General features: G+C 46.0%; 1 long non-coding RNA gene across 2 annotated transcripts; it reads left to right on the top strand.

Moving 5' to 3' along the window:
• The first annotated feature begins 35317 nt into the window (after positions 1-35317).
• Positions 35318-56240, top strand: LOC123377045. 2 transcript variants are annotated; one of them, XR_006582050.1, is made up of 4 exons: positions 35318-35703; positions 37375-37472; positions 43888-43951; positions 55110-56240. It is a non-coding gene; the product is annotated as an uncharacterized LOC123377045 (long non-coding RNA). The 2 variants fall into 2 exon arrangements; XR_006582049.1 differs by lacking the exon at positions 37375-37472.
• Positions 56241-72089: the final 15849 nt, after the last annotated feature.

Below are 72089 nucleotides of genomic sequence, written 5' to 3'. Positions count from 1 at the left end.
CCCAAGGATTGGTCCTGGGGATGGTTTTGTTCAATATCTTCATTAATGATCTGGAGGATGACGTGGACTGCACCCTCAGCAAATTTGCAGATGACACTAAACTGGGAGGAGTGGTAGATATGCTGGAGGGTAGGAATAGGATACAGAGGGACCTAGACAAATTAGAGGATTGGGCCAAAAGAAATCTGATGAGGTTCAACAAGGGCAAATGCAGAGTCCTTCACTTAGGATGGAAGAATCCCATGCACTGCTACAGACTAGGGACTGATTGGCTAGGCAGCAGTTCTGCAGAAAAGAATCTAGGGGTTACAGTGGACCAGAAGCTGAATATGAGTCAGCAGTGTGTCCTTGTTGCCAAGAAGGCTAAGGGTATTTTGGGCTGTCTAAGTAGGAGCATTGCCAGCAGATCAAGGGACATGATCATTCCCCTCTATTCAGCAATGATGAGGCCTCATCTTGAGTAATGTGTCCAGTTTTGGGCCCTACACTACAAGAAGGAGGTGGAAAAATTGGAAAGAGTCCAGCTGAGGGCAACAAAAATGATTAGGGGACTGGAGCACATGACTTATGAGAAGAGGCAGGGCCGGTGCAAGGATGTTTCGCACCCTAGGCGAAACTTCCACCTTGCGCCCCCTCCCATGCCCCTGCCCTGCCCTCTCCCTGTCCGCCATGAGGTGCCCCCTTGTGGCAGCTCCCTACCCCCCACCCTCCACCCTGAAGCACCCCCCCGCCCCAGCTCACCCCTGCTCTGCGCAAGAGCACCCCGAGAATGCTGTCGCTGCTTCACTTCTCCCGCCTCCCAGGCTTGCGGCGCCAATCAGCTTAGTATCTCGATATGTTTGATTCTAAGTAGTCTCAGTGAAGCATTTGGTCAGCTTCTTGAGAAAGGACTATTCTCAATAAGTGCCCAATCAAGAAACACTTAACTGACAATGGACTTTGGGAGACGCCAATCCACATCTGAGCTTTCCTGATAAAGTTCAAATTAACATGTAAACAATGGCATCAGCCTGCAAAAAGTGGAATCATTCATGGACATGTGACTTGCTCAGGTGGTTACAAACTCCATCTTGTGGCTGTGACTTTGCACAGAAGAACAAACAGGTTTCCATCCACAAGAGAGAAAATATGAAAGACCCTGGAAGCCTCTCTATTTTGTCTTCAGCTGGCTCAAGAGATGGCCTCTCCACCCCCAAGAGATGCCTGAAAGAAACTGGAACAAAGGACAGTAACTATTAGGGTGTGAGTGATTGCTGGACCCAGACTAGGAAGGAGTCCAGTCTGTGAAAGAAGCTTATTGGAACATCTCTGGAGGTGAGATTTCATCTGTAATCAGTTTCTTAATGTATTAGGCTTAGACTTGCGTGTTTTGTTTTATTTTGCTTGGTAACTTACTTTGTTCTGTCTGTTATTACTTGGAACCACTTAAATCCTACTTTTTATACTTAATAAAATCACTTTTGCTTATTAATTGACCCAGAGTAAGTAAGTAATGCACGGGGGAGCAAACAGCTGTGCATATCTCTCTATCAGTGTTATAGAGGGCAGACAATTTACGCGTTTGCCCTGTATAAGCTGTATACAGAGTAAAAAGGAATAATTTGTGGTTTGGATCCCATTGAGAGTTGGGTGTCTGGATGCTGGAGACAGGATTACCTGCTAAGTGGTTTTCAGTTAAAACCTGCAGCTTTGGGGGACGTGGTTCAGACCTGGCTCTGTGTTTGCTGCAGGATAGCATGTCTGGCTCAACAAGGCAGGGTTCTGAAGTCCCAAGCTGGCAGGGAAAATGGGCTCAGAGGTAGTCTCAGCACATCAGGTGGCAGTCCCAAGGGGGTCTCTGTGACCAAACCCGTCACACCCACCTCTTCAATAAATCTACAAACTGTTGTTTTCTTCTCTCTACTTTGTCCAGTGCTGTTTTAACCTGGGCTGCAAATATCAAGGCATGGTCAAGGGGCAAGGGAGCAGAGTCAGAAGGGGAAAACTGGTGGAATCATGGTGAGACAAGCATCCTTAAAAGTATTCAAAAATCCACCAAAACTAGGGTCTGATCTAGTGCCCATTCACATTAACACTGAGAGAGAAAGAGTGGTCCAGTGATTACGATACAGGCCAGAAAGTCTCAATTAAAGTCTCTGCACCTCCCCAGATTCCCTGGGTGATCTTGGTTGAGTCACTTAACATCTCTGTGTCTCAGGTCCCATTTGTACACTGGGGTTAATAGTACATCCCTCCCTCATCCGGGTGTTGTGAGAATAAACATATTAAAAATTATGAGGTGCTCAGAGGGATGCTCCAAGTTAGATGGATACAGGTTGCTCTAATTTTTACCAGGGGCTAATTTGGCCCTGGTAGGCCCCAGGATCAATGGAGCAGAAGGATGGCATGAAACTATCTATACCCTCCTTTTCCCTGGTACCCCACATTGTTCTCTGTTGGAAATGTTCCTCATCATTACTCAAAAAATATTTTGCCCTAGAAACTTCAAACTTGATTTAGTATCATGCCCTTAGCAAGGAGTGGTGCCTTTGATTAGTTTTGGAGGTACAAGGTAATTATTTCATTATTGATGTTTTCTGCACACTAACTGAAGTCGACCTGGCAGATACCCGCTTTTAGCAGAGCTTTGCCTATTTTATAAAATGTGCATTGGCACCCTGCATGCTTTACAAAGTGTTCATGGTCTTGCAGGATCCGTGGTGTGTGTGCTAAACTGGTAATGAGAAACCCATGAGAGCTGATGCAGAGGGTCGCTGAAGGCACTATCTACTACTACTACTGCTATCTACTACTAGGCATATCTACACAGAAACTTCAAAGTTGTCATTTCTAGCTCAAACCAATCTGATCAAACTAGCATGCCAAAAGTAGCAGTGTAGCCATGGCAGCAGTGAGATGACCTAGTTGCCCCGAATACAATCCCACCCGCTACCCTAGATATGTACTTGAGTAGGAACCCCTTCCTACCACTTGTGCTATTTTTAGCACGTCAGCTCTCTCAGCATGCTAGCATGGGTATGTCTCCTGGAGCTGGTAATTGCACTTTCCAGCTCTGGCCTAGATATACCTTCATAGCTGATGGAAAGGCAGAATTTCCATCCCGTTGGAAATGACAATATTTCTCAATTTGTATTCACCTTAAATAGGGCTGAAAAGTTTAAATATTGAAAAAAAATTTGCTAAGGGGAAACTTAAGAAACTCTTTGCTCTGAAAATGGCAAAAACTTTTGTTTGGGTTTGATATAAACCATGTGTCAGCCTGAGCTGCTGCAGTATCTCACAGGAGTTGTGGGTCTCCCGGGCCCTACTTCTCCCATATGGGCCTGGCTCCCAGGCAGATGATATCTCCCATGATGTGCCACAGCAGCTCAGTTACAGGGAGAGAGAGACAGAAGGCACTGTCCCTTAGGATTCCTGGCTCCAGACAGAGAAGGATGTACCAGATATGGAAGAGCCGTATAGCAAGTTCTGGGATAATGTATTTTCCAGGAGATTACATGCACAAGTGAGTCACCAAATGTCGCAGTTCAAATAACAACCCCATACACTCACCTTAGCATGGGCAGATTAACCCATCACTGAGCCCTAGGCAAACATATGCTTCTGGGCCCCTAACTTCCAATATGAATAATAACAACCAGTGGATAAATGGCAGAAAGGGAAAAAATACATGTCAGTTGATGTTTCCTCTCATTCATGCCACCAGGGCCAGATTTAAGTCTATTCACCCGATTCCCCGGAATCAGGCCCCGCACTGAAGGGGGCCTCACGCCTGCGCCTAAGGGGGCCTTGCTCCAGGGGTCTTCAGTGGCATTTCAGCAGTGGGGGGTCCGCTCCGGGGGTCTTTGGCGGCATTTCAGCAGCGGGGGGGTCCTTCGTGCCGCGGAAAACCCAGAGCGGACACCCCACCACTGAGTATTCTAATTGGGCCCCGCGGGTCATAAAGCCACCCCTGCATGCCACTGCAGTAAATTCCCATCCCTGGCTGTTCACTGACTGCTCTTGGAGTCTCCTCTCTCCTCGGCCCTGTCGGCAATGGCAAAGTGATACTCAGCGGTCAGCAAGAACTGTCTCTGCGCACTCGTTCGCCGGGGCGGACGTCCACGCAAACTGAAAGAACTCCACTGGCTTGAGTGAGGGGCGTTGCATCCTGATGCACAGAGTTGCAATGCCATTCCAATTTGGCCCAGCTTCCCTCTACTATGGCTGGGCAAAATCTGAGTGGTGTGCAGCCTTGGGAGCCATGTTGCAATGCCTCTAGCTCAAGCAAGGGCAGTTCTTTCAGATCACTTGCAAATCTGCATTGGGAAAAAATAAACCCCAACAACCATCTTGGGGCCTGCTCCCTCCACAGATTTGAGCCCCAGGCACATGCCTAGTTTGCCTATGTGTTAATCTGACCCTGCTCCTTAGTTTTGTTCTCATTTATTTCCTCTCCAGTTATTCTTTCATCTGTTTCCACCAGGGCCGCCCAGAGGATTCAGGGGTTCTGGGGTCTTCGGCAGCAGGGGTCCTTCCACTCCAGGTCTTCGGGGCACTTTGGCGGCAGGTCCTGGAGTGAGTGAATGACCCGGCGTCGAACTGCCGCCGAAGACCCAGAGCAGAAGGAGCCCTCACCGCCGAATTGTCGCCAAAGACCCAGAGCGGAAGAAGCTCCAGGTCTTCAGCAGCGGGTCCTTCACTCGCTCCAAGTGTGGTCGGTGGCACTGAAGGACCCACCGAAAACTCTCGTGGGGGCCCCTGAAAACTCTCATGGAGGCCCCTGTGGGGCCTGGGGCAAATTGCCCCACTTCCCCCCGCCCCCTCCCCCACTCTGGGCGGCCCTGGTTTCCACTGCCACCTCCATTTGCTTTCTCTTCCCCTCATCCCCTCTCTTATCTTTCGTTCATCTTCAGGGGGTGGGATCATACCATCAGAGCTAGCTCCACTCCCCCCCCCCTTCACCACACTCCCCATCTGTTCTGCCATCCTTCCTTCTCAGTGGAATTGTGACATCAGAGGGAGGCCAGCCAATCACCACCCTCCCTTTGTTTTTATTTCTTGGCTCCACTACCTATCCCTCCTCCTATTCCCATTCCTTTGTCTCTTCCTACTCCGTGGTCATGTTCATTAAAATTCATTAACATTCTTAAATCTTTCTTTGTATTAAATCAAATTTTGAGCAGCGTGTATGCACTTGGAACAATATGATTTAAATGACACGTTGCCCAACCACATCAGAGTAGGACTATAGAAGTAATTTACGGCATATAGAAGCAGACAACAGATCATTAAAGCATAGGATTATTATTATTATAATTATGAAGGAAAAAGCTTTTTTTATTCTTAGTGTGTGATACAAATAAGCAATCAACCAAAGATCCTTCTGGGTCAGTATTGATTTCAGAAAGGAGAAAAAATACACAATAGAACAAGAATACATGAAAAATCTAAAACCTCGTGGAGGCAACAATTTAAAGGATTTCAAAGGCTGTTTTCATAAGCCTTTTGGGACTGAAATGTAGCATATTGATTAAACTTCCGGAGCAGCTAAAGGCAGCTTCAGCGTAGCTAATTAAAACTGAGATGCCCTGATGCCCCTTCTACTTGTTTTACCAAGCTTCAGTCTGTCAAATCAATTAATATTTCCAGACCTGACTAAAGCTGCAAGTCTGTTTATCATCTGATAAATCAATCGATATATTGATTAATTTTAAATAATTAACTGGTTTGTCCTCTGGAACTGAATCTTGTGTCCCCAAAAATCTCCTATGAGAGAATGTGTCAAAATGTAGAACCTTAATGCAGAATGGGAGAAATCACACATAATATGTGTTGACTGAACAATAAAAATAATTGAGTTCCCAATAACAGTCTGTGTTTAATGTTCAGCCTTTTAAATAATGCTCCATTGACTGTTTGGATAAAGGAAGTTCTTTCTTGATTTGGATTCCTTGTCTTAAATTCTCAGCATTTTTGTATGGACTGTTCTGATTTTTCAGGCTGTGCTTTTCCAGTATGTTGAACTGGCTACATCTAGGACACAGTCTTCTGGGATCTTATCCGGGACCATGAGAAATCATCAATAGACCCATGCAAATAATTGATTTTTCAAGTCGCTATCTGAACCAATTTTATTTAAAATTCATTTTGGGTCAATCTGAAATGACAATTTTGTGTGGGGGGTTTGACAAAATGAAAAAACAAAATACATTGGTTTCAGGTTGACCTAAACATTTAACTCAACCTGAAATTAGGTGTTTCCTTTCATTTGGGGGATTTTTTTTTTAAATTGCATTTAGGCAAACTTTGAAATGAAACAGCATTTTGGACCAAAAAATCAAATGTTTCTTTTCAAAAATCTCAAAATGCAACATTTTGACTATTGCTAAATAGTTTTTTTGGTTTATTTTCAGCCAAAACTATTTGCTGAATTCAACACATATTCGTGACTAGTTTGGGTCTACCCAAAACTGCATTTTCTGCAAGCAAAATATTCATCTGAAAAATTTCGCCCAGCTCTGAACACCAGTACACAGGAACAGTTGCCATTCTCTAAAGAAATGCCCTTTTCTCATTGCATTAAGGGGATCGTTCATAACTTTGCAAAAGTGAAAACATTGGTATAAAACGCAATTTACTTTCTTGATCATTTCACATTCTCTTTGTTATTCTCATATATACTACATTTAAATTGGTGAGGAAAGGTGTTCTTGAGGCGAAGGCACTGGTGGGACTCAGATCTGGGTTCAGTTTGTCTGTCACAGACTCCCTGCATGACCTTGGTCACATCACTTAATTCTCTCTGTACGTCAGTCCATCATCTGTAAAATGGGGATAATAATAGCACTTCCTCTCTCCCATATCCCTACCCCTCATGCTACCCCTTCCCCCCCCAAGGCTCCATCCTCATACCAACCTTTCTCCCGGGTCCCTGGCCTTGCACTGCCCCTTCCCCAGAGGCCTCACCCCCTGCTCGCTCCTCTCCACCCCCTCCCCACATCACTTGCCCTTTTAAAAGTGATATGGCCAGACTCCCCGCCCCCCATTCCAGTGCCCCTGCTGAGAGAAGGAGAATTATTAGCCAGAATGAGCCCTGCACTGGTGAGATGAGTGTAAATGGTCTTGTGCATATTATTTGATTGTCTGATTAACCCAGGATGAAACCAGACTCAGCAGAACAGTGCTGGCAAGGGCTGATGCACTGAGGACATAGAAACTATGACAAGCTTCAGAGAATCTTCCCACCACAATCGGAGCCATCTTTTGTGAGTTTCATACACACGCACACACTGGCTCTACTTTTGCTGTTTCTGAACACGGCATTTCTCTCTGGGGCCCCCGGAAGTAGATGTGCCCCATCTGCTATGCCATTTTGGTTTGATAGTACTGTAAGCAGAGTCAGGATGAGCTCTATCCTGACATCTGGTGGTGAATTATGGCGAGTGTGGAAAAGAATTTCAGAGGCTGATTGTGTTTGCATAGGCACACCCACTCCACCTAGCATAGCCCACGGCAGCCTAAAATGGTTACTTTCACAGCTGTGGGATCCCCAATTTCTTTGTTATTGGGGCAGGAGGAATAAAGTGTTGTCACCCTGATTAAGTAAATGAGGAACTATGAAACTGTTTTATGATAAAGGGTTTCACTATCAACTAAATAGCACTTGCTAGACAAGGGACATGGGTTCCAAAACCCAGTGAATTGAGAGAGGCTGGGGATAGGTATCTGTACTTAGTGGTGCAGGTGCTTTGTGTGAGCCAGAAGCACCAGTTCCACCCACTCCTCTCTCCACTATGCAATATCAGTTGATTTTTGATTCCCTTAAGAATCTAGATACAGGTTACTGAGCTGAACTCACTTTGGGCTAATGGTGCACTAGCACTGGGGCTCCCCTACTGTGAGCTGAAATCACTAAAGAGCTGGAATTGCTGAGCTGAGAGCACTGAGTACTGTGCTAACTAGTGGGGGAGCCTGAAGCTATACTGTGGAGCAGAGCAGCTGGCAGAGCGGAGTGGAGCAGTTTGTGGAGCCAAGCAGTTTGTGGGGATGGATGGAGTGGATCACAGGATGAGCGGAGCTGAGCAGTTTGCGGGGACGGCTGGAGCGGATCACGGGACGGCTGGTGGAGCAGAGCAGCTGGCGAAGCGGAGCGGAGCAGTTTGTGAGGACGGCTGGAGGAGCAGAGTGGAGTGGCTGGTAGAGCGGAGCAGTTCGTGGAGAAGGCGGAAGCAGAACCCCGTGGAGAGGCAGGGCAGTTGGCCCCGGCCCACGTAAGGTGCCCCTTTCTACCCAGACTGGGGCGGGAACCTCTGCAGATAGACTCTTGAACTCTGGGGCTGCACTGACCCGGGACAGAGACTTTTGGATTGTGGGACTTTTGGGACTGTAGGTGATCTTTGGGTTGCTGGACTCTAGGGACATTTGGGGTATTGGACTTGGGAGTCTTGGGGTGATTTGGGGGTTGCTGGACTCAAGAGCCCAGGGAAAAGGACACGGCCCAATTTCCTGTGGTGGGTCTCTGCTCATGGTTTGGTCTATGAACTCTAGTTGAGGTGTTTTCCCAATTTAATGCTTGTTGTTTATCTCATGTAATTAAACCTTTTCTGCTACACCGAGACTCTGTGCTTGCGAGAGGGGAAGTATTGCCTCTTCGAGGCGCCCAGGGGTGTGTGTAAGATTTTCTCAGGTCACTGGGTGGGGGCTCGAGGTGGTTTTGCATTACGTTGTAGGGAAGGGACCCCTATGTATTGAACCCGGCCCTTGCTGCTATCAATTCGGCCTGGCAGAAGGGTTACAGTACAAACCAAATTGCAATTGTTTGTTTCTGTGCACAAGGAAGGGGATGTGTCATGTGACATTCCTCACCATGGTAAAGTTCTCAGGCAGCTGACTGATTGGCTCTTATTGTACTCCCTATGGTCCATGGAAAGAACCAAGTACCTAGTATGTCCAGTGCTGTGTGGGGAATCTGACGAGCATTGAGAGGAGCAGACATTGCTTCTGTCACTCACCGTCTCCAGGTCCCCCTACAGCTCATCACATTGATAAATGATGGTTTCAGGGGTGAGCCTGTATTTCTGGATTACCTGTTTCTCTGTGAAGCTGAGGAAGGTCGTTCACGGCCATACACCCTGACTGGAAGCTATGAGGAGAGCTGGTCAGAAATTTGTTGACTAAAAGTATTTCCTCCCTGGAAAATGCAGATTCATCAAAACTGGAACCCTTCATGGGAAGGGATTGGTTTTGATCAACTTTTTTACTCAAAAATGTGGAAAAAAAGTTTTAAAAATTGTCAAAATGTTGTGTTTAAACATTTTCAAAACAAAAATTGAGTTTTCTGGTTGCCAAAGAACATTTCATTTTAAAATTGTAGCTAATTATTGAAACAAAACATTCTGATTCACCCAAACATTTGTTTTGTTCAGTGTGTGAAAATGTTCAAGATTTTGTCTTTTCATCCTGATTCTCCACATCTCAAAAATGTTCCTGGGAGGGGAACAGCAATTCCCACCCAGCTCTAGATATAAGCATCGCCTCCATCTCTGAACCCAGGCCAGTTTCATGCTCCTCTGCCAAGGCCTCATACCTGGGGGTCACATGGAGCCAGCCACCTCGGGGATTTCCCTATAAAAGGCAAGCTGTGGTGGCTTTCTGACCCCTTTGCACCACTATGGCAGGGGCAGTTGCCTGTTGGGAGCTGATCACCTGAACTTTGGCTTTCTGGATTGGAGGGTGACACACCACCCAAGGAAGCTGTCCAGCGAACCCCCCCAGAAACATGTGGAATGTGTGGACTGACATGGACACCCACGCCTGGCAATGCTCTTCAGTGCAGATACCTGATGGCCAGGCCCAGAGCTAGCAGGCCAGAGTGAGAGGAGGCGTGCACTGGCATCCCTCTGCCATTGCCCTGCCTGGAGCTGTATGCCGGCACAGCCTGCGCAGATCCTGAATCAGGGCAAAACCAACTCGGGACTGAACCAGGAAGGCTGCAATCTACAAATTAAAACAACGGGAGCCATGCGTTGCAGAATTACAGCAATGTAGTGATGTGACCAGAAAGGAAAACGATGTAATGGGTTTGCCTCATTCCAATGATGATTTAGAAAACGATCGTGATAAACAGGTTGATAAAATTCCAATAAAAATATCCATCGGAATATTGCAGAAAATTTTGTGAAAAATGGAAAATGTCAACACTGTTGATGATTTCTTTTGCAAACTGTTTTGTTTTAGAAAAGGGCTAATTTTAAACAAAGGGGGGAAAAAAACCTTTTGTGCAAAATATTCCAACCAGCTCTCATGTCAGAGCATCCGCGAGTTCGACAAAAATCCTGCAGGACTCCACTGTCTTTGCACTGCAGGCCTCCCATACTTTTTACCTGACCTCATTAGTAAGTAGACTAGCTTGTCCACACAGTGCAGTGCCTGAGCCATCAGCAAATCAGACTTTCATTCTCCATCTGAGAGGGTCCAATCTGTCTTGGAATTCCTGAGACAGAAGATCTCCCCCACTTCTCTATATCCCAACCCCCTCTCTCATTTCCAAATGCCAAAGAGCTTCAAGCTTGCTTGAACCATGAGTCTGGAAGTTAATGAAGAAAACACTTGACCTTTGTGGCTGCTATGATTAAAGATTAAAAGAAAAGGGGAGTAGGAAAGAGAAAGTAAAGCTCTTTTGCCTTTCTCTTCTGGCTTGTTACAAGTATCACAACAATTATTAGGCGGATCACAGGGGCTGTGCTGGAAGGCAGTGGTCTCAGCAAATTACCAGGCTGTAGCAGGAGCAGTAATTAACGATGCTTTGTGTTTCCCTGCATTTGGGGCTGTCACTCCTGTTTACACACTGTTCTGAGTCCCCTTCCCTTTGTGTTCCTGGGCTTTGATAGCCTCCTGTCTGGAGCGGGAGTGTTCGCTGTTTATGTTGTGCTTTTAATAATTGCCATGTCTTGGGGGATAATTGCAGTGATTGTGAGTGAGGGACAAAAACACAGGGATAATTATTATGATTTGTGTCCTAGTCCCAGGGCAGAAATGAGGGGAAAACAGAGTGTGCCACCCCTTTTAGATAGACAAGAAAGGAGTGTTTTCTACTAACCCTCTGAAAAGTCATCAGAAGTGGCTGAGGGTCACTAATTACCTCCCCTCCCCCCAGCCCCGACTCTGTGCCTGATTCTATATGGGCCTGTCTTAAGAACAGGCAAGCCAGTTCAGGAAAAATAACAGGGCCAGATCCTCTGCTGTTGTGAAGTGACTTCAATGGAGCTAGGTCAGTTTACACCAGCTGAGGATCTGGCCCAAATGGGACCCCCATCATACGTTGGTCTGTCCCTAGGCTGGAGTCATACAGTCAGAGAAGTCAGAGGTAGGAAAACCCTGCTGCTCTCAAGCTGGCATCAGGGCTTCATGGGTTCTGGGTAGCTCCGGTCCAGGTGCGTGGGGATCCCAGGATGAGAATCGCTGCTGTCTTAGCTCATCCTGCCCATCCCACTGCCAGTGCAGGATTGTTCCCTACAGCACATTTTTTAATAATTAATCCAATCTGGTTTTATATGTACCAGGGGATGGCACTTCCACCACTACCCTTTGGGATGCTATTTCGCAGGATAATATATCCCACTGCCAGGAAGTGTTTCCTGATATTCAGCCTGTGTTTTCCCTTTCTTAAATTCATCCATTACTGCTAGTTATACTCCTGTGCACACCAATAAATAAATCCCTCTTCCTCCATGGTGTTTGCCTCCTTTTAATATTTGTAAGCTGCTATGTAGTTTCTGGCCACGCTTGACACATTTAGCTCTTTTCATCTCTCCTCATAAATCATTCACTACAGCTCCTAATCATTTCTGCAACTCTTCTCTGAAATCCTTCCAATTTGTCACTTTCTGTCTGGTAATGAGATGGCCAGAACTGAATGCAATATTCCAGATGCATCTGATCTGTCTCGGGTACAGTGATTGCATCAGACCTGTGTAGGGAGAGAGAATGTTACTTCCTGATCCTGCAAGGGAATGCTTCTGCCTCGCAGCCTAATGACTGCATCGTTCTTTTCCCCCTGCCCTATCACAATGAATTATCCAAGGCTATAAAAGGAGCCAGTGTCACAATAAGGATTATGACTCAGGCATTCATTATTCCCAGGTGTAGGGACCCATATTTCCCCCCATGCATCTCTCTCTGCACCCCACTAAAACACTGGGATTATCACTTGATGCTAGCGCTACCTCCTCGTTTCTCGCTGAGGGACAAGAACAGATGGGTGGGACTGGTGAAACCAAGTAGATGGTGGGCTTAACTTTCTTTGAAAGGAAAAACCATTTATTGACATTACAGACTACTGTAAAAATATAGAAACTCTTTCCCAACCGTACATTGCTACACGTGCAATAGCTACAATGACCATGGGATGTAATGTGACTGGGAGGAGAGGTGGTCCATACACTTGTGAAGCAGAGGATGGGTTCGCCATGGGATAATCTCTCTATTAAGATGTGTTCCACACTGAAATTATTTAAAAATCTAAGCTTTAGAGAAGTATCAAAACACCTCTGTATAGTGAATATGTCAGCAGTCACATGACCCTCCGCTCTTAGTTTCTCATCTCTGGACTTCTTTACGTTATTAATGGGCTTTCAGTGACATATTTCTAAAAGGAGGTAGGACCATTTTGAGTCAAGTCATCTTTCCCGTTCCTTCTCCTGTTGTTTGTGTGATGGACTGAATTAAAATCTATGCTTAGTACAATTTATTGTGGTCCCCAGGGTTTGCATTTAACCAAGATTAGGGTCTCATCCAAAGCCCATTTAGGTCCCCCCCCCACAATACACCCACAGACAGACACTCTTCATGGTATATGCATAGGTGATGGTACTGTTGGTTGGCTTTGGGAGGAGGGGAAGGGAGCTCACCCATGGAACCAGCTCTCTCTCTCCTCCTACCTTGCAATTATTCCCTGGGCTTCAGCACAACACCCACGCTTGCTGGGGTGATTTATTATGAGGCCTTGGCAGAGGAGCATGAAACTGGCCTGGGTTCAGAGATGGAGGAGATGCTCATATCTAGAGCTGGGTGGGAATTGGTGCACCCTCCTCAGGTGGTGTCTTGCCAATCGTCACTCCTGTCTCTGCATCCAGGACCCACGTTGCTCCCTGGACTGCATCGTCCTCTTCTGGAAACAGCCTTCCAGCTGTGCCCCATTCGGTTCTTTCCCCCCTTCTGGGGGACCAACAGTCCTCAGTCCAACCACTTGCCTCAGTGGCAATCTGCAGTCCAGGTTCTAGCCACTCATCTCAGTGGTAGACTTCAGTCCATGCACTGGCCACATCCCTCAGTGGCCAGTGGGTGCAAGGGGGAGGGAGCCCAGGCCCGCCTGCTACTCCGGGCCCCAACCAAGGGATCATATAGCCAGCAGCCACATACTGCCCCTCCTCCAACTCCACCGTCTCCTTCCCTGGGCCAGTTCACCGCAGCCCAGCACCTCCTCTGCCCTGGTACCAGGGCCTCAGTTTGGCAGCCGCCAGCCTGGAGCTTTCTCATACTCTGCTGACCCTGCCCAGCACTGCTCTGTCCATGGTGCTCCAGCCCTCTAAGCTGCCAGTCCTTCTCCCTTAAACTCCAGGGAGTGACTGCCCCTGCTTTGTTCCAAAGCCCCTTCTTATATGGGCCATCCTGGCCCTGATTGGCTCTTCCAATAAATATTCCCATAATTGGCTGGCACTACAAGCCTTTTCCTTATTGGCTGCATCCCGTGCAGCCTACCCCTGAATGCTTTAACCCCTTACATACCAATGAGGGGCAGCTGCCCCATCACTAGCCCTTCGTTGAAGCAAGGCCTTGTAATGTAGGCTGAGGGTATTTCTGTGAAAGGGCAGAGTATAAAGCCTATGAGAAACACCATTCCATTCCTTTTCTCTGGCCTATATAGATCCCCACCAACTGGCATTGCACCAATCATGTTTTCCAAGGTCTGCAGAATATTCACACTTATGCAACCCTTGGGGGGCATAATATGAGACCATTGGCATGACAACAGCTGATCATCTGCAATCTCATTCAAAGAAGGAGTTGTGCTTCAGAGTAGAGGTAAGAATGAGTATGTGTCCAAGAGACATCAGAAGCATGATGACTCCAGCTACAGTTTGGAAGAGAGGCAAGTACTCAAGTATCCATCCTCTGTCAGGGAAGGAACAGTCTTCTGAACCTTTTTTTGCCCATCTTCCGTAAACAATGGAGTCTGGGGTGAACATGAAAGAGCTGTAATGAACATAGGAGAAAGATCAGTTAGTGACTCTTCCAATCATGGTGTAGTGCCCAACATAGGAAACAAGTGGCCTCCTAAGTTTGAAGCCGTTGCCCATTTCCACTCATTGATGAATCTTTAGTGACAAGGGATCACTAGGATCTATGTTTGGCTATCTCTGCTGGTAGCATAAAGTTATTTAGATTCTTTATTTAATATATCAGTGTGACAGTAGACTTGTAGCTCATAAGGCCAGAAGAGGCTATTTGCATTATCCAGTCTGAGCTCCCCAAAATTTGAAGGACTGTTCAATGTCTCATTTCCAGTAACTCCTTGTGTGACCCATCCTTGGAAACCTGAAGGGATGGCACCTCAATCTTGAAAGACTATTCCCTGTCAAATTGCTGTTACAGTTAAGAGCAACTTCTAATATTTATGCTAATCTTTTCTTTCCTCGGCTTTTAGCTGTTACCCCTCACTGTACTACATTCTGAGAGGGGAATATTCTTCATTTTTGCTTTGATGGTACAGTGCAGTATTGATAGACAATAATCCTGCCTCCCCTGACTGTTCTATTTCCTAGACTATATTGGCTAATTTTTCAAAAAAAGAATGCAAAGGACACAGATCAATGTGCAAATAAATGGTCTTATTTTCATAAGTGCACTTCAAACACACTGACCCACATCTTCAGGTGATGTAAATCATGGTAGCTTGATTTGACTTCAGTGAGAATTGTTCAGAAATGCTGGCTTACACCACCTGATGATCTGGCCCTCTGGGCAGTGGGAAGTAAGTGATTTTAAATGTCTGTGTGTCCAAATGAGCAGTCTGTCAGGTGCCCACCTGTACATGTCAGCTATGAATTTGGACACCCATTTCCAATTAAAATGAATGGAAACTGATGATCCGCAAATAGCCCTAGCAGCGTGGAAAAGCTCATCTGTAAAGCTTTACCAGATTTTCAGATAAATCAGGGACACATTTTGGTGCTTGAAATTGCTCATTACTCAGCCATCTTGCTTATTAACATAAATGTCCATTCTCATTTGCGCCTTCTTTTGAACTATGTGAATACCCACTCTAACGGCTTCTCCTATCCACAATTCAAACAAACCACAGCCTTTGAAAAAATTATTTGAGGAAGAGACCTAAAATGATATTTTTTTTAACAATTACTTTGAAATATTAACAATTTTCTTTAAATCCCCATTTAAATTCCTCAGATCTGAATTATAGTTTGTTAAATCTAGGCCTTTGAAATATGTGTTCCTCTAAAAGAGTTCAGAAAACCCAGCTCAATCATCTGCCCCGTCTCCTATTAGCTGGGCAAAATACTTTCTCTCTTGTTTTAGTCAACCCATATCATGAAGGTTATGTCTTACTACCAGATGGGATGTGAGTCCCTTGTTTATGTACCCACACTCAGACTAGCTCTCATTGAGCTAGAGTGCGTATAAACAGTGACGTAGCCGTGGTAGCACAAGCAGTGGTAGTGGAGGCACAGCTGAGTAGGGCTGAATACAAAACACTGCCTGAAACCCATGGGGTCCCAGAGCTTGGGTTCCAGACCAAGCCCGAATGTCTACACAGCAATTTTACAGCCCAGCAGCCTGAGCCTTGCCTGAACCAGGCAGGGGTGTTTAATTGACATGCCCTAAACGTTTCCATGTTAATGTATTAGGCCCAGATCCTACGAAAGGACAGTCAGTACCATACGTGGGGAGGTAACAAATATAATGCATTCCCTCAGGATCACTCTGGCTTGGTAATGAATGGGAGAAACTTGGGAGACTGTAATGGTTGCAATGGGGCCTTCCAATAAAAGCCATCACAGAAGTTTTAGTTAAGTTAAATTATCCTTGATTGCTGCTACTATTAATGAAAACCTTCAGGAGACACATCACGTTCCTCTACACTCCTGCCCTGGCAGCAGCTCAGTGGCCACTTATTAGCACAGCCTCCCCTCAGAAGGACTCTCATTTCCATAAATAAGGTGAAAATATCTCCACAATATAGGTCACATAATTAAATACTAGTACCTAGAATTATTTATGAGGCTTTATGGCTGTGCAAAGTGAGGCACTTGAAGCACTTTCATAAGTATTTATGAGTAACCATGAGGCCTGGAGATCATTATGAGTAGTCAGTGGAAAAAGCGGATTGGGTTTGATTTAAAATTCACCATCTGAAATGTATGCAAGGGTTTCCTCAAAGTTAATATTCTAACCTTTCACCTTTTGGCAGCTTGAATTGTTTTTTTCCACCTGTAGCTTAGAGGTCACACTTCACCAATTTTCTGCAGAGCTCGGACCGAGGAACTATATAAAAACCATTGGCAATTCTGTTCTTCCAGATCAAAGGTGCAGTCAAAGTAAACAGCAGAAACACAGCTCGAGTCAGTCCCAAATGAATACTAATGGCTGATACAGGTTCTTCCCTTTCCCTTAGGTTGCCCCCCAGAACCCAGAGGAGAGCTGCAATCTACCACTCTGGCCCCCATTATCATAGTATCTGAGCACCTCCCAGTCACTGATGATTGGGAGGGGAATATACAACATTTTACAGATGGGACACTGAGGACTCAGTAATTAGCTTGAGATCATGTGGCAAATGAGGTTACCACCCTCTCCCCCTTCTAATCCCTCATCAAATCTCACTCCATCTACAGTTCTCAGAAGAAAACCTAAGACTAGCCAACAAAATATCCCGCCTCTGAGTTCTCCAGTGTAAGCCATCTCCTGAACTAGTCTCTTAGACTGGAAAATCTTTGGGACAAGTACTACTTTGACGTTTCTACATTGGTCAGTATCCACTGAATTGTCAGCTCTTAGCACCTGATAAAGAAGATGAAGAACAGAAATGTATGTAAAATTGCTGATCAGACCTAAAATCGTGGGCCAAAGCAATCCCTGGTGGAAATTTGCCACCTTTCAAATTGCCAAGGCAGGCTGAGAAGGGAGAAAGAGAGAAACTTAATTTTTTTGTCATCTTCCATGAATTTCAGGCCAGAATCAAAGTCTACCAAAGTCAATGGAAAAACTCCTATTAGCTTTGCATCTATCCCTTTGTGTGATGCTCAGATACTATAGTCATGAAGGCTATATAAAAAAATCTCGATAGATGTAGCTCCATAGAAGGCAGTTGGGTTACACCGGGGATGAAGTTGCTCTCGATATGTTCTATTTTTAGAGATACGATGTGTAGTGTTGGAATGACACTGTGCCTTCTACCTCCCACTAGTTTTTCTGAATGAGCCACAATATCATTATTATTTCTATTACAGTAGCACTTAAGAGTCCCCAACTGAGATCAGAGCCTGATTGTGCCAGTTGTTGTACACACCCGTAGCAAGAGGCAGTTCCTTCTCAAAAGAGCTTACAGTTTAAATACAGAAGTCAAGTACACCCCTCCACCCAATCCCAGAAGCTGACATATTTTGATCATTGCCAGAAATCAGTTTCATTGCAGCATCAGCCCTAGGCCTGGTGCCATTCCCAGGCGCAGCTTCTTGGAGTGACTTCCTAGCAGAGAGAGAGATTTTTCTCCTTTTGCTTCACATTTATTTCCCGTTTCATTTCCTTTGCCCCAGCCTTTTTTTTCTTTTTTTTTCTTTTCTCCTCTTTTGCTTGAGTCTCTAGGTGTCTCCAAACTTTCACAGGGAAAGTAATCACTTTCAAGTAGGAATAAAACAAACAAGGTCATTGGAAAAGATAAAAAATAATGAGTTTCTTTCTGTAGGACTCCTTGCTCTTCTCCCCACCCCCTTTCATCTCACTCTGGAAAAAGAAAACGAAATCTTTACTAATCCCTTTGGAGCCCTGGCTGTGCAATGGGGCTGAAAATGAAAGCAGACCAGCAGACCGTGGGAGGGGTAGAGCCACTGACTGCCCCCTCCAACTCCATCCCCCAAAACTTTCCTCTTCACCCCTCGCTTGGTGTCCCTTTTTACCTTGCATGGGGATCACAGTCATCTAACTGGGTCAGGCTTAGAATGACCCCGGACTCTAAAGAGATTTCTTTTTTTCTTTTTTAAGTGTAAGGGATTTGGAAATTGATGAAAGCCTCAGAGCAGGGTTTTAAATAGTTGATTAAAAAGCATGTCTGTAAAACTCCTGGTGACTTCAATGAGTTAGGAGGGAACTCCTGGGGAATATAGATTTTTTTTCTCTACTCCACTCTCTGCACACTCCCTACTCAAACTTAAATCTTCCCCTAAACGATCAGTGGCACCCTTATATTCAGGGGAAAACCCAGCACAGTATCAGAGGCCCTGATCCAGCAAAACACTTAAGCACATGCATAACTTTAAGCATGGATAGTCCCAGTAACATCAATTGGACAATCTGTGGGCTTGAAGTTACTCATGTGTTCTGTGGGCTCGAGACCTTGTTATCCAATATGAGGTATCTAAAGTGCTGACCATGGTAAGCGCTATTGGTGCTGGGGTGGGACTGAGGGAGTGGATCACTCTCCCTTTTAAAGTTGCTTTAGAGGCAACTTGTTTTTCATCAGTTCTCATAAAAATCAATTGTTTGTGTTTTAATTATGAATCTGAAATCCTGTTTTGCCCTGAAGCCATTTCTCAGTAGACGCAACAGAATTTGGAATAGAAGTTTTCAGAAACAAGCATCCTCAACCAATCACAAGACTGCAATTCTAACTAAATTCTTAGATTTGCTGAGACATCAGTACCTTCAAGTGAAATTTGCAGAAGCACCCAGCACTGGACTATCTCTGCTCCCATTGAAATCACAACTATTCTCTACTTGAATCACAAGTTAATGGACTGGATCCAGGAATCACTGGGTGAAATTTTATAGCCTGTGCTATGCATGAGGTCAGAGAAAATGTTCACAAATGCTCCCCTGTGACGGTAAAATCCATGAACATAGGCCAAGGCTAAGTACTTTTGAAAATCCAACCCTAGGAGTTCTAGGTATAATGATTCCTGGACAAATATGATAGCTCATTAGAGCTGGGTGAAATTTTTTAGGCAACCCACCCACCCCCCTTTTTTTTTGCCAAAAAATGCAGATTCTGATCAACCAAAACAATACACAAATTCAGGTCGATTTTGGTGAATTGTTGCAGTAAAAAAAAAAAATTCTTCCTGGAAATATTAAAGTGGTTCATTTTGGCATTTGTAACATAAGAACATAAGAATGGCCATACTGGGTCAAACCAAAGATCCATCTAGCCCAATATCCTGTCTTCTGACAGTGGCCAATGCCAGGTGCTCCAGATGGAACAAACAGAACAGGTAATCATCAAGTGATCCATCCTGTGTCGCTCATTCCCAGCTTCTGGCAAACAGAGACTAGGGACACCATCCCTGCTTATCCTGGCTGATAGCCATTGATGGACCTATCCTCCATGAATTTATATAGTTCTTTTTTGAACCCTGTTATACTCTTGGCCTTCACAACATCCTCTGGCAAGGAGTTTCACAGGTTCACTGTGCGTTGTGTGGAAAAAATACTTCCTTTTGTTTGTTTTAAACCTGCTGCCTATTAATTTCATTTGGTGGTCCCTAGTTCTTGTGTTATGAGGAGTAAATAACACTTCCTTATTTACTTTCTCCACACCAGTCATGATTTTATAGAACTCTATCATATCCCCCCTTAGTCATCTCTTTTCCAAGCTGAATAGTCCCAGTCTTATTAATCTCTCCTCATAAATCAGCCATTCCATACCTCTAATAATTTTTGTTGCCCTTCTCTGAACCTTTTCCAAGTCCAATATATCTTTTTTGAGATGGGTTGACCACATCTGCACACAGTATTCAAGATGTGGACATACCATGGATTTATATAGAGGCAATATGATATTTTCTGTCTTCTGAAATGAATTCTTTCACCTTTTCATTTTAGAATTTCCCATAATTTCATTTTACCAGCCATTTAAAAATGCTTAAGAAGTCTTGAAATTTAAACAATTTTTTTGACACTTCAGTTCACCAAAAATTTCAAAGCATTCCAGGGCTCCCCATGCTTCCTGGCTCTCAGCTCCCCATCAGGCCCTCAGGTGGGTGTGATGTTTTGGGGATCACCCAGACCAAAAAGGGATTTTGTCATTGACTGCCCTGTAAAGTTGGATATCTTGATGCTGGGAAGCTTTGGTTCAGATCCCTGGTACCAATAGCCAACCCACAAGCACACACTGGTTTGTCACCCCCGAAGGTGTGAAACCAGCTTGGGATAAAAATATACAAAAAAGTTTATTTAATAGAAAAACCACAGATTCAAAGACAAAATAGTAAGTGAAAGCAAAGACATACACATTACACAGAAAATAAACATAAAGATGTAGCCTTCAGCTTTAAACTTCTCTCTGAGCTAAAGTCCCTTTTCTAAAACAAGTTACCTCTTGCCTTCGAATAGTTTCCTAGCATACCCCCTTCCATGAAGGGGACATGCTTCATGGACATCACTCGCCAAGTGTCTGTCCCTCAGTTTTTGGCTGACCTTCAGTTCAATCCCTTTCCTTTTTAAAGGGGTTTCTCCTTGTCTCTCAGACTGCAGTGACTCATGGTTATTCAGATTGGGGAAATTCTAGCCGGGATGTCTCAATGTCTTCCCATTAACTCTAAAGGCCCATCATTTGTGTTTTCCTGGCTTGTGCAATGCTGGATGCTTGGAGTTAGTTTCCTCTGGTTGGGGAGGCAGCCCCTCCCTGCCTGGCTGACCACAGCCCTGGTGTGAGATGAAGCTGAATATTGTGGTATGAATTATGAGCACAGTTTTGTGTGTACATAAGTTCATGACCACGCTCTGTGTGTGTATCTCATAATGACCATCAAGTTCAGAATGTTACAGGCTTTCACAAAAGACCTTACTCGGTCTACTTTTCTAGTACAATAATATTGTATATAATCAGTTCGTTCAGCTGCTCATTCTTTGGGCTCCCCCCTCCCTACCCTCCCGCCCATTCTCCCCTTGGGGTGTCAGGACCCTGATTGTCAAAGCCGGTTGCTGAGGAGCAAGGCATCCTGGTAGAAAAACCTATCAAGCATCGTAAAGAACTTTCTTGAAATAAAATTATCTCCAAGAATCATAATGAATTTGCATTCTCTAGCAGAAAAAACATTATGTCGGAGAATTTTCAGGCAGCTGTACTGTTCATCTTGTGAAATCTCAGGTTATTTGTTAATCAGCTCACAATAAATCAGTGTTTCTCCATTAGGATCTCTCGGACAGATCCCCAGCTGGTGTAAATCAGCATAGGGTCCATTGGACTCAATGGGCCTGATCCCCAGCTGATGTGAGCCAGATTAACTCCAGTGGAGTCAATGGAGCCAAACTAATGGATATCAGCTGAGGATCTGTCCTACGTCCTTTTTCACCGGCAGCTGGGTAGCTTCGCAAGGAAGTTGCAGCTCGCTGAGGCAGGCGGGTAGCAGCACTCTGAGCACAGCGGCCAGTGGTGAATGTGATCTCTCTCCGAGATTAAAGCATGTGCTGCAGCAAGCGGCGCTTTGTTCCAAGACACACTCTCTGTAGTGCTGGACTGGGGAGGAGGGGGGATGCTGGCTGGTTTGAGTAATACAGTGTGCTTTCCAAAACCGTCAGCATGACCCAGGGCCCTTTCTGTCTGACCTCTGCTACAACCGGCCCTGAGATGAAAACAACTGACAGTGTCTGGAAATGAGGAATAAAAGCTTTAAATGGAAATTGCTCTGAAGAGAAACACTCTGGAAGGGTGGGGGCAGAGCAGGGAGCTCCACAGCTGTTGTTTCATGTTCTTTAAAGCTCCTGTTATGTTGTTTTTTAATTAACATGTTTTTAGAAGCCTGATGTGATTTTACTGCTCTTTGTCCTTGACTGAGGGATACAGAGACATTCTGCTCGTTGCCCAGGGTAATCCAGGAGCTTGCTGGGGATAAAGTAAGCTGGCCAGAGACACGGATAGGGCCAGGTGTGTTCTCTGAAGTTTAGCTCCTGATAAAGCTGAAGAGTGGAGAGGGAGCTCTCTTTGCAATGGGTCAGACCCTGTTCCCATTGAAGTTAAAGGGAACCGGATCTGGATGGCTGTATCTAGGGATCTTAACTTCCTTTTCCATCTTAGGATGCCCTGGGGTGGGTGAATTCTGCTGTTAAGTCTCATTCTGTGCAGGCTGCTGCCACAGCAAGGAAGATCAAATGTAAGATGAAGGGGCAAGAAGGACTCATTAAAGAGAGCGTCAGTTAAACTCTCCAGATAGGACCTAGGTTTTGTGCTGGCTCCAGGTGTGAATTTCACTCTGCATGAGTAATAACAATGCCTAGTTTTTATCAGCCATAGAGCTCAAAGCACATTAATTTGTCCTGTCTCATTGCAGGGGACTGGACTAGGTGACCTATCGAGATCCCTTCCAGTCCTGCTTTTATATGATTACAAAGGAAGTCCGTATCATTACCCCCATGTTTCAGATGGGGAAACTGAGGCACAGAGAGGGAAAGTGATTTACACAAAGTTGCCTAGCAGAGGCAGGAATAGAATCCAGGTCTTCCAAGGAGTGCTCTGGCTACTCAGCTGCTGGAAAGGTATGCAAGAGTGCTTTTTATTCATTACCCGCTGTTCCCTGCATACAAAATTTCAATCCTCCAATTAGGAAACAGAAGCCACATCACATGACTTAAGCGTGCATAATGGATAGCACATAGTCCAAGTAAACAAATGCACAGGCTACAATGTGGCTGTATAAACTCTTTATTGAACAATTACAAATAATGAGTATGGTTATAAAAACCAGAGTCTGCTCACAGCTCATTCACCAAGAGAAGAAAGGGCTAAATTCAACAGCCGCAATTCTTCTCTGCAAATAGTGCAACCCATTCCGGGATTTCAGCTGCCAAAAAGCCATTCCAAATAGACGGAGTAGCCTTATCACAGCACTGCACCCATCCACCCACCCACCCCCTGGCTGTAGTATTTTATTTAGGAGGGAATCTGATTGTGATGTTTATTAAGTGATAGCAGAGAGATAAAAAGAGCTCCAGCATATGCCATGTTCTTTTGCACAGTATAATGGTTCATTATAAGGGAACACAAATACCCTAGCAGAATCCTAACCTAATCAAAGTCTTATTTTCCAGAGTAACAGTTCATTACTGGACTTGTTGTGCTGTCTAAACCCCTAAGGTGAAAAAAACCAGGACTGCTGAGTCAGGAGAGAAAGAGAGCAGTTTCAGTCCCTTACACTGCTGCTGCGTCTTTTCTTTGGGTTTGCTCAGGTAAAATAAAAGCTTTTGAGGGCAATGAGATGGTCTTGAGTGGGGAAAGGGGGTTGAAGACTTTTCCTTCTATAGGGTTGGTGGAACTCAAGCGCAATACAGCGTTAAACCTTTATTTCAGGGTGAGGAGGAAAAGGATCGATGCCCTGGGAAGTGTGGCCTAGTGGATGGCATAGTGGACTGAGACTCAGGAGACTTGACTCCACCAATGGCCTGTTGGTGGCCTTGGGCAAATCACATCCCTGCTTCGTGCCTCAGCTTTCCCAGCTGTAAATTGGGGATAATGGTACTTACCTCCTTTGTAAAGGATGTTGAGATTGCCTGATGAAAAGAGCTAGACATTATTATTATAGCCAGCGTGATGTCAAAATTGGTCTTTGACAAGTCTATGCAATCTCCCCGTCCCAGTACACAGTCCATCACCGTATGGAAAAGGCTGTATGCTCTGTCACAGGGTGTTTGAATAGCCTCTTGGGAGCTTGAACTGAAAGCTATGATCTTACCTATTTAATTCATGCTACCAAAAGTGCAATGCTGGGAGAGTGGGGGAGAGGCAATAGAAGGTGCTGAGCGCCCTCAGAACCTCACAGAATCAGATCCCAGGTTTGTTGCTTGTAGGGCTGCTCAGCTGGGCTGGGCTGCTGATGCTGGTTCCACTGAAGCCAGTGGGAGGTTGGGCAGCAATGGGAGCAGACGTGCGGGAAGGAGGATTGAAAAACAACACTGAAGCTTTTAGTTTCTGGGCTTTCCAGAGAGAGAGGAGAGAGATGTGGTGGGGTCAGGCTGCTAGGCTTGGCAGGCGCTCCGTTGTCAGAGACAGCCTGGACACAGTCTTCAACATGGTGGCTGGTGACAAAGCTCTGGCTGTCCTTGTGTCCAGCTGCTATATTAAAAGGAACTAAAATATTTGCCAATTATTATTTTTCCATGCAAGCAAATGCACTAGTTGCCACAGGGATGTACTGTGATCACAAGCAGGAGAGGAGACAGACCATGGGGTAGTGAATGGGAAGGGCAGTGTCTAGGGGATCTCTCTTGCCTGAGATACTCTTTGTCCTTGACTGAGGGATACAAAAGACATTCTGCTAATAGCCCAGGTAATCCAGGAGCTTGCTGGAGATAGAGTGAGCTGGCAGAGGGTCAGGTGAGCTCTCTGAAGTTTAGCTCCTATTAAAACTGTAGAGGGGAGGGAGAGTTTCTTGTATGATGGCAAAGTCTGAGACCCCCTGATCTGGACGTAAGGCAAGAATAACTTACTGAGGAACTGTCAACTCTGAGAACCTGTAGTATAATGATGCAGCAGCCACCATGTGGTCAGGGCTACGCTAGACCAGGAAGATGTGGCTTATATAACATACAAGAGTAAAATGTTTCCTGTGTAGCCGTGCGTGAACATTATAGAAACAGTTTTTGAAGAAAACGTTATGTTTGCTCTTCCTTGTCTTTCACCCAAATCATCAGAAAAAAATAATGGCTGTAGAACTCTCAGAATTACCAGCTCCATAGAATCACAGTTTATTTTTATGAGTCAATACTTTTTGTCTTCAGGGTGTAAAAGCATTAAAAATAACCCTTAAAGAATCTTTGAAAAATAAAAAACCAGTCTTTGCATTTCAGCCACTGCCTTCCATCCCTTTGAGTCTGCAGCCCTGAATATGAGAAACCTGAAGAGTGCAAAATGCAAACCAAGAATGGCTCTGGTATGGCAACCTCAGGTCGGGCCCCCTCAATCCAACTCCAGGGCACTCTAGTCTAACATGGCTGTAGGCAGCCCCAAGAGCAGAAGTAAAACATTTTTATTATCATCACCTCCCCAGTAGTACCGGTGATCAGTTGTAAAGCAGTGACTGCTGTCAAGGTGCCAATGTCCATAGACAATGTGGCATCTGTTGTTTTCAGCTCCGCCACAGAGGCTAGTTATTGTTGGAAGATGTGCTACTCATTTTGTTCTTTCTCTGTGAAATGGTAGGCGGGTAAAGCAGCTCTGAGTCTTAAGAGCTTAAGTCCCATTTTCAGAAGCAGCTTGGATTTTCAAAGATATTTTGGTATCTGAAGATAGGCACCTGGTGAGATTTTTAAAAACACCTAAGGTACCTGACCTGCTTAAAGTGTTTTGTAAATCCCACCAGACACCTATCGGTATCTTTATGTGCCTAAATACCTTTGAAAATTTGGAACTGCAGTTAAGTCTCATTGAAATTCAATGTTGGTGTTCTTCTTCCTTGAGGTACAAAGCCCCAATTCCTGCTTGCCACATCACAAAAACCCCCAACCCCTTGCAACTGCAAAACCTTCTTGCAGGATGAAATTCTCCCTGGGGAAGAGATGGGTGACACACAGCCCAGATGTCACTTAAGCCCTACGTTGAGACTTAAGTGACTTTGTGCTGGCTCCCTGGACAGGGGTGAATTTCACCCTCTGTGACCCAAGCAACAGCTGTCTTTCTAGCTTCCAAACCTTCTTCCAGCAACTAGAGGCCAGATTCTGCCCAGCAGCCTAACCCGACCACCATCCCCTTACCACCCAGCTGCTAAAAAGCCCCTTCCAAGTCCCCTAAACCTAACCCTCTGGCTCTCCCTCCACCCACCATAAAGCTGTTAGGTATGTATTGGTCTGTGTTAGCAGAAACCGCAATTTCAGTGGTAGCATAAAACAAATGGGAAAACATTGTAAAACATGGGATTTTATTGAATTAAATATTAACATAAATGACACAATAAATACAGCATTGGATACATTATTAATTTTAATATTTACTCCAACAAAAAAACCCCATTTGTTTTAACGAATTCATTTCTTTCTACTGGCAAAATTCAGTTCACCTCAAAATGCAGCAGAGAGGAGGGGAGGTGATCAGAAAATGTTGGTCTATCTTGCTGCAGAATATATGGAGCTATGGTTATGAGATACCAGAAGAAATAATAATAATGATTAATAATAATTTAATCGGTAGGAGATTGCATTTATATTCATTTGCAGAGAGGTTGGATTAATAAGGGATATAATGGATACGATTCTTAGTAGTCTAGGCAAGTGGATGTGGGGAAGTAGTTTTCAAGTCAAACCGGATCCATCAGATAAACTAAAGAGACAGAAGATGGAGACATATTTAGAGCCAAATCCTCAGGTCATGTACATTTGTCTTGTCCTATTGACTTCAGTAGAGCCATGCCACTTTTCACCAGCTGAGGGTCTATAGGTTGAGATATTTCTTTTGGTTATTGATGTCGATACAGAGCACTCCCCTTCTGTCAGATCAAAGCGGTGATGCATTTTCTGAATGTTGAGTTTAACAGTGATGCTCGCACTAAGATTTAGCCGGGCTCATAGTCACTGTGCTGCTGCATGGATACAATTGTATATAAAACCACGTTCAACCAAACGTCTGGGACCAAAGGGGATTGTGGAGCCCAGCAAAGCAAACTGCTAGGCTTTATTCACAAGGGCCCAGAGCCTCGAAGGTATTTAGGCACCTACCTTCCACTGAAATCAGTGGGATGTGGGCCAAGGCAATTCACGTACCATTGTTTTCCCTGAATTCGCCCAGTTCTAGCAGTGAGTGATTGGCAGCTGCCTAGCCAGCTCGCTTCCCCTTTCTTTGATTGGAAGACAGAAGGCATGGAGGGCTGTGTGCCTGGGTTTTATTCAGCACATCGAGCAGATGGAAGACAGTCAGCCCCAGAAAGATGGAAAATCAACCCTACAGGAAAGTACTTTGGCAAATGTAGGCCAGAGCCTGAGCTGGTGTCGATCAGTGTAGCTCCAGTGGCTCCATTTTACACAAGCTGAGGATCTGCCCCATCAGATAATACAAATAAATGTCGATCCTTCACTAGGTAACTCCAGGATTTTGCTGAAATAAGTGGAGCTCTGTCAGTGCAGAGCTGCAGTGCAGTGGAGAATCAGGCCCTTTGCACTAGAGTCATCTTAGCATTCTGCTTTCACATGCAATCACATCTGGCTCCTAATAACACTAGATGCCCAGACACTTGCACTTCCTCAGGGGATGCGCTGGTGGCCAAGAAAAGCCACCGTTGCCAGGAAATGCTCTGCCTCTTATGCTTTTTGCTGCTCTGTGCTCACTTGCTTAACTCTTTTTGAGGGGGGAAAGGGAGAAGGAGGTAGGATGTGAGGGAATTTATTGAGTTGGAAAGTTGCTGTGTGTGATATGCGAAGGCAAGGGAGAATAACCCAGAGAGGAAGAGAACTACTAAGACTGACAGAGAGTGACAAGAAGCAGTCAAGAGTGAGAAAGACCAAGACAGAGGCGTACTGCAAGGATTCATTGGGATTCCGAGGCGTCCAAGCGGAGTAGCAGACAGTAGCAGACTGCAGACTCTGAATAGTAACTAGGATTTATAGAGCACAGGGCAGTTACCTACAATTATTTTCAGGCCACTCTGTCCTTCTGGAACAGGGTTTTAAATCACGTTGCCTTGGGTGAATTTGATTTTGGAGATTGCACTCCGAGCATGGGCAGGGGGGAATACAGTTCAGTTTTCTCTTCCCCCACTCCTCTAGGAGATCATAGAAATGCATGACTGGGGGGACCTCAACAGGTTATGTCATTCATCCCCCCGTGTGGAGGCAGATCCTGAAGCCTGGCTGCTATTTGCCATGAGTCACTGTTGGCTTCTGAAATAATGGCCCGATAAAGATGCCACGAGTCATCAATGCCACCTCTCCTTAAAACAATTTTGACGCCTTCCTCCTTCTCCGGATGCCACAGGACATCACACGAGGAAACAAACTATATTCTCATCATATCTGAGGGCTGCAACCATACAAGCTAATTGGGCCAGATCCTCAGCCGATGTACAGTGGTGTTGCTCCGTCAATTTCCAGAGAAGCAGATCCGATTCACAAGCTGCAGACATGGCTCAGTGTATCAGTTCCCCAGCAAACCTAGGGAGAGCCTGCAGACAGGCTCACTGGCTATGTTTAGGATTATTATTTTCTAATGATGATATACAGATTTGCCCCAGGTTAAGACTGAGCAGAATTGGCCCAGGAGAACCCTCCCCTGCTGCGCATTGGCCTAGGGGTGTGCAATACATCCCTGCCAAACTAGCACATCTTGCGTTTCCTTGGTTAAGCTTTTAAGCTTCTATTTGAATTTTAGCTGTAAAACATTGAACCAATTACAAAAAACCCTCCTTAATTCAGAGAGGAGAGCCTGGTGAATATTTCAGCTGGCCCTGCCATTCCCGCTTTGCTCTCTATAAAACCTGCTGCACTATCCCACTTTCTCCCACAATATGCAGTAAGTCAAGGCCCGATTCTGCCTGATGTCACGAGATGTCTGCATGGTGCTGAGCTCCTTTGAATCAATGGGCATTGAGGGTATCCAGAACCTTCGAGGAGACGCTCAGCCTCTCACAGGATCAAAAGCTAAATCTGCCTCCCATTTTTGGCCACTCAAGCTTAACTGGGCTGTTGTGTTGTTGTGCCAGCCAGTTCTTTGAGAGATGCCTTTTTCAGGCCTGAGGTAAGAGGCTGAGTCGAGAGAGAGGGAAAGGAAAATGCTGCAGGAGGGATTAATGGGCGAGAGAGCCCAAAACTGGACAAAGGAAAGAGGTGTGGTGGGACAGAACCTAGGAGGAGGGAGCTGAGGCAGGGACACGGCACCCGTAGCCCCAGGCAGGGATGTGCCAGACATGCCAGTTTGACTGCCTCTAGCGCTGGTCAGACCCAGAAAGGGGCTGTCTTTGTGTCCCCAGTTGGGCTACTGCATTAATAACAATAATACACTTGGCCCCATTAAGGTTGAGCACATTTTATCTGGCATGGGGGTGTCTTTTTAGTATTTCTTGCCCTCCTCTTGCTGCTCTTTTCCCATCCAATCCCAGTGCCACCTTCTCTCACGGTGGTGAGCATTCTATCACGTGAGTAGCCCCATTACAGTCAAAGGGGTGGGTTGTGTGAGTCCCCACTGACATGAATATGGTGTGGAGCTATCCAGCCCTGATGCTGGCTCTGTCCTCCACTAGTGCAGGCAGGGGGTGAAACGTGTGGAAATGCTGCACAGTAAACAGCCTGCACATGGCCAGTGGGCAGATGCCCTGAAGATAGGGTGACCAGATGTCCTGTTTTTAAAGGGCCAGTCCTGTTTTTTGGGACTTTTTCTTATATAGGCGCCTATTACCCCCCACCCCTTGTCCTGTTTTTTCAGAGTTGCTATCTGGTCACCCTAACTGAAGACATCCGGTGCACCAGAGACAGGCAGAGGCAGCAGAGTCCTCCGCTGCTAGTCTAGGCACAAGGCAAGGTTTCAAAAGCAATTCAAACCCGGGAGGCAGTCACCAGGCAGGATCCATGTTGGGGGAGCCACTCTTCAGGCACTGTTTGAAACAGGTAAGCTCCGCAGTGCAGTCACTCCTAGTTCACAAGAGAACATGGGAGGCCTCTTCCACAGGATGCCAAGGACCAGCCCAATCAGCAGCATGGATGGGTGGGAGACACATGCCCACAACAACAACTATACTGGCAGATCAATACCACACATCCAGGCAAAGTGAGCCCAAGGCACCTCCCAGCCAGATTCCTCCACCCCCAGAGGCAGCAATGAGCAGCAGGATCCTATTCAGGAGACACAGCAAACCAAAGAGTCTGTGGCCAAAGGCTACAAAGGAAAGGGCAGATGTGGGCAGATACTGATGCTATGACAGTCTCAGCAGCCATGGGGAGACTGGTAGAATGCTACATGGTGATACAGGAGAGCTGATCCCCCACTTCCCACTGAGGAGAGCTGGGCAGGGGTGGATTATTCATTTCCCTGTGAAAAAATTAAATGAAAATTAATATTTTTTTTGTTTTCAGCTACATTTTTCTTCTTTTTTTCAGGTTTTCATCAAAAAACCCAAAATCTGAGATAGAAATTGATTTTTTCCCCACAAAAACTTCCATTTCACAAGAAAGCCATTTTCCACCAAAACCAAAAGGACAATAATGAAAATCCAAACAAGCAAAACAAAGTTTTGGCAAGAAATTCTCACCCAGCTCTACCTCTGACAGCATGTGATTGATACAATGGTCTTCTGGTGGGGCTGTATTATCATAGCTAGACTTGCCAGTGATGGGATTTGTACCCCACACAGGTCCAGAAAGGATTAATGTGGGCCTGAGAGGCCAATTAACAAACCTGGCACCACCTGTGAGAGATAGTGAAAGCCAGGCTTAACTGATAACAAAGCTCAGCTGAGGAGGGGCTGGATAGTGATTATAAAAGCAGGAAGTTTGTAGCAGGAAGGAGCTGCAGGGAGAGTGTTATATCCTTGGGGGCAGCCGGATTAGGAAGAAATCATTTGAGGCCAGAGAGCAGATAGCTAACAAAACTACCATTTTATTTAAAGACACAGAGAGCTCACTCAGCCGGCCGAAGCTGGCTGAGCTATCCCCTAATAATCTAACTCAGTTGCCATAGGAACAAAAACCATGACAACCAAATACACAACATATTCCTCCCCCCCTAATAAGAACATCCCCTAAATAAAACACACACTAGACTAGAGAAGGAGGGTAGACTGCCTCCATTCCCGGCTAAACCCTGGGGATTATTTTGCCCCATAACCGTGGGTTCGCCCTAGCTAAAGATCCAGCCAATGAGGAGGCATTCTGTCTCTAGGTGGATTACAGCGAACTTCTGGTGTTGTTGCACCCGAAAGTACCATGGGCTCAGGGTCCGCAGCACGAACGGGTGAGGAGGTGGTATCAGCTCGTGCTGGGCAAAGGGGCATCTCAGCCGCCGGCAGTAATGGAGGAGAACAGTCAGGAACAGGTGATTCATGATTTGGTGTCTCACCAGAAGAGGTGAAGTCAGACCCGTCAACTGCAGATGTGTCCTGAGGACTGGCATGACCTGGCAACAGCTGATCTACATGTCGCCGCCAGGTAAGATTCTCTGCAGTCCGGACTGTGTAGGAAACAGGTCCTGTTTGAGTGATGACTGTGGCCGGGACCCATTTAGCTCTGGAAGTATAATTCCGAGCCAAAACTGGCTGTCCCGGGCTAAAGGTTCGCTCTTTTGCTCTGGGTGCCCGTCTGATGACTTGATATTGCTCCTGATGTTGCACAGTTTGTCGGGATTCAGAAGGTTTCAGCAGATCAAAGCAAGTGCGCAGCTGTCGTCCCATCATTAGAAAGGCCGGGGATGCCTGGGTCGTAGCATGAGGTGTGTTTCTGTAAGAAAGTAAGAAGGTATCCAGACACTTTTGAATGGAGTGTTGTCCCCTTGCTGATTTCAAAGCGTTTTTCATTGTCTGCACAAATCTTTCAGCTAATCCGTTGGTGGATGGATGATATGGTGCTGACGTGATGTGGTGTATCCCATTTGCCTTCATAAAATTTTGAAACTCCTGAGAGACGAACTGCGGTCCGTTGTCGCTCACAAGTTGTTCTGGCAGACCAAAATGACTAAAGAGTCCTCGTAGTTTTTGGATAGTACTCTCTGCAGTAGTGGACTGCATTATAGAGACTTCTGGCCATTTAGAATGGGCATCTATTGCCACCAAGAACATGCTTCCTTCAAGGGGGCCAGCAAAGTCAACGTGAATACGTTGCCACGGGTTTTCAGGCCAGTCCCATGGGTGTAGGGGTGCCCACTGGGGTGCATTCCTCACACCCTGACATGACATACAAGCTTTTGCCTTCTCTTCAATAGCACTGTCCAATCCAGGCCACCAAAAATAGCTTCGTGCAATTTCCTTCATGCGCACTATTCCACAGTGACCAGAATGTAGCTGTTCTAACATCTGTGATCTCAGTGGTGGTGGAATATGACACGTCTCCCCCACAACAAACAACCAGAGTGGACCGATAACTCCATCCTCCTGGACATGTAGGGAACAAGGTCGGATGAGACTGGAGAGGTTTGTCGAGATTTTCCATGCATCACCAGGTCCATAACTTGGGTAAATACTGGGTCAACGCGGGTTGCCTTCTTTATCTGAGCAGCAGTGATGGGTGTATTCTCTACCTGTTCAAAGTAGAAGATTTCTTTTTGGGCACTATCTTGATGTTTGACCGGCAAAGGCAACCTTGAGAGGCCATCTGCATTGCCGTGCAGAGTGGATTTCCGATATTTGATTTCATATGTGTGTGCTGAAAGTAACAATGCCCAACGTTGCATACGACTAGCAGCTAATGGGGGAATGCCTGTGTAGGGTCCAAAAATTGACGTCAGAGGTCGATGGTCTGTGAGAAGAGTAAACTTTCGCCCAAACAGGTACTGATGAAACTTCCAAATTCCAAAAACAATTCCTAATGCCTCACGTTCGATTTGGGCATAGTTAGTTTCTGCTTTGCTTAGAGTGCGTGAAGCAAAAGCAATAGGTCTCTCTTCTCCCGAGGGCATAATGTGTGACACGACTGCTCCCACTCCATAAGGGGAGGCATCGCAGGCCAATTGTAGGGGAAAGGATGGATCAAAGTGCGTTAGAACTTCAGAATTTAGCAATGCATCCTTAGCTTTGTTAAATGCAACATCACAGGCTTCAGTCCACTTCCAGGCCTTGTTCTGCCCAAGGAGCTCATGAAGTGGTTTTAGCAGTGTGGCTAACTGTGAGATGAACTTTCCATAATAGTTCAGTAGTCCTAGAAACAAGCGCAGCTGGCTTACATTTTGAGGTGGGGGAGCCTCCACAATAGCTTTAACTTTTGCAGGGGCCTTATGAAGACCTGCAGAATCAATGATGTGTCCCAAATATTCAACAGAGGGCTTGAAGAATTCACACTTGTCTTTGCGAACTCGTAGGCCATACTCTTCCAGTCTTTGTAGGGTAGCCTCTAAATTCCTTAAGTGATCCTCTTCATTTCTTCCAGTGACCAGGATATCATCCAGATAGCACTGAACTCCTGACAAGCCACACAAGATCTGGTCCATAGCCCTCTGGAACAGGGCGGGAGCAGATGTTATTCCGAAGGGTAGGCGACAGTATCGATAAAGCCCCTTATGAGTCACAATAGTCAACAGCTCTTGGGACTTTTCATCGACGTGCATCTGTAAATATGCTTGACTCAGATCAATCTTACTGAACTTTTGTCCCCCAGCCAGGCCTGCGAAGAGGTCATCGATGCGGGGAAGCGGGTATTGCTCTGCACACAACACTGGGTTGACAGTGACTTTAAAATCACCGCAAATCCGGAGAGAGCCATCTTTCTTCACTATTGGAACGATAGGAGTGGCCCATGAGCTATGGGTAACTGGTATTAGGACTCCATTGGTGACCAGGCGCTCCAGGTCTGCTTCAACTTTTGGCCTGATGGCATATGGCACAGTTCGGGCTTTCAGATATTTTGGTGGACTGTCAGGTTTAATGTTCAATGTCACAGTGATTCCCTTCATACTTCCCAAATCATCTCCAAAAACAGCAGCATGTTTCCTTAGTATAGGGGTTAGACTGGTTTCTTCTTTAGTCATCCGGTGCACTTCTGCCCAGTTCAGTTGAATCTTCCCAAGCCAAGACCTACCCATTAAGGCAGGGTAGTTACCTCTCACCACAAACAGTGGCAATTTAGCCGCCTGTCCATTGAGCTCCACCTTAACATCAATAGTGCCCAACAGGGGCACAGCTTCTCCCGTATACGTCTTCAGAACAGTTTTTGTTACCTTAAGCGGAAGATGCTGTAGCCTTTCTTTATACACAGTCTTGGAGACCAGCGAGACGGCTGCACCGGTGTCCAGTTCCATGCGTATAGGTTTGCCATCCAATAATGGGGTTACCCAGTATTCATGTGAGCCCACTGCCAAAGACAAAACATGCAGTGGCACTTCCTCTTGCGCTGAGGTATCACCTTGATCATCCTGGGTCTGCTCTAGGGTATGCAAGGTTCCTCTTTTTGTCGGCCAGACCACAGGCCTCTTTTTCTTTTGTTTACAGGCACACTCAATGTGTCCCTTTTTGCCACAGTGTCGACACACCAGGTCCTTACACCAGCATTCTGATGCCTGGTGACCCGGCTTACCACAGCGGTAACATTCTTGACTCTGCACCGTTTTGTGGGTTGGTCCTTGTGACACTTTTTGCACCCTAGGGGATGCACCGATGTATTGCGCCTCCCTTGTAGCCAGTTCCATGGAGGCAGCAATATCAACAGCCTTCTGTAAGGTAAGCTGAGCCTCTGTCAGTAGGCGCTTCCGTATAGCTTCACTGTAGAGGCCACACACTAACCTGTCACGCAGGGCATCATTTAACATCTCTTTAAATTCACAGTGTTCTGCTAGCTTTTTTAAAATGGCTACAAATTGTACAACTGTTTCATCTTCCTTTTGGTCTCTTTTGTGGAACCTATATCTTTCAGCAATTACCAGTGGTTTTGGGGAAAAATGGGACCCCAGGATTTCCACAATGTCACTGTAAGATTTAGTCTCAGGCTTAACAGGGTGTAGTAAGCTGCGTAGCAGGGAGTAGGTTTTAGCCCCTACAACACTTAAGAATATTGGCACCTTCTTTGTTTCTGTAATGTCATTTGCAATACCAAAAAGCTCAAAACGCTCAGTATACACATGCCACTGCTCTATATTCTCATCAAAAGGTTCCAGTGGCCTGGTCAGAGTAGCCATGATTTTTAGTTTCACTTTCACAGTCAGTGTAAACAAGCAGTATTTTTCTTTGTTTGTTCTTTACCTTGACTTCTACTTCCTTCTGTTACTAGAGCAGCACGAGGATCCCATCCATCGTCGCCACTTGTTATATCCTTGGGGGCAGCCGGTTTAGGAAGAAATCACTTGAGGCCAGAGAGCAGATAGCTAACAAAACTACCATTTTATTTACAGACACAGAATGCTCACTCAGCCGGCTGAAGCTGGCTGAGCTATCCCCTAATAATCTAATTCAGTTGCCATAGGAACAAAAACCATGACAACCAAATACACAACAGAGAGAGACTGTGGTCACTCTCTTGGGGATAGACGAGGTAGGAAGTGGTCCAGGGAGGCAGCAGGACATAGACCTTGGCTGTCATCTCCAGGGTCCCTGGGCTGAAACCCAGAGTAGTGGGAGGTTCCAAGAAAGGTGAGGTGAAACCTGCTGAGGTAAGGGGTGTAAGAACCATAGAGCCCAGAGACAGACAGAAGACCTGCTGTAAGGTCACTGGACCACAGCTTGTTTGGACTCTGTTACCCCGGAAGAGATAGACTAAAGCCTGACCTGGCTGGAAGACCAAGTTGTGAAAAGAGACCACCAAAGTGATGGAGTAACCATTGTCAGGGGGTGCCATATGGGGAGACAGCTGCTACACCATGCCTGGCCACAAGGAGGCATTCCTGTGGTGAGTGAACCCTCTTACACTGCCATCTTGCCATAAATGGGGAATAAGGGAGCATGACAGCAAATAATGGTAATCCATAGATGAAAGAATCGGAGGGGTAGGGGTGCCATGCTGTGGACAGTCCAGTGGGTGAGACTTCTAAACAAGGCCGGGCACACTCTATGACTCTCATGCAGAGACATGTATGCAGAGAGTACAGAAACAAGGCAGCTTGGCACACAGTCTGGCATATTGTCCCTCAGCGATGGTGGCCCAGATGTCAGCAGACACAGATACATGCACAGTTCCCTAAAGCAGTGAAGGCAAAGGAACCAGCCCCAGTTTGGGACATTCTGAGCAGAGGGATGCTCCACACGCAGTGAAGCTGAACGAGAAGTAGAATGACCCATGACTAGAGGATTGCCAACAGTCCAGGGGTCACATGCTCAGCTGGTATAAATTGGCATAGCTCCACTGAGGTCAATGGGGTTATGATGATTCCATCAACTGAGAATCTGGGCCAGATCTGCCTAGGTACTCTCACAACCCCCAGCTTCATAGTATATGAGCACCATAGGCTGGACACCACGGCCATGAGACACTAACCTATGAGAACTGAGCTAGGGCATTCAAAGGTTCTGTAGAAAGACCAGTGCTTAGCTGGGGCTCAATCCTTCCAGAAATGCTCTGGATTGGTCTATCAGATAGATTCCTGTTCTGCAGGTGCTCAGCACATGGAGCAAAGGGGATCATACTGCTCCAGCAATGTTGAATGTTACTGTCCTGCATGAAAGTGGGCATGCAATGGGGACACTTGAATCGAGCCCTTGTTCAACCTGCAAATATGCTAAAGCTGCAGTGGTTTTATGGGTTCACTGTACAGGCTTGAGATACCGTTACACAAATGGCAATTTACTTTTATTCTCCACTGACGGGGAAAGCCCACTAAGCACTGCATGTACCATCATTTACCATCAAGGCTATTTTCTTCTCTGGTGGGAAAAGCCAAACAGATGGTGTCCCTCTCCTTTCTCCACCACAGCAGGGGAAAACGAGGGAGGTGAAAACAAGGCATGGAAGGGACCATGAGGAGCTTGGCATGTGACATAATGAGCTGTTGCAGAGGGCCATCTATGGAGCTATGTTCATATCAGGGCTAGGTAATACATTACGTGAACTTGGGGGTCTATCTTTTGAGGCTGGGCTTTGCACAAAGGGAATTAGGTGCCGCAGTCCCATTGATTAAGGCTTCTTTGAAAATCCCAGCTTAGTGTCATTGGCACACACTTCAAAATGACTACACAATCTGGGACCTCTCATTCAACAGCTCTCCTCTGGAGCGAGCCAAGCCCTGACATCTCTGCTTTGTGGAACAGATGGCCCTTCCACCACAGCCTGCTGACCGGCCCTGATGTATAGTGGCGCACACAGTTGCTGGAACTGGGCCAACTGCTGTCCAGCATCTTTTCTTAAAGGGCCCACTCCTGGGGAGCCTGAAGACTCACTGATGGGTCCACGGCAGCCTCAGGCAGGTCAGAACTGGAGTTCCCAGGGCAAATTGCAGCTCTGGCTCTCCAAATGTAGGACACTTGAAAGATATGGAACTGGAATGACTGACGTGACATGGAATAGGAGATAATTGCATTGACAGTATTGGATCTTAGCATTATATTCATATTTGTATTGTGGCAGCATCCCTCTGCTCCAGTCAGTGATCAGGGCCTCTAGTGAGCTGGGTGCTGCATGCACAGACAAACAGACACAGGGACCCTAAGATATCAGCAATACAGGTAGGATTACAATTATAATTTGAAGTGGTAGCCATATAACCATTATAGGGATCTAGGCCAGGATTAGTGGTGGGTTGGGTTTGGCAGGTTAGGATGGATGTGCATTGAGAGAACTGTGTGTGCAAAGCTCCCATCATACCTGCCCACAGCATCAGCCCTTCCTTCTCACAAATATTTTATTCACCCACAGATTGTTTTTAAGACAGGTAAATCATACCAGAGGTATTATCTGCTTGTCGTATTTTCCTACAGACTATGTAGCCATTGTCACTTGTCATTGTTTCCTAGTGCTCTGCATCAGGATAGATTGTTTTCCAGGTTGGAGAGATGTGTCTGTTAATGGTGTAGACTGACAGGCTAGGGGTTCTCACAACAAAACTTTTGGTGGCCTCTGAGTGCGGCCACCAACTCTTGCTGGTGGCCACTCTGTGAATTTTTCCTAAAATTCATAATTAAGTTTAGGAAAAACCAGTCCATATGCACATAGACATGTCCAGGTCATTGTAAGTTATTGATGTATTAGGAAGGGCGTAGAATGAAGAGCTCCCCGTTCAGTGCACCCAGACTTCGCTCCTATTCTTGTGCTTGAAGCGTGTCACAGAGTGGGATCCCCTCACTCTGCCAGGGAGCTGCCAACCCTGCAGCAGTCCGGAGCCATTTTGTTGCTGTGGTACCTACAGCCACTGTAAACAGCGAGTTTAAAGCAAGGGAAGCATTGACCCATCTCCGTCCCTGCCTCCTGCAGCCCTTCAGCAAGAGCCTGCCCCAGGGAAAGTGGGTCGGGAACTCCTCGGCCACCTGCAGAAACCCAGGCTTCTCCAGCCCAAGCCAGGCGGGAGTGGGGGATCTGCCCAGGGAGCGCCCCAGTGATCAAACACTGCAGCCACCTCCATTGACAAGAGCTGCCTCCAGCACCACGCACACCAGCCCTGCATTCTCCAGAGGCACTGCCCGGAGCCCCCAAGAAGCCTATGTGGTGCAGGACACCGATCCCTGCTGGCAGCACCAGTGCAAACATCAAGGTGGAGCATCTCACTGCCCTGGGTAACAGCTATTCAGGAGCAACAGCTGGGCACTGCATGGAGGGGCTCCGCCCTTGCCATCTCCGCCCCTCCTGTGGAGGCTGTTGTGGCCACATTTTGAGAAACGCTGGTCTAGGAATCGGGTGTTGTCCAGATAAGATGGTCCAAAATGTCACTTCCTGTCCCACGTGTCTACGAGATGGGCTTCTGTAGGCAGCCTTTGGGCAGGGCAGCCTTTGATGTGCTGTGTATCTGATGGCTATGAAAATGGTGTGTGTGTGTGTGTGTGTGTGTGTGTGTGTGTGTGTGTGTGTGTGTGTGTGTGTGTGAGCGAGAGAGAGAGAGAGAGCGAAAGAGAGAGAGCGAGAGAGAGAGGGTTAAATCAATTGCGCTCTGCAATGTAGCAGAAGTCGTCTCTGCCCTGTGAGCAACAATCAGACGTTCCAAGGCTGTAGGTCTGGCTGGTTACTGGGGATGGGAAGAATCCACAAACACGGTTTAGCTACTGCTAGAATTGACATTGGTTGCTCCGAGGCTCTGTTAGGGCTTAGGGGGGATAGGAATTTTCCTCTGGTGCAGCTGGGCTCTGTCCTAGGAATTGTCAATGCACAGCCAGATGCAGTGTGAGTATGTTTTGAATAATATCGGGGTCCTTCCTCCCTCCCATTTTACTTATTATAAGCTAGATTTCTCTCTGGCCCTTGTGTGAGTATGCACATTGGGGTGAGAGGGCACAAGGCTCCAGTGGCCCAGGACAATTGCAAGTCCTGTGCTGAAGGAAGTACAGGATCCACTCCCTCAGTGTGCCCACACAGTCCAAAATTGCCCAGCATGGCAGGGAGGAGGTAGGGCTGTCTCTCAGCAGAGGCAGTAGCTTGCATGATCCTGTGGGGCGGTGCAGTGTTCACAGTCCCTCTGCTCACGAGGGAGATTGGGGAAGGATTGTGTGCCCAAAGGCATAACTCCTCCCCGACCCCTGGACTGGTGCAGCTCACCCCTGCTTTCAATGCAGGCCTGGGCCTGAATGCCACAAGTGAGCCCAAATACACATGTCAGCCAGGTACAGCGTTTGGGCCACGGCTGCCCCTTGCGATCTGCCACTTCCATGGCATGGCAGAACCATGGTCTGCCCCTCCCATCTCCTTCTTAAACCTAGGGTGACCAGACAGCAAGTGTGAAAAATCGGGACAGGGAGTGTAATAGGAGCCTATATAAGAAAATGACCCAAAAATCGGGACTGTCCCTATAAAATCAGGACATCTGGTCACCCTACTTAAACCCCAGCCCTCAATGATACAGCCAAACTGAGGCAAAACCAGGGGCATGCCCAGAAAACGGAGTGCATCTACTAATACTTGATTCAGTGCTTTCATTAGAAAATAATGAATGTCTGTCTGTCTACCTGTCTCCATCATTATATGGATGCTAGAGAGACATCTATCTTTAAGCTGAAGTTCAGTGGTGAGAATCCAAATCCAAAAACATCCCTAAAAAACACAAGCTATTCCCCATAGCTATTGCTAATCTTACTGAGGCAAAGTGGCTGAGGCAATAGCATTTATTGGACCAGCTTCTGTTAGCGAAACGGACAAGCTTTTGAGCTACACAGAGCTCTTCTTCAGGTCTCTTCTTTCTTACCATCCTATAGTACTTCTATCTACTTCTGGGCTGAGGACTGCAAGGACATCAAATGCCACTAGAGGGCACCATCCCACTTCAAACTTCCTCTGCGAGGAATGCATGTTATAAATATCTATACTATAAGAGGGGTGGATTGGAACACACAGGTCGGAGGAGAGAAGAAAAAAGAAACAATATGTTTATCATCCTCCTATATCTAGCTAGAATGCTGCCTTGCCATTTATTTATGTAGCAAGTGCCCCTTTAAATACACAAACCACAGCCACAGTAGACAGCAATAGGCAGGCCAAGGATTAGCGTAAACATACTTCATTTGGTGATTTGCGTGTGTGTTGGTTGACTTTAAAATGGAATAAACCACATTGAACAGCAAGGTAGCTATGGAAACATAACCAAAATTATTCCACCACCTTTCTGCTGCACTGCTTTCTGCTACCCCTCAAACACTGTCAAGGGAGGCTAGAATATTGCTTCTTATAAATAATACAATGTGTGGAGCTGCAAAAGGAATCAATAAATTAGGGTCTAGAAGGGAGGGGGGGATGTTTCAGGGAAAAAAATACCCAATAGAGATTATATTAGTTTCTGATGACTTAGCATTAGTACTGGAGTTAGTTATTGTTGTCTGTGTGTGCTCAACTTGCAGAATGAGATGTGTGTGTGTGTGTGTGTGTGTGTGTGTGTGTGTGTGTGTGTGTGTGTGTATATATATATATACACACACATTTTAATGCCTAAGAAAGGAAAAGACTAGGAGGTACATGTGCTACCAGGAAGATCTGGTCCTACACAGCTCAATCCCAGTCTGCAACACCCCTATCGGGCCCATTTTGGACTCTGCAGCCCACGCAGTTCTGCCCCTGCGGCTCTTTCCTGACCTGGGCACTCTCTGAGATTCCAGCCCGGGATATTCCTTACTTGAATGCAGGCCACCAACCCCACTGAATTGAGCTGTAGCATTATGTTGTGTGAAACTTACCAGAAACTGAGATTAAAAGTTTATTCCATGAGCAATTTCAGGCAGATTTGAGACTAGGGGCAATATTTTGGCCCCATTTGAAGTCAATCACAAAACTTCCCTTGAGTTCAGTGCGGCCAGGATTTTAATCTAGGGCTCTGGATGGGTTCCTAATATTGAACACTTAGGGTCTAGCTAATCTTCTAGGACTAGGTTGTGCCTTTAGAGTGAAGAGGGGTGTGTAAATTGCAGGAGTAGCTCTTGGAGGCATTGCGCTGGAGAGAGATCTCTCTGAGACACATTTCCCTCCCGGAGTCTCCATTACTCTGAGGGGATAACAACTTGCTAGGGGCCCTGTCTCAGCTACTGCATCCCCTGCTGCTTCCCCACCACCTGCTGCAAGGTGGGAGTAGTGGATGCACACAGCCTAGATTCATACACCTCCTTACTCACTGCTATGGGTATATAGCCCAAGTCAGAGTTTGGCCTTAGAATGCTGTTGGTATTTGTTCTCTAGAAACGAGGAAATACATTGATGTCTGTCTTGCTTAGCCTAGTGATAATGCGGCATTTCCCTACAGGTGCACCCCAGAAGGGACCATGTAATGCACAGCCAATGATTTTCAAGAAAGCTCAGCACCCAGTGAATGCCCAACATGCTGAGATCTTCTGAAAATCTGGCCTTAGAAATTTCTCTGAAGGTGTCAACCCATCAGCTACAACATACTCCGTACTTCCCTTAAATCAACGACCATTCCACAAAGGCGACTGTGGCATTTAGAGAGAATTGCCAAGTTCCTGCCCCCATTCTCCCTGCATGTCTTCCAAGTGACTATCTTTCTCTACCTGCACAGATCTGCTCAAATTGGGCCTAATGCTTCTCCTATTGAAGTAAATGGATATCCCTCCCTATTGACTTCAGTTTATTTCCATGCACCTCACCTGACTGACTGTTCTCCCGTGCACTTCCATTCCGAGCCAGTGGGCTTTACTGTAATCCACCAAACACCAATTAGATGGTAATAACTTTCACTCACTAGTGAGCTGGTGACCAAGAAGTGCAAAGCCCTATGAAGTCATTCTCTTGACTTCAGTGGGCTTTGCATCAGGCTCCTCTTTGCTGGTTTCAAGCCCATACACCATCTAGTCCTCTAGATTCAGGATTTTGTGGTTGATCTTATTAAGCCTGGAACTTTCAAAGGGACCTAAGGAGTTAGGCCCTCAGGGTGAGATTTCCAAGGTATTTAGGTACCTAAAGATTCAGGTAGGCACCTAGTGGGATCTACAAAAACACCCAAACAGATTAGGTGTCTAACTCACTTAGATGCCTAGTGGGATTTGTAAAAGTGCCTATCTGCTTCTTTAAGTGCCTAAATACCTTTGGAAATCTGACCAATTAAATTTCAATAGAATTTGGGCATCTAACTCCCTTAGGCGTCTCTGAAAACACCAGCCTAATTTAAGAGCAAAGGCACCCAAATAAAGATTCCCTGTGTGGCAGATCATTGTGCTATCACTAGAGGTCCATGCCAGCACAGAGCCACTAGTCTCCTGGACAACACAGTTCACAGCAGGGATGTCTAGCAGCGGCACAACACAGCACCAGAAGATCATGCCTTGGAGATATTTGTAAAGTGGATATTTACACAGCTGATTAGCAACAATAATAGGGTTAAGAGACAGCTGGGCAGCGGCATCTTTGGTGCCCTCTAGCTAGCTCGGCCTTTTGAGAGCAACCAGAACCGGTTGAGTGAGGCTGTATTGGAAATGAATATTTTCTCCTTTAAAAGCTAGGCTCACCATGCAAGGGGCTAGTAAAGACCCATCTCTTCCTAATGCTGGCAAAAGCCACACTGTTGAAATTGCATTGGTGCCTGATAGCAGTGCTTGTGGGCCGAAGGATGGGGTTAGGAACAATCTCTCTCCATCTCACTTTAATGCTGCTTTAACAATCAGAAAAAAACTTTACTGTGTATTGTTAAAGTTTACTGTTTAATGTTTTAATAAACAGTCAAATTCATCCTCCAATCGTTAAATCAGTAGTAAAATAGGGATGGGGACTGGTTTACGGTATTTTATCTGCATCACTAGCATATTAAAACAAGTTCCCTCCAGCCAGGAAGAACTACTACAATTCAGCTGCATCCCCAGAATACATGGTTTCCTGCACCTCAGGCACATGGACCTGCTAACGCTGAGATCTGAATTCATAGAGGGGAGTGACCAGGAGCACACCCTATCCATCTGAAACATTCATGAAACCATCATGGAGATGAGTAAGAGAGCACATGAGAGAGGAACATAAAATAAGGAACAATGTAGGGTAGATAGCTCCAGCACGGCTATTCACCCTCTCTCATAAATACACCCACAAGGAGACAGTCAATGGAATTGAATAATATTTAGTATTGATATAAGGAAATCCTTGACTACACAACATATAAGTAGCCTGTGGAACTCATTACCACATGATATCACAGGTCAAGAGCTTACAAATATTCTAAAAAGGATTGGGAATTTCAAACATTTTGGAAGAAAGAGAAACTTTGGGTCATCTCTAATGATTGGGGTCTGCCAATGGGCCAGTGATCCCAGAGCTGCTGACTGAAGAGTTTCTTGTACCTTCTTCTGAAGCGGTGGCTACTGACCACTGTTGGAGACTGGGTCTGATCCAGCTTGGCAATTCCTATCTTCCTAAAGCCTAGCCTCATAATGGTACACAAATTCCTTGTTTTTTCTGAGGTGCCTCATTTTCATCTGAGCTCATTAACAATCTCCTCTGTTGTGCCCCTAGGTTCTTCTGTATTCACAGCCTACACACTACTGCAACGATTTGTGTACAGAATATGCCTTGTGAGGTACCATTTGCAAACTAACAACACGCTTCTCAATAATATCATTGTATAATGCATATATGAATGCTGTATGAGAAATCATAGAGACTGGCTAATATGCTTTAAAGTTTGTGACTAAAAGGTGTTTAAACCAGGGGTGCCAGGGGGAGTTAATAAACAAGTTTTCTCCAGACAAAGGAAAGAGGCCCATTCCTCAAGCTAGGTGTGGCACATATTCAATGAGCTAGTCGTGTATCGGAGGTTTCAGGAGGAAGAGAACTTGCTACCACCAGCAGGAGAGGGACCAGCTTGGAGCCTCAGGGGGGACGTCTACACAGCAATTAAATACCCATGACTGGCCTGTGTCAGCTGACTTGGGCTGTGGAACTGCAATATTGCTGTGTAGATGTTTGGGCTCGGGCTGGAGCCCAAGCTGGAGGATCCCCGCGTGGTGGCAGGGTGCCAGAGCCCAGGCTCAAGCCCAAGCCTGAATGTTTACACAGCAATTTTTAAGCCTGCAGCCTGAACCCCACAAGTCCAAATCAACTGACTTGGGCCAGAAGCAGCTGTGCCACAGATCTCTTATTCCAGTGTAGATGTACTTGTGATTCCCTTGCTCAGCATGAACTAATGAACTTTATCTGGGTGTGGCAGGGCAATGACTCACTGGTGCAGCGCCTCCTGCTGGTTGTCCAGGGAATTAGCTCTTTCCCAGCTCCAGAGCACCCTCTGCCAGCGGATGGCTTGCCTGCCACTGGCCCCCCATCTGCCCCCCCCAGGCCCTGGTGCTCCTCTATTTCAGGTTTCTGCCTCAGTAGCAACCCACTGTCTCTGGGTCTCCCCTCTCAGGGGAACCCCCCCATCCCCACCTTGCCTCAGTGGCTACTGCCAGTCATCATCTAGCCCCCGCTCACTGGGGCAGACGGCCGTCTGTAAACCACTCATCATTGGCAAAGAGGTTAGGACCTGCCGCCTTTGCCTATCTCTGGGCTGCCCCTTTGCAGCCCTAGTACCTATTTGTAGGCCTTTAACTAGGCCTGCAGCCTGGGGTTTTGCTAGGCTGGAGCTCCCAAGCTCCCTCTGCCCTTCCCCAGCACTGCTTTACACTAGTACCCTTCTCAGCACCCAGGCAGCCAGGCCCGTCTCTCACAAAAAGCTAGAGAGAGAATGTTTCTGAGTGCCTGGCTCACTGCCCTTTTATAGGGCCAGCTGTGGCTCCTTCCCCAATCCGCCTAGCCTTTCCCCAGCTGCAGCCCTCGCCGGGGCTGCTTTTAACCCCTCTTTACTGCCCTACTACAGTGGGGTACTTTTCAGAAGAATCCGTAGCAAATGTCTGCTGAACTATAGAGAGAGGGGGAGCGAGCCTCTAAGTTTCCTTCACTTTAAGGAGACAAAGAAACCAAGCAATGTGATCTGGGATGGGTTCTGGCCAGGCCAGCCAGTAACAAGCTGGAAAGAAGACTGGGTGAGAGAAACCATCTTGAACAAAGATTGTATCTTGCTTGATTAAGTTTGACTTTTCAATGAATGCTTTCACTTTGATTTGCTTGTAATGAACTCTACCTTTATTTCTTTTACTTGGTATCACTTAATCCAGGCTCTTTTGTTAATCAACTTGTTTTACTTTCATTATAAACCATCAGGGCCGGATAGGTTCAGTAACGTGTGTGCGTCCAGTCAGTTGGCAGGCTGGAGTGGTGTATTGTCTGAGGCAGAGAACATAATACTCATTCTGTGAGGCTCAGTGAGAGGGACTGGACCATGCAAGAGGATGATTTGGGGGCAAATTCAGGGCTGGAAGGGTACCAAGGTCAGTCACATTGGGCATAGCCAGAGGGAGACTTGTGGGCTGCTGGCAGGAGGTTGGGGGTCAGAGCTCTGAACCAAAGCTGCATAGGGTTACAAGGCAGACATTGACTGAACCCCAAAACATCACACCTGGATGGCTTTTCTCATTTTTAAAACTCTCTGGTCCCTCAGATGTTGTGTTCTGAATGTATCCCTGAGGAAGTCCAAACACGACAGTCTTTAGCACTTCTTTATAGTGCTAACTTCTAAAGACGTTCAGAAGAGCGTCTCTGCCAGTGGCACTCTGAAAGTGATAAAAATATCACACCTATCCCTGCAGTAATTTTTAATAGGTTGCTGCTGTTATTCCGACTTTCTGATGGTAGTGATAGAAGTTTTATCTCCTTAGGGGTAACTTCCCTTCACTGTCAGTGCATACCAGGTCTCCTGCTTAATAACATTTGTAGTCTGTGCCAACTGTGTGCCCTGCTGAAAAATTATTAGCATGTTATCCTTGGGCAATGGCTTGTAATCTTCTTTTTATTCCACAATAAACAGTTTAGAATCCAGCCCCCAAGAGTGAGAATAGAAACTAACTTGATAGTTACACTTCCATACCTGGTCTAGCTAAGGGAGAGGGAAAGGGAGGGAGGCTGGGGAGGGGCAAAGAAAAGGAGGCTCTTAGCAATGGAAGGTGGGTGGGGGAAGTGTCTGACACTGGACACATCCTAGTGATGGGGAGGTGAGACATTGGAAGAGCCCTAGAAATAGGGGAAGGGTGAGAGATGGAAGGGTCTTGCTGGGGCAAATATAACAATCTCTTATGCTAGTTGGTCCGACACCACAATCGTGTATTCCAGTCACTCTTCCATCCTTTGGGCCCGGGATGTTGTTTCAAAGAGAACATGCTTGGATGTAGGAGAGGGAGGAAGTGTTTTCTCACTGCACACAACTGTGAGTGGGGAGGTATCACGCTGCCTGGAGCAGCTCACAGCTGTGAGTGCCTAGCTCAGGGCAGACTGTCAGAAAGCAGGGCAAACACCTCCAGCTGGTGGTGTGTTCTGTAATTAGATTTCACCAAGCCAGTATCAAAGGTGAACTCCTGGATCATGGTAACAGTCTCACCATGGAGTCACAGACAGTCTCCTTGGGCTCTCCAGTCTATCTTGCCACCCAGACAGGCTGGACTTTGTGATAAAAGGTCACTTAAACCAAAAATCACACCACATTAGGTTGCTCCCTGTCCCAAGAGACCGGTCACTTACCCCTGTTCAACTGATACTCTGGGTCTTACACCAAAGACAAGCTGGCAGCCAATTCTACAGCAAACCAACTAAAGGTTTATTAGCTAAGAAAAGGAAATGAACATTATTGAAAGGTTAAAGAAGGTAAAATATAATAACAGGTAAGTCACAGTTTGTAATTCCAAATGGTGGCACAGATGTAGTAAATTTGCCAGTTTCCCAAAAGTCTCTTGGAGCTACCCAGAATAACTCTGGAGAGCTCCATTTTCTCGTCTTGTTCAGTTATTCTGCCCTGTTTGAATCCAAACAATCCAGAGACCAAGAATTTTTCCTTGAATCCATACCTACAGCTTCTTCTGACAGTACACACGCTGACAGTGTCTCCATTCACGTGGACTTTTCCTTTGACGATGAGTGAGGGATCCACTTTGAGTCTCTTACCTCGGGTCATCACCACAATGGTCATTTGCTTTGGAATTAGCCTTCTCTGCTAATGTCCTTCATTAGCATTCCCCAAGTCTTCTTGAATGTCTGATGAGTTATTTAGTTAAAGGGCTATTTACCATGTAAATGTTTGCTATTACATCATGACAGGAATGGAGAAGTGAAAACCATACAAGTAACATTCCACTCGTTTTCATGAAGTTTAAACACCTGAATACATGTAACACTTTGATCTATACTAACACTCAAGTGTATTGGCCTGGGGTTCTGACCTGAACTGGCACATGGTTTGCCAGCATCACAGGAAATATTTCCAGCCACCAGTGGATTCAAAGTAGGAGACCTGTCCTATATCATGGGGCTGGGGAGGTAAGAGGTTGAAGTGGAGTTAGGGATGGATAAACTGAATATTGTATTTGCCAACCATCATGAGCACTAGCCATGTCTGGCAAGCAAATACCATTTAGGAAACATTTGGCTGCCAGATATTCTGTCTGACAAGATGGGTCAAATAATATTTTTTATTGGACCAACTCCTGTTGGTGAAAGACAAACTTTTGAGCTACACAGAGGTCTGCTTCTTCACCAGCAGAAGTTAGTCCAGGAAAAGATGTCACCTCACCCCCTCATTTTCTCTCTAACTTCCTGTGTCCAACATGGTGACAACTCTGCAAACGGATAGTCTGTCTCTCACTCTGATAGGGTATTGTACTGGTGCCCACCGCTGTAGTATCTGAGTAGCTTGGGACATAAGGGGACCAACATGAGGTTAGGGTCATAGGGAAGTTGAGATTTCTGAGTCACATGACAACATTCCAGCCAATTCCTGGATGAATTCACGGTTGAAACCACAATTTGAAGACTTCAATAACTCAGACATAGGTTAGGGGTTTGTTATAGAAGTGGATGGGTAAGATTCTGTGGCCTGCTTTGTGCAGGAGGTCAGACTAGATGATCATAATGGTCCCTTCTGACCTTAAAGTCTATGAGTCTATGAGTCTCATGTGACAGCTATTTAGAGTCCTTCTTCAGATGTTTTTTACTCTCCCCAGACTCCAGTTCCTTTCACCCCAGATCATTCTAAATGTGGCAGAGCAGGGATTTGTCTTTTGAACCTGGGTTTCACTAATCCAAGGCAGCATCCCGACCACCCAGCTCCAGTATTTCTCTCTCTCTGTGCTCTGTGCCCAAAAAAACCTTCCTGACAAAAGTGCAGGGGAAACCAATCCGTCTCCACAAAATATTTCAGCTCTGACAAAACAACCTGTTTTGCCGAAATTTCATTTATGTTAAAATGCTTCATGCACCTTCCTCAGACATAGCATACAAGACCCTGGTGTACCTCAGGTCGGCAGTTCTTATGTTCCTATGACCCTGTTATTTTGGGAGGAAGTCCCTGTGGAGACCCGGAATGTGTGAGGAAGTGCAGAGAGATGCAGTTTAGCTAAAAGTCAGTTCCAGGTAGATACAAAAATCAGGTGCTTGGGTGTGAGGAGAAGACTTGCTCTGTGTGTGTGTGTGTGTGTGTGTGTGTTCTTCACCCACACCTGACAATTCTTTTCAAATCTAGAAATATCTAAATGAACATTTTTTTCTCTCTCCAGAAACACCCTAACAAATAGAAACAGTTCAAATTCCTAATATAAAAAGCAAGCCAATTTCAGTTCCACAAAGGGGATGTGCGCATGCATGAAGATTAAAGGAGGTAGACTACTGCCACTGCAAACTCTCCCTGCCAGGTGGAATGAGAAGCAAAAGCTCCAGTTCAAACAGATCAAGTGATTTTGAAACTGAGCAAAGACAAAATGAGTATGATACCAAAGCAATAAAATAAATCAATGACAGAAGGTTCCACCAAAAAAGACAAATGAAGTTGAAATTCCTCCTTGTTTATTTTAATGTTTGGAACATTTTTGAGGTGATTTATGCCCTCCCCTCAGTATATTTTTCATTTTTTATATTTATTTTAGAGTTAATTGGATTTCCAGGCTTTGCAGCCAGACACCGTAATTGATCTCTGAAAAGATGGATTTGTTGCTTTGCTGGGCCTGAGTTTGACAAGCTGAGGGGAAAGAAAAGAGAGGAATAGACACATGCACGCACGGCAAAAGTGGGTCAGAATTGGGTCCAGCTGGCACAGTGCCCCATGGCAGCTGCCAGGCCTGTGGAATAGATGCCACTCTGGACAGCATTTCTCCTCTAGCGTGACCTTGGCCTCAATTTTCAAGTGCCCAGTGATTTTAGCTGCTGTACTGGAGACACCTTAAAGGAGCCTGATTTTCAGTGCCTCAGGTTGGACACCCAAAATCTGAGGCACTTGAAAACATGGCCCCATTGCCACCCTAGCGCCCTGCCCACCACCATATTTAAATACCCTCTAAGAAGGAAGGAGATGGCTTAACCTAAACACCCCTGACATTAAACTGGCTCCCTCTCATTCCTGCCAGCACACCATGGTCTTACTTGTGACCATCTCTTCTGCGTGTGTGGGCCTTGTCATGACTGTTGGCATCCACGAGACAGCAACATAGCAATGGGCTCCCTGAAAACCATCCCAACCCTGGAGCTAGTGCAGAAGGCAGCTGCCTGTTTCTGCCGTGCTGGTAGCTGAAGGGAACTAATAGCAGTTCTCTGCAGAGTAGAGTAGATCTTGCAGGCTGCTGGAGGCAATTCAAGGTGTCAGCACTTATCTCTAAACCACCACATGGCTGAGGTCCTGGCTACCTGAGAAATCACCATGTGCCACTGGGAAAGTTGGCTCCTGGACCCTTTTCAATGTTCGCCCACTTTGCACTTTATTTCATATTCAGAATACATCACAAGGGCCAGCAGTATGTTAATATGCATACAGCTGCCTGGAGAAGAGAGAAAACAAAAGAGCAGCACTACTCAAAGAGAGGAGAAATCCCTTCTTTTCTTCCAAGAACTTGTGGAATGTTTTGCTTGACACCATATTTGCATTCAAGTCTGTCCTCCCAGTAATCTAGGGGAGGGGGGGTTACAATTCCCTTTATCTGTTACTGCTTTGTCCAAGGGGCAGCATTTCTGTTGTTTGGATTTGGTCGGTGTGAGTTGTTTTGTACATCCAAAAGGATACAGATACTGCATCTTACAAAATGAATAAAAGGAAATGTTTTTTCACACAATGCATACTTAGACTGTGGAACTCCCTGACACCGGAATGTATTGAGGCCAAGAATTTAGCACGGCTCAAAAAGGGGATTGGATATTTATGTGGATAACAAGACTGTGCAGTGTTATAACAGTTAACTGGGCTAGATGGACCATTAGTCTGACCCAGTATGGCCATTCTTATGTTCTTAATAGTTAATGCTATGATAAGTTTGGAAGGGATATTGAACTTTGTGCTTCAGGACTTAGGTCAGTCTCTATTAGAGATCAGGATGAAACCTAATAATGGGAGACAGAATCCCAAAGCAGCTACTGTAGGTTCTCGCATCTTCCTCTGAAGCAGCTGGTGATGGTCACTTCCAGAGACAGGATACTGGACTTGGTGGACTGCAGGTCTGATCCACTCTGGCAGCTTTCTAAAGCTGGTGTGAGAAACATTGACGCAATCTTAGCTTGTGACTTCCCTAGTTGCTGAGGTCTGTGATGATGTTTGTAGCAAGAGATGCAAGGGCACCTCTTCTGAATTGCAGCTAGTGTCACAGTTAGCAAAGCAAGTTTGTGTGGGACTATTCTGTACAGGGGTAAGCTATCATTCATTTTCCACCCTTATAATTGCCATGTGCTGTAAGCAGGAAGCAACTTCCAAATGGTCAGCCAAAGTGAAACAGATGCACACTAGCAGGCAAACAGATCAATTGCAAACTGCATAGAAAAGGTCCGATTTGCTGCTGTCTTGCCTCACCATTTGCACCTGTGCAAAGTGCGTGTCAAATGCGACCAGTCTCTTCAAGTAGCATTTCACATTCACTTGGGATGGATATAGATGCCTAATGTGGGGAGCAAGGCAATGGAGAACCTGCTAGGTGCTTTATTGCAAAGAGAATGTATGCCGTCCCACACATGCATTATGTTACTTAGATGGTCATCATATATCCCTCCATCCTTACAGGAAGGAGGGAAGACAAGGCAGAGCTGTTTTAATCCAGCCTTTATAAACTCCAGACTTTGGGGCTTTAAGGGTATTAAGGAAAATATGTCAGCAGGCTGGATTTCCTGCTTTTTATTCCCATGGCAGTGTTCCTTATCACCAGGGTTTGGATCCAGTCCAGGTCTTTTAGATTGCACTTCATGCAAGAGACTTTTTACAAAGGCAGGTCCCTCCTCACCCACAGATGTACGTTTTCTCTTTGTATCAGCTCCTCAGCCTGGCAAGGAAGAGGACTGCTGCTTCCACAACCTCACACACAAAAGATTTCCTGGTCTCGGCTAGGACCTTACTACATCTGTTTTGTGTGATGGGGCTTAGATCAGGAAACAGACGGCCTCTGTTTCCATCATGCAGGATCTCTAGTTGATCTTCAGCCAGCCTCAGGAATCAATCACTGTCCCCATCATCAGATAACATGACTAGAAAGGTAGTTTCCTTCTTTTCCTTACCGCAGCACTCCCCTTCCTGCTATTTGATAGCACCGCTCCACATAAAAGGAACCAAGTGTGTAGGAGTCATGCCAAGGTATTTTTTGCTGTAAACAAACTCAGTTGCGTCTGGTGCTTCTACACCTGCTGGTGAACCAGGAACTCAGACCTTCTGTGCCCTTCCCAGCCACTCCGGGTATATCTACACAGCAGTGTAAGCCTAAGGTTAGAGAGACTCAAGTCAGCTTACCCATGTCAGGGAACCCTGGGCTTGAACATCTACACTGCATTTTAACCCTAGGGTAAGGATTCTCTGCCCTGTAGTCGAACCTAGGCTCTGCAGTGCACAGACCTCAGTCAAAGTAACACTGCCCCACAGGCTCTGTTTTCCCTCCTCATCTCTTACAGGTAATAGCTCTCATGTCAATCTTCCCAGCTTTCCGGTGTTGTTCCCTTCCCGCCCCGCCCCACATCTTTTCTTTGTAAGTGAACACATTTAACAAGGAGCCCATTTCCACTTTTCCTGAAAAGCACAAAGCAGCATAAAGTTTGTTGGGCAAACGGTCTGGAAAGCTTCTGAATGATCCTTTCTGGTGACCGTGGCTGACCGGAGGAGACAGCCACGTGGGATGGTATTGCAGGTTCAGTCATAGTTCACGGTTCAATAGCTTTGTTTTCTATCTCGGTTAGGCTCTCTCGTGGCAGGAAGCTGCAGCCTGGTGTTGCGCATGGTGTGGATCTGAACTGCCCCCACGAAAGCACTGGACTTGGTTGGGAATTTTTGATGGCATTTTTTTCCCATTGAAAAATACCAATTTGCAGTCCTATTGAAGACACAGCCACTCAATAAGCTGTGCTAATTCTGTCCTAATGTTATTTTATTCAGTATAACAAAGTCTCTGGGGAGCCAATTTCCACCAGAACTTGTTAACAATTTATAACTATTGGCTTGATCATTTAAAAAAAAAAGTAATTAAATTAGTCCCGGATCCAGAGTCCCCGAAGAAAAATATATTCTTCAAGAATGCAAGGATTATAAACAAACCTCACAGATCTTGTAAAAACAGAAAGAATGAGGGTAGGTGTAGGCTGTCAGATAAGATCTAAAGCTGTTAGAAAACGAACCTTTGTGCCTTTCAGTGAAGGTTTTATTTGTCATTCTTAAAGGGGCCCTGCAAGTATGTTCTGATATAGAGCAGTAGAAATTCACTCCTGTCCTGAGGGGAAGCACCATTTAAACCCTCAGAATATTTGTACAGGGGTGTGGGGCCAAACCCCTCATTGTAGTTACTGTTCGGCTGTCAGGTTGGCTGCACCAAGGATGAATGTGACCCAGCTTCTTTTACTCCTCAGCGTTAGTTTAGGATGGGAATAAAGAGAGATTTGCAAAGCTGTTTTGGGGATTTGGACCACTGATGCCCATGGCTTTTTTAATGGAAATAAACATCCTTCGATGGTTTTGAAATCTCTCTTGTTTATCTTCCCTTGGCAGTTTACTACTTTTTTTCTAAACAGGAGTGGTGCTGATGGAGAGGACCTTGATGGGACATTTCGGTCTATCCCCACATAAGTGCATGGGTGTCAGTGTCATCTGATGCTAGCAGAAATAATCCTAGAGAGGAGGGCAGCTGCCAGTGCAGCATCTTAACCCTCAATCTCCTGATCCAACAGAGGGCCCTCTAGAGATCTGCATGTGGGAGTTAGGCCACAGGCAAGAGAAGTAGGACCAGGGATGGATAAGCTCCCCACATAGATTCATAAATTCCAAGGGCAGAAGGGACCATCTTGATCATCTAGTCTGACTTCCTGGCCAGTGAACTACCCCAAAATAGCTCCCAGAGCAGAATTTTTACAAACACATCCAAGCTTGATATAAAAATGGTTAGTGATGGAGAAACTTTCACAACCCTTGGTTAGTTGTTCCAGTGGTTAATTACCCTCACTGTTAAAAATGTACATCTTATTTCCAGTCTGAATTTGTCTAGCTAACTTCCAGCCATTGCATCATGTTACACTTTTCTCTGCTAGATCAAAGAGCTCATCTCTTTCACTGGAGATTTTCAAAAGGAGGCTGGATAGCCAGCTGTCTTGGATGGCTTAGACACAACAAACCCTGCATCATGGCTGAGGATTAGCCCGGGTGACCCCTGGGGTCCCTTCTAACCCTATGGGTCTGTGATTATTAAATATTTGTTCCCTGTGTAGATACTTACAGACTGTGATCAAGTCACCCCTTAACCTTCTCTTAGTGAAGCTAAATAGACTGAGCTCCATGATTCTGGCACTATAAGGCAGGTTTTCTACTCCTTCAATCATTCCTGTAGCTCTTCTCTGACACCTCTCCAATTTATCAACATCCTTTTTGAACTGAGGGCACCAGAATTGGGCACAGGATTCCAGCAGCGGTTGCTCCAGTGCCAACTACAGAAGGCAAAACAACCTCTCTCCTCCTATTCAAGATTCCCCTGTTTATGCATCCCAGGACTGCAGCGGGGAATCTGTTGAAAAGCTTGTGGCCCCTGTGGCTGTATTAAGTGTTGTGTGCCCTCTTACCATGCTGTGGGAAGCAGCGGGTGAAGCTGGGTGGCTTTGAAGGATCAATTTGCTGCTTTGCCTGTAGATGCTTTGCAGCATGTTTGCATGGTGGGTGTGGGGGAGGATAAGGTATCTGGGATCCCATAATAATCCTTTCCTCTGCCCCTTGAATAGCCCGGTGTCCTCCTTGGTTGGGAAACACTTGCATAGTCCTTGACTAGGTGTCTGAATTGCAGTGAGGTCAGACATGGGGTAGAAGGAGGGAGAAAAAGAGCAACAGAACAAGGAGCAGTGGTCTCAAGTTGCAGTGGAAGAGGTCTAGGTTGGATATTAGGAAAAACTTTTTCACTAGGAAGGTGGTGAAGCACTGGAATGGGTTACCTAGGGAGGTGGTGGAATCTCCTTCCTAGAGGTTTTTAAGGTCAGGCTTGACAAAGCCCTGGCTGGAATGATTTAGTTGGGGATTGGTCCTGCTTTGAGCAGGGGGTTGGACTAGATGACCTCCTGAGGTCCCTTCCAACCTTGATATTCTATGATTCTATGTGTCTCACTCTTTCCTCATCCTATTGTAGGAAGCCTTCCTGCCTTCTCTAGTCTCATTAATCTCTTTCTGCCTTTTCCAGGGCATCCGAGCCGCTCTGCCACCTGCAGCCATTGCAAGGACTGCCAGCTCCATCCCTGCCACCACAGATCTCTTCCCAAAGAGCATCCACCCCCAGGGAATCAAGTCGCAACATGGAGCCAGAGCCTGATTTGCTCTTTTGCTGGCCTGTAGAAATCCCTGCCCACATACTGGGGAAGATTGTTCCAAACAGGCATCCCTTGTCACAGGCACAGCTTTTGCATCCACAGTTATTTGCAGGTTCAGTTCTTGCCCCTTAATTATGGTGATTGTTTCCATAGCGGCGAAACAACACGGAACTAGGTGCAACACAATAGATAAGCCTTAAGATAAGATACTTGCCTGAAAGAGCTAGCAGCCTAAGTATTCGCAGCATCTAGAATTCTCAGTCAAGTTCAGGGCCCCGTTGTGCCAGCACTATACACATACAGTAAGAGAGAGGCCCTGCCCCGAAGAGCTTACAGTCGAAACAGACAACACAGAGAGGCCTTGTGACTTTCCCTAGGTTAATGGCAGAGCTGGGAGTGAAACTCAGCCCCCTCCCATGTCTAATTACCTGAGGTGTGGGAGTAGTCAGGTCATTAGTCAGCTGGGAGACATTCATTGTCCCTTGCAAGTCATTGCAGGTGATAATGAAGAGGCTGGATTGAAGTTGGTATGAAAACACAGCAGGCAGAAAACATGGTCACCAGCTAGTTGTATATACATGCAGCACTGAAAATAGAACTTATGGGACTGGGTTCGAAAAACACAGGGCGCTACCCAATCTTCTAAAGGGAATGCTCTTCTACATTGAGGGAATGCAAGGAGCCTGCATGCAGGTAGGTGGGCCCAGTGTATTGCATCCAACAGAGGCAGCAGTGTGCAGATCACAGAAGTCAATGTCTCACAGGTCAACTACCATAAAAAAAGCATTCAGTCCCCAGAAATGGCTCTCTTGCTATTTGCATGAGTAATAACCTCCCCATTATTCAGTTCCTCATTTCCATCTCAGCAGGGGTTTTGACTTCTCCACCCAATGCACATCAATGGGAGAAGGGGAGTCACAGACGTGTATCGCTTCCGCCGAATTGGTTTCCTAATTGATGGTCACATTTTAACAGGCAATTGTGAAGAATTTCTGGTGGAAAAAAGAGCAGAAAAAATAGGTGCCTTCAGTTTGCAGGCTGTTAACTGTAATTAGCCTGGTTTCTGAGATGTAATTATCTCGCAATCTCAAAGCAAACACCCTGGAGGAAATTGCACAGTTAAAGACAGCATGGCATTAAAAATAAATTATTAGCATGTTGTCCGCTACTGCCACATATATGTCAGCATTTCAGCCTTAACCCCCTGATTTGGGGGAGCTGAAATCACCCAGCTGTGAGGCTCCAAGCGACACTGTCTGCTTGGTGTAGCCGTTTTCTGGCTCTGTTGTGGTGCAAAATTCAAAAACGAAGTTCCCCAGGATGGGAAGGTGTTTGGTTTTGTCAGACTCCAATTAAGAAATGGTTGCTTTTATTTGGAAGAAATTAAGTGTTACAGGCTATTTAATACATCACACGGGCTAAGTGGGTGAGGTGTTTGGAAACAAGTCTGCTGTAAAAGGATCACAATATTCCTCCGTCAAGAAGAGCGTGCTCAGAGTTTTCCTTGCAGCCCTGCACTAGAGCATGTTAGAGCACTAGAAGGAGCATTTGGTGCCCAAACTGTAATTTCAAAGAAGAAGCCCACTGGTTGGGGGAAGCAAGAGAAGACTGATTGGTCCGGGACACCCAGCTGACTTTGATCCACATACCCTGAGGCTTGTGAATGAATAAGCTACTCCCACTTTTACAGTGCAGTAGAGGGGAATTGCCTTTTGCTTGGCCCAAGCCTGCAGATCCACTCTCCTCTGCTATGACCCATTTGACACTCACTCCATGGCCCAGCTAAGACGCTACAAAAAAGCAGAGAGCGGACTGGAATGGGCGGTCCTGGAGCAGGTAGAGAAAGGGAGGGGTAGAATGAAGAGAAGAGAGGAAGAGCTACAGACAGGAAATCCACAGCTTGCTAGGTGGTGAGGGGAGACACTATGCCCCACTGTTGATTCATTCACTATTTTCATGTGCCTATTACATTCCCTTGGTACTTTACGGCACAGCAATATAAGGCACTGGGTCAGATCCGCAGCTGGTGTAAATAGGTGCCAAAGTCACGTTACACTGATTTACACCAGATGAGCATATGGCTCCAAGTTTTCCCCAACAGCATCCCCTCACCACTGCCATCCCCAGTGAGCCTGAGAAGACGGGCGCTCATGGCAATAAGCCTGGGAAGCCACCAGGAGCTCTGAAGAGCCCAGAAGGGCAGGTAAGTGTTTTCCAGCACCAAGAAACCCTTCCATGGAGCCCCTGGTCTCCCAACCCCTCCTGATTGCACCACACGGGGCTAGCAGATCTCCAGAGTGGCTGTGTCGCACAGGGGCTGTGGGGGTCTCAGAGCAAACCAGCACCCAAAGCACTTATGGTTTTATAAAACCAACACTTGACCCTGCCACGTTCCAGGCAGCCAGTGCATGTCACCAACACCAGAGCAATGCGCTCCCTGCGTGAAACATAGAATCATAGAATCATAGAATCTCAGGGTTGGAAGGGACCTCAGGAGGTCATCTAGTCCAACCCCCTGCTCAAAAGCAGGACCAAACTCAACTAAGTCATCCCAGCCAGGGCTTTGTCAAGCCTGACCTTAAAAACCTCTAAGGAAGGAGATTCCACCACCTCCCTAGGTAACCCATTCCAGTTCTTCACCACCCTACTAGTGAAAAAGTTTTTCCTAATATCCAGCTTAAACCTCCCCCTCTGCAACTTGAGACCATTACTCCTTGTTCTGTCATCTTCTACCACTGAGAACAGTCTAGATCCATCCTCTTTGGAACCCCCTTTCAGGTAGTTGAAAGCAGCTATCAAATCTCCCCTCATTCTTCTCTTCTGCAGACTAAACAATCCCAGTTCCCTCAGCCTCTCCTCATGTGTCATGTGCTCCAGCCCCCTAATCATTTTTGTTGCCCTCCGCTGGACTCTCTCCAATTTATCCACATCCTTCTTGTAGTGTGGGGCCCAAAACTGGACATAGTACTCCAAATGAGGCCTCACCAGTGCTGAGTAGAGGGGAATGATCACATCCCTTGATCTGCTGGAAATGCCCCTACTTATACAACCCAAAATGCCATTAGCCTTCTTGGCAACAAGGGCACACTGTTGACTCATATTCACCTTTTCATCCACCGTAACCCCTAGGTCCTATTATCACCACGTAATAAAGCAGGGCACAAGATTCTGGGCCAGCTGCAGTGTCTGGATGGGTGGAAGATGCTGTCCCAGCTAGACTAGGGCTAGGAATTCATCCAGCCTGGAGGTGGCAAGGCATGGAAAAGTGGGCGGAGCAATGGCCCAGGGCCCATATTTAAATCAGTTAGCCACAAAGAGCACTGGAGCTGTGTCTTTTGAGATGCGGCTGCTCTGATCATCTCTGCAAACAGAGCGAGTGTCTGGCTTACAGACTAGGCCCTTTGCGTTGGCTTTGTGTGTAATTAACATGCACTTCTGGAGCACGGGCTATAAACTCAATGGGGCTTTATAGCATCTGTAGCCGCACCAAGCCCTGGTTACTTAAAACTCGTAACACTTCTTACAGCATGAATCAATCTCGGCGTCTCTCCTCTCCTCATATCTAGTCACTCACGGGATGCAGCGGACACGTCTGGAGAGCCCATTAAAAGCCACTCATCTGGAAAATAGTTTCTGGGCCTAATTCTAACACTGGGGTCTTAACCGGAGTGAGGTATCTGACAGCGGCAGCACGTCCGTGAGGAGGAGGAGACAGGGCTATTAACTACTGATCGAATGCAGGGCGCTTTCCCGGCATAATTAATAATTAATATGCCAAGCCTGTTCGAAGCTGTTGACTCTGTAAATGAGAATCTCTCACTTAAAGAACTCTGGCGGTGCCCAGGCATGCTGACAAAGTGCCCTGTCGGACAGAGGCAGCAGGACCTAGTGCAGGGGGCAACTGAATATGAGTCAAGAGACCCAGGTTTGATTCCTGGTCCTGCCACTCAGCTGTTGGGTGATCTTAACCAAGCCACTTTACCTCTGTTTCCTCTCCCACCCTTTGCTTGCTTTGCCTACGTAGATTGTAAGCACTTCAGAGCCATGAGTATCTCTTACTGTAGGTATGCACAGTTTCTACCACGCTGAGGCCCTGATCACAGCTCGGGCCTCAAAGTGCATCTGTCACAGCATCAATGTGTTTACTCACTCTATTGCCCTGTCTTTTTCACTTTCTTTGTCCCCTTCATTGCTGATGAACAAGGTAGATGAGTGTCCTTAGCAGCATTCACCTTCCCAGTCACTCCCTGTATCATTCTTTCAGAGAGGTCAACATCTCATTCATTTCCAGAGTGGTGAGCTGTGACATCACAAGAAACACTGGGTTGAGGACTAAGTTCCCTCTAAGCAGTGCAGCCGTGCGGCCGCACAGTAGGCTATCAAGGACCACGCAGGTGGGGAGCAGCACCTCTCCCCCGGCCCTGGGCTGCTGTGGCGAGAGAGGGCTAGGGGGCATACTCTCTCCCAGCTGCAGCCCCAGGGCAGCCTGCACCCCAAACCCCTCATCCCCCACCCCACCCCACAGCCTGTACCCCCTACTGGAGCCCTCCCCCCCCCCGCACCCAACCTTCTGCCCCAGCCCTGAGCCCCCTCACACACTCCGAACCCCTCAGCCCCATCCCTGCCACACAACACCTCCATATTGGTGCACATAACAAAATTCATTCTGCACAAGGATGTAAAAAATTAGAGAGAACATTGGACTTGGGGCCATCACTAAATGAACAGGCAGAATAAAGGGCAGCGTGGATTTAAAAGGCTCCTAGCTGCAGTGCACACACAGGCTCCTTCTTGAGTACTACTTTAGTATCTGTATACAGTAGCACCTGGAAGATCAGGGTCCCATTGCACTAGGTGCTGTGCCAACACAGTGCAAGACAGTCCCTGCCCCAGAGAGCTTAGAGTCTGACTAGACAAGACAGCCATGCGGAGGGGGAGAAACGATGGATTATTATTTTCATTTAACTAATGGAAAAGTTGAGGCACAGGGCAATTAAGTGACTTGCTCAAGATGACCCGGGAAGAGTCAGGAATTGAGCACAGACCTCCTGAGCCCTGAGTCAGCGCCTTAGCCCCTACACCATTCCATTGCCCCTAACTCGCCTTGAAAGCTGAGCACCTTTTGAAGAGCTGCTGTTATGCCACATTCTACCCTCCGGAGCTGGGAGCAGGCAGCCTGTGCTCTGGTCCCTCAGCCAAGGTTGCAGCAGGCTCATCAACAGTTAACTGTGGCCCAGACACCAGTAGAGGGGGACAGAGCACCACACTGTGTGGGTGTGGGTTACAAATATATCTGCTAGTACTTTGGTATCGCAGAGAGAAACCTTCCTTTTCCTCCCGTCTCAGGCACAGCAGTTGGCATGGAGAGGCTGTTGCAGTGATGCAGTGTCACAGGGACATGCCATGGTGCACTCTTCTCTGCATGATGCCCTCACTTCTGACCCTCAGCCCATGGGATTTCCATGCTTCTCCTTCCTCTGTACCATCTAACAGAGGACAGCACGCTGGGTATTTATTCCAGCTGATTCAGCTGTTAATTACTCCTTCCCTGGGCTCCCTCACAACGCATACAGCCTCCGTCCTAACACAACAGATTCTTCACTCTAATGCAGTTAAAACATGATCACCAGCAGATGCCCCACTAACCTGGATAAACTCCTCTGACCCCCTGCTCCCTGAATGTGTGGAGATGTGCCTGGCACTGTGTCTAAGAGGTTAGTGGGTGTATCACTCCCCTCTCCACAAACCAAGGTTCCAGTACTGAGGTGCTATTGTGGAAAACACCCTGCTAGCCATTCCCTCCCATTATATTATCAAACATCTCCACAGGGCAGCATGCAATTGGAAGCACTCGGGTAATCTAATCTCAGACCTCTTAGGGCCTTCAAGGTTAAAAACAACACAGAATCATAGAAATGTAGGTGGGAAGTGACCTCCAGAGGCCATCCAGGTATTCCCCAGCACTGAGGCAGGACCAAGCACACCCAGACAATTTGCCACAGGTGCCTGTCCAAGCTGCTTTCAAAAACCTCCAGTAACGAGTACTCCACATACACCCCAGGCAACCTGCTCTAGCACTCAACTAGTCCCACAGTTAGAAAGGTTATCCTGATAGCCAAAATGAATCTCTCCTGTTGCAAACTAAGCCAGTTAAAAATTTGAAATTAAAATTTAAAAAAAAAACATAGTAAGAGGATCAAAAAAGTTCCCCCGTGTCTAAACAACAAAGTAAAAGAAGCAGTGAGAGATAAAAAGTCATCCTTTAAACAGTGGAAGTTAAATCCTATTGAGGAAAATAGAAAGGAGCATAAACTCTGGCCAGTGAAGTGTAAAAATATAATTAGGAAGGCCAAAAAGAATTTGAAGAACAGCTAGCCAAAGACTCAAAAAGTAACAGCAAAAAAATGTTTAAGTACATCAGAAGCAGGAAGCCTGCTAAACAACCAGTGGGGCCACTGGACGATCGAGATGCTAAAGGAACACTTGAGGACCATAAGGCCATTGTGAAGAAACTAAATGAATTCTTTGCATCTGTCTTCACGGCTGAGGATGTGAGGGAGATTCCCAAACCTGAGCCATTCTTTTTAGGTGACAAATCTGAGGAACTGACCTAGATTGAGGTGTCATTAAAGGAGGTTTTGGAACAAATTGATAAACTAAACCGTAATAAATTACCAGGATCAGATGACTGGAGGATAGCTAATGTGAAACCAATTTTTAAACAAGGCTCCAGAGGCGATCCTGGCAATTACAGGCCGATAAGCCTAACTTTGGTACCGGGCAAACTGGTTGAAACTATAGTAAAGAACACAATTTTCAGACACATAGATGAACATAATTTGTTGGGGAAGAGTCCATATGGTTTTTGTAAAGGGAAATCATGCCTCACCAAGCTACTAGAATTCTTTGAGGGGATCAACAAGCATGTGGACAAGGGGGATCCAGTGGATAGATTTTCCAGAAAGCCTTTGACAAGGTCCCTCACCAAAGGCTCTTAAGCAAAGTAAGCAGTCATGGGATAAGAGGAAACGTTCTCTCATGGATTGGTAACTGGTTAAAAGATAGGAAACAAAGGGTAGGAATAAATGGTCTGTTTTCAGAATGGAGAGAGGTAAATACTGGTGTTCCCCAGGGGTCTGTACTGGGACCAGTCCTATTCAACATATTCATAAATAATCTGGAAAAAGGGGTAAACAGTTAGGTGGTAAAATTTGCAGATGATACAAAACTACTCAAGATAGTTAAGTCCCAGGCAGACTGCCAAGAGTTACAAAGGGCTCTCAAAAAACTGAGTGACTGGGCAACAAAATGTCAGGTGAAATTCAGTGTTGATAAATGCAAAGTAATGCACATTGGAAAACATAATCTCAACTATACATAAAGTGATGGGGTCTAAATTAGCGGCTACCACTCAAGAAAGAGTCATTGTGGATAGTTCTCTGAAAACATCCACTCAATGTGCAGCAGCAGTCAAAATTTAAGAGAGTGTTGGGAATCATTAGGAAAGGGATAGGTAAGAAGACAGAAAATATCATATTGCCTCTATATAAAACCATGGTAAGCCCCCATCTTGAATACTGCATACAGATGTGGTCGCCCCATCTCAAAAAAGATATATTGGAATTGGAAAAGGTACAGAAAAGGGCAACAAAAATTATTAGGAGTATGTAACAGCTTCCATATGGGGAGAGATTAATAAGACTGGGACTTTTCAGATTGGAAAAGTGACAACTAAGGGGGGATATGCTAGCAGTCTATAAAATCATGACTAGTGTGGAGAAAGTAAATGAGGAAGTGTTATTTACTCCTTCTTATAACACAAGAACTATGGGTCACCAAACGAAATTAATGGATAGCAGATTTAAAAAAAACAAAAGAAAGCATTTCTCCACACAAAACCTGTGTAACTCCTTGCCAGAGGATGCTGTGAAGGCTGAGACTATAACAGAGTTAAAAAAGGAACTAGATAAGTTCGTGGAGGATAGGTCCATCAGTTGAAATTAGCCAGGATGGACAGGGATGGTGTCCATAGCCTCTGTTTGCCAGAAGCTGGGAATGTGCAACAGGGGATGAATCACTTGATGATTACCTGTTCTGTTCATTCCCTCTGAAGCACCTGGCATTGGCCACTGTCAAAAGATAGGACACTGGGCTAGATGAACCTTTGGTCTGACCCAGTATGGCTGTTCTTATGTTCAGTTGTGTCTTGTCCTACCCTCAGTGGATCTGGAGAGCAATTAACCCCTGACATCTTCAGAACAACTCTTTTAATATTTGAATATTATTTGCAGATTCCCCCCCCCCGCCTTCTCTTTTCTAGACCAGACAAGCCCAGTTCTTCCAACTTTTCCTCATAGGTGAGGTTTGCTAAATCTCTTATCAGTTTTGTTGCTCTCATCTGGACTCTCTTCAGTTTTTTTCTATGTCTTTTTTTAGTGGGGTGCCCAACTCTAGACAAAGTACTCCAGCTGAAGCCCCAGCAGTGCTGAGCAGAGTGGAACATCCCAGAATGGCATCCACCATTTTCACTGTAGCATCATACTGCATACTTGTGGAGTGGTCTTAAGAAGTAAGTTAGAGTAGCCCAGTGCTGAGGTGACAAAGGCATGGGTAAATGCAGCAAGGCCCACATCAGAAAGAAAATCTCTCGACCTCTTCAAACACAGATGAAAAGGTGCTTTCTTGGCCTCAGCCGCCAGAAGCAGCCTTGGGTCCAGCAAAACTTCTCTTCCATGATCCTGAATCACGAACGCCAGGCACTCTCCCACCATAAGGGCTGCAGATATAATTCTCATCACGTCTCATGGCTGGTTCCCACAGCGTACCAACATCATCTTGCCTTATCTGGTTTGAGCTTCAGCCAGCAAAGGAAGCCCGATCCTCCAGAAGACATGAGTTATTCATTCCACTGGCAGAATCAGACTAGTTGGCCACATATCTGGATATCATTAGTGTGCCAAAGGTACTGCAACCTATAGCTGAGTGCTAATCCTAGCAGAAGGCTTATTTAGAGAGAGAGTAGAGGGGAGACAGAATGGAACCCTCTGGCACCCACATGAGAAACCTGAGAGCTGATGACTGAGCACCCCTAATTTTCATTACCTTTGCATAGTCACTAAATGTAGAAATTGACAAAAAATATAAACAGAAACACCCAATCCCTGCCTATGTGCCATACAATAAAACATTCTCCAAGACCATCAACCTACCCCTTATTTGTGTTGCTATTTTAGAGCCCACTCTGACTTCCACTGAAATCAAAGGCAACCTTTTCTTTGACTTTAAATGAGACTTGGCACATTATACATTTGGATAATTCAATGTACATGTATATTATTTGTTCTGCAGTGTCAAGTTTCCTGGTTCACTGTAGCATGAAATGTTCCTGCTTTATTATTATGGACATTATTTTATGATCTGGCATAAGAGTTATGTTTAGTTTATGCTACTTTTGTCACTAGAGGTATTTGTCTAACTAAGATACATTTTATTTTGCTCAATAATGGCCAGATTCTGCCACACTTACTCGTGTTGAGTAGTACTTTACTCCTCAATTAGACCCCCGAATTCCATTTAGCAACCTTAACTGCAACTCACCAAAGATTTTTGGGTGGAAATTTCATTTTTCTTTCAAAAGCTCAGTGGCAAATGTCTGCCTGGATAAATTCTGATGTCAATGCATCAAAATGGCAGCAAATACTGTATTCAGAAATGATTACATTAGTCTTTCCTGGAATCGGTACTTAGAGATTAGAAAGAACAAAATGTCCATAAATAAAGGACTTAGGACTTTTTTAGTTTTTTTTAAGGTTTTTTTTTTTTAATTTTTACTTAGTTTGCTATTAAAATCTAGGACCGCCAGTATGATCCCGCGCTGAAGAGATATTGAGTGATAGTTCCCAGCCATCTTTACCAAAGAACTGCTGCCCAGATCCACAACAGGTGCTGAGTGAACTCCTTTTGCTTTCCATTCATTCTAATCCTGAACAGAAGGGAAGGTTTTTGGGTTGTCAGTGTCACAGGTGTGGCCTGTCAGGTGAGGAGGAAAGTGGTGTGAAATAGTGCTGTAGCTTCAGAGCTCTGTGCTTTTGACAAATTGCATATTTGTTCTTTATCTCTCTCTGTTTGTGTGCGTCACCTTTTTAGACTCTAAGCAATTCAGAGCAGGGACAATCTCCGAGGGTCTCTGCTCTTTGTACAGCGGCTGTCACAATGGGGCCTAGATCTCTGTTGGGGCTTCCAACTGCTAATGAAATAAAACCTGTAACAATAACGACCCCAGGTCCAGTGTTCACACTGAGGTCTGCACACCTCCACATGCACTAGTCCATGGCTATGTCCCTGAGAGTTTCCACTCCCAAACAATGGGATCCAGCTATCAGACTTGTATTGGATTCCTTGTATTTTCTGAAATAGACTGAAGCCATATGGATGCAAAATGATCACAGGGAAAACGGCTGCTTGGTCACTAACTTATATAAACTTTGCCATTAGCAGCCTTTCCAAACCCCAGCAACGTAGGTCTGACGGCTACCAAACTTCCCACCCACAAACTCTCCCTCAACCCTTTTCTTTCCTTGATTAGCTCTGCCCTCACGCCCCCTTTGGTCCATCCGACTGAGTGTAATCATACGCCTCTGCACGGAAGAACAGAGAAAATAAGGATTGATGGTAAGACACTCCTTCTGAAAGCAGGCCCACAGCCGGCAACTCTGGACAACAACATCAATTTTGCTAATGACTGGGATAATGATGGCATTCTTGTTAGTAACTGTGGAGATAACAAGGGAAACACTAGTCGTAATTATTGTAAAATGTGCAGAAGGCAATTTAGAATAATAAATGTTTAGAATGTTCAGAACAAAAAAATGGTGTCTGTCATTAACTGGATCTCTGTCTGTGGTGCACAAGAGCCCTTCTGATTGCATTGTTTGGATAAATGTGGTACGCATCGGTCCCTCATTTAACAAAGCCATCTCCCCTGGGTCAGCAAGGTTCATGGCGAGCTCAGAGCACCGGAGGTTCTTCCCAAAGTGCCAGCTGTCCACCCAGAGTCCAGGCCTCTCCACTGACTGGTAAGGATGAGACCAGCATTTCCAAAGCTGACACCCCAGCAGAATCATTAAAGGCAGAGCTGAAGGGCATTCATCCTTCTGAAGGACCTGGGCTTATATCCTTTTTTCCGGGCCCATCTGCTAGCACAACGGGTGCACTGCTGGCTGCTAGTTGCAATAGATGACATTACATTCAGTTCAACAAGCAGAGCACAAGTTCTTCCGTCTCAGAGGCGGTAACCAGATGCCAGATCAGGTGCACATAGAAACCCAGCTCAGAATCCACCCCTCATTATGTCATGACACAGCAGGTTCCAGAAACCTGAATTTAACAGTTGTGGAGTGGAAGAAGGGGGAACTTTCTTCATAAGGGACGTCTGCATTTGAGCTGGCAGGCGTGAGTCCCAACTTGCACAGACGTATCCCGGATAGGTCTGCCCGAGTTAGCACCTCAAACAGGGCCGGCTACAGTTCTTTTGCCGCCCCAAGCAGTGAAGAAAAAAAAAAAGACAAACCCGAACGAGCTGCCGCCGAAGTGGAAGAGAGGGTTTGAAGAACCTGCCCCTGAAGTGCCGCTGCTGACTGAAGCGCATCGATTGAGTTGCCGCCAAAGTGGACGAGAGGGACTGAAAGATCCGCCACCGAATTGCCGCCGCAGACCCAGACGTGCCGCCCCGGAGCCGGACCTGCCTCAAATTAGCAGTGCGTCTCTGGTAGCACGGGCTGCCACTTGGGCTCGCCACCCCAGGTACAGTCGCATTTCATCAGTACTAGCCTGAACCACCAACCTTGTCATCATGGGCAAGCCCCATCACATATGCTTACTGCCCCCTCTCTGAACATCCATTCACACTCCTTGCCACCCCTCCCTGGGCTCCCTCCTACAAGCCTTCCCCATCCACAGGTGCTGTAGCAACCCACAGGGAAGTTAGAGGGAGGAGCACAGGTTTGCAGGAGGGAAGAGTTTGATATTATTACTAATAGTAATAATGCTACTACGGCTACGAAATCTCAGTGAGCTCCCAGGCATTGCAGCGTGAATCTCAGCGACTTTGCTGGCCTGAATTAGTGAAGCTGAAACTTTAGATCACCGACAGAGAGAAGGTCTCCCCTGTGGGAGCTGTAAATTGCGACGCTGGTCCCGAAAGACCTTCCTTGCCATTAACAGATTAATGAATTCATTAACTTCTCTTAGAGAACAGGAGATGTGACACTGAGCAGCCTGGCTGATGTCTGCAAAGTTTTTCTTCAGGGAATGGTGAATAATAAAGGTACACTGCCCATCACAGTGCTGCTAGATCCATCCACTAGTCAAAGGCAGGATGTCCCTGGAGTTCTCATGGTTTCAAACATCTACAGCCAAGAAGCTTACAAGTATGGGCAGAAAGTTTTTGACAAAACAGGTTTTCATCAGAAAATGCAGATTTTCTGAAACTGAAAATTTTGTGGGAATGTGTGAGGTTCAACAAAACTTTAGTTGAGAAAGGGTGTGTCAGATCCAGGATGGAATTTCTGGTCAAAAACCCACTGGGCTAGAGTCGGTCTCTTCGTCAATCTCTTGCCAGAGCTGTTCCGCTTTGTATAAATCATTAACCCTTCAGTGGGCCAAAGAGAATCTGACCAATTCTGTAGCCCAATGGTTAGGATTCTCAGCTAGGATGTAAAACAGTCAGGTTCCATCCTTGCTCCAGTTAACATTCCATGAGTTATACAAAATGCATCAGCTGCCTCCTGGACACACACACCCAGAATAGAAGGAAAGCCCCCCTTAATAGAAATTGCTTAGATACTACTCCACAAGTATAGGGAACTGAGCCCTCATCAGTTACACTGGAGATGGCCTTTTCACAAGCCTTCTTCTGCTTCTAAGACAGCTCACAGGTACCTACCCAGACTGCAGGGAGGAAAGAACTTCTCTGGGCCAGGGGTTTGGCTCCTCCCACTTGCACTGTTTTGTCACACTAGCAGCTGAGTGCTCTGTCTAAGCCATACTGAGACCACTGTAGCCTTCTCTCCAGCTGGATTAGTTGATCTGCTTGGAAAAGGCCCAGCTGGATTAGTTGCTCTTGCAGGGAAAAGATGCTTCTGTCCCTTTAAGGGTGGAAGCTGAGTTAAGAGCATGGAAGGAGTAGTTCTTGGATACTCTATGGTGGCTGGGCCCAGAGGCACTGGCCTGAAACAAGCAAGGCCCCTGCAGCAGAGATCAAATTTAAGGGATATTGAACACAAGCCCCACTGTAGGCAGGTCCTTTTGGTGCTGCTGACGTTAATACGTATTATTGAGTTTTGTGGGCTGTATCTGAGTTCTCTTGACTTGTCCTAGACTCTCCTGTGTCTAAATCAAATAGCTCCTGTACCTGGGCAGAAAGGCTGGGATTTGTGTGTACAACAACCAGTGCACTAGACACACTTTTCAATGGACACTAGGGTGCAGGTGTAAACCAACAGTGTTAAAAGATGAGCTCCGACTGTCTAGGATCACGGTCACAAAACAGCCACAAGAAGCTCGCCTTGGAAAAATGGGATTTGGGGGAAATAATTAAAAACACCCATAGTCAGCAGGAGAAACCTGGGAAGCACTGACACAGGGAGACATTTAGGGGTGATTGACAGAGGACCGCAGGTTGACCAGAGTTGGCAATGCAATACAGCTCCAACAAAGGCAAAACTATTACTGAACTGCATATGCAAAGCCCTCACATGGTATGTCTACGCTGCAATTAAAAGCCCGCAGCTGGCCCCAGCTGACTCGGGTTTGTGCTAAAGGGCTGTTTAATTGCAGTGTAGATATTTGGGCTGCAGCCTGAGCTCTGAGACCCTCCCACCTCACAGGGTAATAAAGCCTGGGTGCCAGCCCATGCCTGAATGTCTACCCTGTAGTTAAACAACCCCTAGCCCAAACCCCATGGGCCAGTCATAGGTGTTTAATTGCAATGTAGACATACCACGGAGCAGGGAACCAATAGTTTGTTTGTACAGTTGGCAACACCAACTGAAATATTGGGTGTAAATCTCCTTTGCCTCACACCTTGCCTTATGTATGCAAAGGGGGTATGAAGACTGTAGTGTTATACACCCACCTTGCACAGGTGTGAAATACCACATCGGGTATATGACAGTGGAGAATCAGGCTCAGTGTGTTTTCCACTAGACAGCACAGCACGCTACCGGAAAGATGGTACAAAACTGGAGAGAGTTCAGAGAAGAACAACTAAAAAGATTAAAGGGCAGGAGGTATTGATTTATGGAGAAAGATCAAAAGAGCTAAATTTGTATCTAGTTGCTTAGCTAAGTGATGACTAAGTGTTTGACGGGAAGAGTTGGAAGGATGCAAACACCTAGAGAGAGAAACTATTTAGGGTGAGGTCAGTGAAAGCAGCTTACAAAAGAGAGGAATTTAGACTGGATTTAGACCTTGAATACTGTGTGCAGTTGTGGTCATCCCATCTCAAAAAGGATATAGTAGAATTGGTAAAAGTACAGAGGACAATAAAAATGATTAGGGGTACGGAACAGTTTCCATCTGAGGAGAGATTAAAAAGACCTGCACTGTTCATCTTGGAAAAGAGATGACTATGGGGGAGGACGTGATAAAGGTCTATAAAATCATGAAAGGTGTTGGAGAAAGTAAATAGGGGAGTATTATTTACACCTTCACTTAACACAAGTATCAGGAAGTACTTTTTCACACAATGCACAATCAACCTGAGGAACTCATTGCCAGGGGATGTTGTGAAGGCCAAAAGAATAACTGGGTTCAAAAAAGAGTTAGCCAAGTTCATGGAGGATAGGTCCATTGATGGCTATTAGCTAAGTGGTCAGAGACACAGCCACATGCTCTAGATGTCCTTAAATATCTGCTTGCCAGAAGCTTGGACTGGGAAACGGGGGATGGATCACTCAATAATTGCCCTGTTCTATTCAATCTCTCCGAAGCATCTGGCACTGGCCACTATCAGGGACAGGACACTGGGCTAGATGAACCATTGGTCTGACCTAGTGTGGCTGTTCTTATATTAGGAGACTCTAGCTGGCAATGGAAAGTGGCTGGAAACCTGGCAAATGCAGCTCCTTGAGGATCTACTGCTTGGGGGGAATTCTTAGGTATATACACACAATAGTTTCTATGCTACTCCACATTGCAGTTCCTGGTGCAGGGGCCATGGCCAGAGTAGAAGGAGTGTCTCCAGAGCATCCATGCACCCTTGCCATCCCTAAATGTCAGAACAGCCCCATGGGTCTGTGGGCAGCCAGATGCCCTGTAAATTGGAGCAGCCCTGAGACTGCTCTAACTTACAACAAGGACCAAACCCAGATGGCCACACAATTGGGAGTGTCTAAACATGTCTTAAAGCACTTTTGCATCCCCTGTTATCTGCTTGGCCTGAGACTCTAGCCTCCAAGCCTCCAAACCGGTTTAAATATTGTTTTGGCCTGTTCCCTCTGGTCAGGCAAATCATCATTATATTCAGGTCACCTGATCCAGTTTAAAATCTTATTTCAAACTGGTTTGCTGAGTGTGATTCTGGCCCAGCTCAGATGGAGACTTTGCACCAGATTCTGATCTCAGACACACAGGGGCAATTCTGGAATAACTTCATTGCAGTTACTCTGCATTGGCCTGGTGTAGCTGAGATCAGAATCCAGCCCTCGGACTGTAGCAAAGTCTCCCAAGAACAGCGGTTCCAACACTTGAGAGCTTTAAAACTAGACCGGGCAAAACTCTAGTTAGAGTAGTATTTTGAAAAGCACCCAGCTTTGTCTTTACTGCTCCCATCAAATCCCATGGGAGTTTTATCAGTAACTTCCATAGGAGCAGAGTTTGGACACCGATAAGAGCTTTGAAAGAGACTCAAATCAGAGAGTCTAATTTAATTGCTCTGCCATTGCCTGGAATGTCCCGAGAATTGTATGGGCTCATCCCTCAGCTGTGAACAATCAGCAGTGTGGGGAGCCAAAAAAAAAAGCCTTTGGGAGTGTGTTGACCATGGGACTGGTTCTGCATTGGCCCCAGCTCTTAGGGTTGCCACTGCTGAGGTACAAAAAAATGGGACATCAGGATGATCCTGAGTCCATCAAGCCAGACAGCTGGCAGCGTGCACTGAGCACCCTGACCGACTTCCCAGGACAGCTCCCACAGAGAAAAAAATAAATAAATAAAACAGATGATCCTGGGAAAAACTGGTGAGGTGGCAAACATACCAGCATAGCTTAGAGCAGGCTCCAGAATGGCTGTGCTCCAGGAGCGTCAGAGCACAACACTCTGGGAACACCCCTTTTCTCACAATCAGCTCTCTAATATTGTTCCCGACACCAGGGGCTGGAAGGAATTGGCTATGCTCACTCTGCACAAACCAACGAATCCCCACGTGGACAGTTCCAGTGGTTTAACAGCCCCTTTGCTTCACCTGAGCAGTGCAAAGGGGTCAGAGCACAGCTGAGGATCCGATCTGACCCCTTTCACATTTCCATTGTGTGCGCACTCTGATGAGTGAGATGTAAAATCCAGTCTCTCTCCCTGTGTGTATACACCTAGTGTACATAAAGTTCGCCATCTAGTGGTAGATGGGAATAACAGTGGCTGTTGCACTGTTCACAAGTTTTTAGGTTCAATTGAATTGTTTTTATTATGCTGACTTGCTGTGCAGATCCCTTAATATGTTCATCAGGTACATATGAATCTCAAGTGAGTTTTCTAGCCAAGTTGTCTTAAGGGGGGGCCTAAATAAGCATATGTAATAGTTTTATATTCCCCCTCTTTCTCACTCCATCCTCTGGATGACTCTTGATGAGTAAGCC

Source organism: Mauremys mutica, chromosome 9, assembly GCF_020497125.1.
Source record: "Mauremys mutica isolate MM-2020 ecotype Southern chromosome 9, ASM2049712v1, whole genome shotgun sequence".
Classification (NCBI taxonomy): domain Eukaryota; kingdom Metazoa; phylum Chordata; order Testudines; family Geoemydidae; genus Mauremys; species Mauremys mutica.
This window is presented reverse-complemented; position numbering and strand designations above follow the sequence as displayed.